At 36.5% G+C, this 72,089-nt stretch overlaps 1 long non-coding RNA gene across 1 annotated transcript; it reads right to left on the reverse strand.

Annotated features, from left to right (window-relative positions):
- Window positions 1-13,884: 13,884 nt before the first annotated feature.
- LOC121402074 lies at window positions 13,885-60,160 on the reverse strand. Its single transcript, XR_005966517.1, has 3 exons — window positions 60,064-60,160; window positions 23,082-23,181; window positions 13,885-13,998 (listed from the first exon to the last, which is right to left on the reverse strand). It is a non-coding gene; the product is annotated as an uncharacterized LOC121402074 (long non-coding RNA).
- Window positions 60,161-72,089: the final 11,929 nt, after the last annotated feature.

Below are 72,089 nucleotides of genomic sequence, written 5' to 3' on the forward strand. Positions count from 1 at the left end.
AGGTCTGAGCTGGGGTAATAATCATTTCTTTTTTCTTTTTTTTTTAACACCAAAAAAATGCAGAATTGCTAAAATTATCATGAATATAGGTTTAACAATTGCAAGTACAAGTCTTGTGTCTGAGGGCTCAAAAAAATAAAAATAAATAAAAAGCAGGAACTGACAATACAGGGGAAATGTAATAAAACATGTAAATGAAAAGTAAAATTGCAAAGAAAAGAATAAAAACTCATGTTTCACAATGTAATATTCTTCGTTAAACAGTTATTGTGTTACAAATTATAAATGGGCACAGCACACTTTTAAGGCATGCTTGTATGTCGTGTAACTCTTTCATTAAGAACAGAGCCGGGCCTGGCTGGACAGATGCCCTAGGAAACCTGTCTGGTCGCAGCTCCGTCTGGAAGCACGCATGTGCACAAATTGTCGCTCGCATGCGCAAATTGGTGCTGGGGCACCTGCGTTAACTACCACTCGCACGCATGCGCAAATTGCCAGAAACGTGAGTGGAGAGCGAGGGACCGGACTCGGGGTAGGCGGTAGAGAAGGTATGTGCCTGGCTTACATTGCACTGCACACTGGCACAAACATTAACATTCCCAATCTTTCTCCACTGGCAGAAGTGGTCACTACACAGTTTCCAGGTTCGCAAAAGCTATTAAATTTGCCCAAAGGGAAATTTGTTTGCACAAAGGAATACATTTTCGCATAGTGAATATTTTTTTGTTAACTTTTAACAGCTTGTGTTGAACATTGTTTGAATATATATTGTATCACATATTCATTGAACAGGGTATGGGCCACCAAAAGCCTATTTTGTGAAGCAGGAAAAACCCCTGTTAGTGGTGTCAGCAGAGAACCATTACAGTGGTTAAAATATAAGAACCCATAGTAGTGTGCATTGCACATGGTGCTGGACTCAAAAGCATATGCCGCTGAACAAAGGGATTGACGTGATGCTGGGGAGTATGTTTAAAGGCTCACAGTACCCACAGCAAAGGAAGAGTACAGGAGCGTGTCTGAAGACCCTAGCACAAGCAGGCCAGGGCATTTGCCAGTCTCTGTGTCATGTATGGTTTCCCAAAACCCAGAACAGTGGCCAAGGTTCCGATCATGGCTCACACTTCTATCCATAACAGCCGCCTTTTGCTTCAGGAGGAGCCTTTCACTTCTCGGTTCTCTCACTTAAGACTTGGAGGCATCCAAGGAAACCGTAATGTGCAACTGGAGGAATGGAATTAGAGCAAAGCATAGTTGTAGAACAAGCCAGGATCAGGAAGTGGAATCTGGAACCAAAAGAGTAGTCAAGGACACAGCCAGGGTCAAACCAATCAGTAAACACAGTACAAAGTCAGGATCTGGAAAACTGGCCAATAACAGGCTAAGGACAATACAGGCAGAGAATCAGCAGAAGTCAGGGACAGGCAAGGGTCAAGAACAAAGAAACCAGACTAGAAACACACCCAGGAACTATAACATATGTTATGCAATCGTAAGTAGGACGTGGTGCCTTTAAATTTCGTACCAAGAGCAATGACATCATTCTCACACCAAGAAGAAGACATGCACAGACATAGACTCCAACGTCAAACCTGGAACCCTCAAAACATACACAATCTGAAAAACTAATAATTTTCAGAATAAAACCTATAACTCTTATTCTACATAAAAATAATACTAATACCAGTAACAATCTTCTGATATTACAGGACTTGGTTCAATAACATTACTTTATAAAACATTTGAAACAATAAATGTTTATTATATTTTCTAATGTTTATCTTAAGAGTTTTGTTTCAGGCTGTACACAGGTATAAATAAATCTATATTTATATGCAAACAGCTCTTTATTTCCAGTAAACTAAACAGATCTCATTCAGGAGAACAGCAGGAGCTGCTGTCTTATTTGATTGTTTCGTTTAAGTAAGTTCTGTTTTTGTCTTATTTGAACTTCATTATCATCCTTAATAGATATTTTATGTCTTACTTCCAACACAGTATTGGCTCAAACAGTGAATACTTCTTTGTTTGATAGAAGTGAGGAGCAGTGATAACCTGAACTGAAACTTTAGAACTAAAAATTCATGCAAGACCTGTTATATTTTCCACTCACAAACATATACTGTATGCTCTGACTTATGCAGACATATACACACACTTACATACTTCTAATTCCAAAATAGGCAATCATAATTACCCTTTATCATTATTGCCTTGATCTGGTATGGTGTTTTCTAGTTTTTACTATCATAAGTTTGCCACTAAAACCCCATGTTTTTGTAAATGCATGCACATGCATTGATAATCAGTACCTGGAGGAAATCCATGTATGTATATATATATATATATATATATATATATATATATATATATATATATATATATATATATATATATATATATATATATATATATATATATATATATATATATATATATATATATATATATAGCCTTAAATACCCTAGGAGGCGGGAAAGGCTAATTGACTGACTGCATCATCATCATCATCATCATTATGCGTCAAGTACTATAGTTGTTAAGATTCACAAATATAACACATTAAAATTCCTAACACTTTTATGTTAAAACCCCAATTCAACTGGATAAAGAGATAAAAACATACTATGTAACAGTATTATTTGTAACTACTTGCTTTTGCACCACACCATCAAACTGGCTATATTGTCAAGGTTAAGGTTACATAGTAAAATATTCGAGTGTGGATGAAAGGTCTGAATATCAAAATGCCCCAAATGCAATATATAAAGATACATAGAAAGGTATACAGCATGAAGCATAAAGCCTAAAACATGTCTGATTATGATCCCTCAAGCAACTCAGATGTCAGTACTATATCTAGACTACTGGTGCACAGACCCACCCCTTGTCGATAAACTACAAATTAACCCATTAGTAATATGTCATAATTATATTGTGTAGGTACTTATAGAAACACCCATCTACCCACCGGTGATAATGTGTATATAACCCTAAAGTGGCTCAAATACTTGTTATATAACCCCTTGTGCTGGGAGTATTAACCCTCAGTGTAACAACTGCTCCCATTCTCAATCAATCTCAATAAATACATAGTATGTTTTTATCTCTTTATCCAGTTGAATTGGGGTTTTAACATAAAAGTGTTAGGAATTTTAATGTGTTATATTTGTGAATCTTAACAACTATAGTACTTGACGCATAATGATGATGATGATGATGATGCAGTCAGTCAATTAGCCTTTCCCGCCTCCTAGGGTATTTAAGGCTTTCATTGTATACCTGTCTGTACTTTGAGAAAGGCCTCGGAGAGGCCGAAACGTTAGTCTTTTTAAAATAAACCATATTTGATTTTTAAGACCTGAGAGTGCGGACCTTCTTTGTTGAATTATAATTCTAAATATTTTGGACACTGCACCCAGGCACGCTTATACCATGTTACGTGAGTGCTGACTTCCCCATGGATCGATATTTTATATATATATATATATATAAATAACTTCCTGAGACGGCTTGAATGAGGAGCCGAAACGTTGAAGGAATAAATGGAATAAATTTTTGCACCTAAATGTCCTGTGTAGGGCGGTTTTGTTTCATTGTGCTAAACCCCCGGTAGGCCTATTGTCTCATCAAGGGATAGTTTGCTGCACCTTTATTAGCACTGAAATATAATTATTTTCATTTTGAAAAACATTATTATTTACAGAAAGAGGGTACATTAATGGGTGCTGCAATGGCTCCGGCATATGCCAACTGCTATATGGCCTTCTACGAACAACAAAATATCATACCTAAATTTGGAGACTCCCTTTTGTTATACTTACGCTACATTGACGATATACTCATAGTGTGGCGGGGGCAAGAGATTGAGCTGTTAAATATGGTGGAAAGTCTTAACACTTTGGATACTCCAGTAAAATTTAAAGTAACACATGATGTACAACATATTCAATTTATTGAATGTCGAGATATTTAGGCAAAACAATGGCCTGGGTTATAAATTAAAAGCCCACTGATAGAATACATTGTTTTTTTTGAGGGATACAGAAGGAAAGGGGGTGGGGGGGGAATGGTAGAAAATAGTACATTACATAAATGTGTTACATTAGTCTTGAACCACAAATATCTGCATACATTTACACAATGAAAAATACAATAAAGATCTGTAAAGGCTTAACTGATCTAAGTGTAAGGTGAAAAGGTGTAAGTTTGTGGGTGAACCTCGTGATCAACTTAAGTCAAAGAAGAAGAAACTATGGATGCCAAGTTTGGAAAGGGGAACCACTACAGGTGGACTTTATTACTCCTAGATGTAATAGAGCATGTTACGAACAAAATAATTGTTTGTACTCAGTCGAGTCTTTGTACAGGAACCATAGTAGCCAAGTGTCCCTAAAATTAGAGAGTGTTGTGTGCCTGTGACTGTGGATAGTTCCTCAAACTTAGCAATCTCATTCACTTTATCTATCCAGTTATTATGAGTCAGGGGATTAGAAGGTTTCCAAAGCTTAGGGATAAGTATTTTAGCTGCTTTGAGTAGATGCCTTCCAAGGTGAAGTCAGGGACACCTTCATTGGTTTCCGCATCCCAAAAAAACAGCGTGCGGGCTGGGGAGGCTGGTATATCTCTACCTAAGATCTGAGAGCAAGCGTGTGTGATTAAGGGCCAAAAGCCAGAGAGGTCGGGACAACTGCAAAATATATGCATTAGTGTTCCCACCTCTGTTTTACACCTCAAACAGGTATTGCTTGTAGCTGGATATATCCTGTTTAAGATTTTATAGTTAAGCTCCTGAATCTTGCAACATCTTGAACTGTTTATTACGTTGGCAATCAGTTCCTTGTAGAGATTTTTCAGGATTTCTATGCTTAAGTCATGTTCCCAGGCTTGTAAAAAGGCTAATTGGTCTTTCCCGCTATTACTGTTTTGGTGGTGTGTTACTGCTACACATTTTTAAAAATGAGGTGAGAGGTCTGCCTACCTTGCTAGGTCCGTCTAAATATCAGTAGAAATGTTGAATCTGGCAATATTGATAGTCATGTAAGACTGCTGTAGGTCTAGCCTTTCTGAGGAGTGGGAGATTAGCCAGTTGCCCATTCTCCAGTAGATGGAAAAATTGAAGATGACCATCTACCAGCCAGTCCTAGAATTCAGTAGAGTGGAGTGCTGCAGGGAATGCAGGATTATTTGTGATTGGGGTTAGTGGCGATGGCCAGGCTGTAACTTGTGGGTGTCTATGAACCAGATCACAAATTACCAGAGTGCTTTTAAGTAAAAGATGAGAGTTATGTATTATCCTGCAGTATAATTTGTCTATCCATCCTTTGTCGTCTAAGTGGAAAGACCAATCTATTACCCTAGCAAGGATTGCCGCTCTTTGCCGATTGCCGCTCTTTGTCTTATACAGAATTGTAGATCTCAATCTGGGAGGATGATTGTTCCATATGAATTAGGTTATAAGGGATTGGAAGGATTTCAACCATGTGGTAGGGTATGATAAGGGAATGCACTGAAAGATATATATAGGAGGCATAATGTTCATCTTAACGACATTAATTCTTCCAATCCAGGATATAGGTTGTGTTGCCCAGTTTCTTAAGTCCTTAAGTATTTTGGTATGTAAAGTTTTGCAATTCACTTCTACCCAATCATCATAATCTTTAGTGATCATTATTCCTAGATCAATACGCCCAGCTTTATGGGAAGTTCAACGATAGATTTTGAATCGTTGAGAGTGGTATAGGGATTTGGAAAAATTGATTTTGAAGTTACTGATTTGGCTGTATTTCTCGAAAAGTATATTAAGGTTTGGAATTGTGGAGAGTGGATTTGTAAGAAACATTAGCAAGTCGTCAGCATACGCTGCAATCAGAGTTGGATCAGTGTCCCCCTGATGCAGCATTTGTGAGCTTCCCAAATTGTTACATGATTGACGTTGTAACGATCTGTTACCTGGGATCCCCAGGAGGACAGCTGGTCCTAGGCGGACAGATGGCAACTGGAACTCCTCTACGCTCCGGTCTTCACCATCGCCCTTTTGGGGCCCCGGACTTTCTGCAGCGGAGTCAGCAAAGGAGCCAAGCGTGTTAGCCAAAAGCGAAGTATCCAGGGATCAGGCAAAGGCGTAGTCAATTACAGGCAGTGGTCGGTTTCAGGAAGCAGAGAAGCGAAGTACCAAGGGATAAGGCAAAAGCGTCGTCAAGTTCAAGCAGTGGTCGGCAGCAAAGGTACAAGGTCGAATTTAACAGGCCAAGGGTCGAATAAACAGGAAAGCAGGCAAACGGGACTTGAGCAGGAACTGTGGAAACAGAAGCCAGCTTGGGCAATGTGAGAAGGAAGAGGAAGGTATTTAAGGGGACAGGAACCAATCAGGAGCAGGCTGAGGAAGACAGACAGATCAGGGACCAATAGGAAGCCAGGCACCCAAATTAGAGGTCAAAGCTCCTAAGTGTTTTGGTGGGAGCGTCCATTTTGGCATGGTGTTTATGTGCCGGAGCCTAAGTTGACGCGCTCCATCGTTTATGCGCTGGCGCGCTGCCGGTGTTACAGACGTCATCCGTTTCGTTCTCTTTAAAATAGTATCGAATAGCGGATTTAACTTTGTCTAGAACCATAAGGCAGTCCCTTTTTCACAGTTTTTACGAACCATGAGAAATAACTCTAACCAAGACATTTGTGAAAAGCAATTGTTAGAAACTTTGAATCGTTTTAAACAAAGGAGCTATAATCAATGTACATTAACTAAATCTTCGGAAAAGGCTCAAAACCATTTAATTCAGGAATGTGAAATACAATAATGTTTGTCTTTGAAAGAACAAAAATGTTTCATTTGTGACAAGCTGCTACACTACAGGTTCTCCTGTAATTAAATCTATTGTGGAGAACAGTTGGCCCATCCTACAGAGTGATAAAAAATTATCCCAAACTGTGACTCAAAAACCGTTGTGGGGTTATAAATGAGGACAGAATCTAAGGGACTTGCTATAGCAAACAGATCCTGTTGAATGTTATGAGTACGGTGGAAATATATTAAGTAAACTTAAGAAAGGATGTTACAAATGTGCAGAATGTACTACTTGTAGATACATGACATCTGTTACATCCTTTAGACACCCCCACTCTGGCAAATACATTTTAATTAAGCATCGGATTTCTTGCATATCCACACACGTTATTTATATGATAACATGACCATGTGGTCTATCATATGTTGGAAAGACGCAAAACACATTTCGAGAAAGGATGGGTAATCATAGATCCTCAATAAAACGTGCTTTTGAAACCGGGAAATCAGATTAATCTTTATCACAACATTTTTTAAAAATGGGCCATAGACTACCTACACTGAGATTCATGGACATTGATTTAGGGCCAGAACCAAATAGGGGAATTTATAATAGTACTATTCATATTTATAATATTTATGAAATGGCACTATGCACTTTGTCTTTCAGATCACCATTTACAATATATATCTGCTGCACCATATGGTTCACCATGGGTTAACCTACACACTTGAGACTGTGGGTGTGGTTTGGTGATGGTTCACTGGTATAAAACTCTTGCACTTACAAGTTTTTGTTATCTTGATAAAGGTTCCTGTGAGGGCCGGAACGTCGATCCAATAAATACATTTCTTGATTGAGAAATCCTGGTTTGCTTCAGCATTTTTCTATGGATACATACATATATATATATATATATATATACACACACACACACACACACATACAGTGATTGATTGCATAATATGCAAGAAAAATGGTTGCACATGTGAAACTGGAAGTAATTTTTATTCATAGTAACTATATAGAAAAATGTTATCTTTCACTACTGCAGATTTCATTTTTAGGTTCATTTCTTCATTTTCTAGAAAGAATGTGTCAACTCAACACAGATGAAGTACAAATACAAAAAGTCATACAGCTAGTTATCAGCTTTGGTGGAATACCAAAGTACTTTGTCATTAAATTTGTTTTTACTTTGTCTAGTTTTGCAAATTATTCATGAATTATTCAGTAGGTTTCAGGGGAAATTCTTTTAAAAAGCAAACAGAAACATTCTTGCCTGTAAATTATTGAGTGCTCTAGAGACAAATTCCAACTGCCCCCCCCAAGTAAACTACTAATGCAAACTGAAATCTTTAAATTAAATGCCACAATAAATGAAAGGAAATAAATAAGGAAAGCTGTGATATTCACATGTAAACATAGCTATGGAGAGAAAATTATACAACATGTATTACCTTAATACGTTTTGAAAACTGAAATAGATTTGAGTGGTTGCAAATGGTGGCTGTGACCAACAGATCGTTGCAGCAAAGCCAATGGAAATTGGAAGTCTAATGTTCATATTTATTAATGTAACCCCATCGAGGCTAGGCTAGACCTTGTCAGGCTAGGAAACAGGCAGAGCACTGGTTACATTTGACCCTCTCTCCACAGGATGGGCTTTTGCTTCTTAAAAGGGTGAAGGAATGGTGTTGTGCAACTATACCTCACTTGTGCTGCATGACTAAATAAAAGAATTGGATGCCAGAAGTTTCTTGAACAAAACAAACCGCAACAGGCTTTATTCTTTTAAAGTGCAAATCAGGGGTTTAATCCTCTGAGGTATATACATGTCAGGTAACAACATAGCATTTCAGAACCAGCACTTTGTGGAGATAGCGTATCACATAGTATCACATAGATAGATGCACCCTCAGGATCTCTGTACCATGAACTGGATCCCCACATCAGGATCAGGGAACTCACTAAACCTAAATCCCTATTAGGCTATAATCCCTGCAGTACAGGCCAGAGAGCTACCCCCTTGCTATCCCTCCTAGTTGGAGTCAGGCTGCTCTTGCTCACTAGTTCTATCTGCCTCACTTTCCTAGAAAGTGCTGTAACTGAGAACTACCCTGTGTTGACTATTCCTCATTCATGGGGTCCCTGTATGACTGACTTCACCAAAGCCTTCCCTTTACTGTGGGTGTGGCTCCAGGCTCCCAGTGCATCCACTCTCTCCTGGAGTGGCAGGGGAAAGAGGAAGCCCCACTCTCTATATAGCACTATACTGAAGTGTGGCAGAAACTTGCCATCAGCCTCTGGGCCAATGATAGCCTGTACACATTATGCTAATAAGCAAAGGTAGATACATGGGCTTTTGTCCCGCAATCAGAAAACAAGGAAGTGTAGGCATTTAAAGCCACATGGGAGCATTAACCCTATTTGTGTAATTGCAAACTTTTGCCACAATTAGTCAAGATTTATTATAATAATAAAACAACAAAATTAAAATTTGCATCACCTAAAACCCAAGATTCTATTAAAGGCAATGGGGCATTCAAGCAAGTTGAAATTAAATTTTCTTTTCCCACAATATTTAAACCATTCATGATTTTCACTTTATTTAAAATGAATGGAAAAATACATTTTTGACCCAACTGTGATTGCCCTCTTTATAACACTTCTAATCACCTTCACTATATTCTACCTTATGTTAAATCTGTTGTTAAATGCCTTGTTAAGCTTGCAGAACAATTCTACATATGGCTTGAAATGATTGCAGGCTTTTTTTTTTTTATATAAATCTGTCGAAAACAAATAAAATGAAATACATTGTGCATATGAAAGTCACTTGCAGCATCTGGCGTCCAGAAAGCTAAATTAATTACAATAAATCTGAAAAACATTTTCTGTGGCAGTGAATTGCAAAAACAAAGTTGTTGAGCAATGAAAAATTTAAGCAAATAAAGTATATTTTATATATATATATATATATATATATATATATATATATATATATATATATATATATATATATATATATATATATAATATGTGATATTAAAAGATAAAATGTATTTTAATTATTTAATTAAAATATTATTTTCATAAATAGTCTTATAATTTGCATTGTGAAGTTAGCCACTGCACACAGACATGGATTGCTGAGCTCATTTGCAGCATACCATATGTTCAGTTCCCATTTAGGCTCATTTGTAAATTATGGTGATCCTAAATGGATGGCCTAATCCTCATAGCAGATAGTGTGCAACAGATAACAATGGACTCACTCTGTTTCCAACCAAGGCTACTTTTTTTAACAAACAAGTAAACCGAGTGAATTTAAAACTATCTGGCGGAGCATAAACTAGAAATATTGTAAGAAACACATACCCGTCTTACTTTTTCCTTCATAACAGTCTCTTAATTTATTGACAGAATTGTTGATACTCATGGAGGCGGGGCTTGCTGGCCGGGTTGCATAGTGCGCCCTGCTGGCCTTGCCCTGTATGTGATTGTTGAGTATATCTGTATGAGTTGTATTGTGTATAGTCCATTTGTTGTTGGAAACTTGACATGCTTCTCTTCAACAAAACAGTATGATTATAAACTTAAGTAGTGATGGATGAATCTGTCCCATTTTGCTTTGCCGAAAAATTAGCAAAATGGCAAAAACAAATTGCGAAACGCATCATGCGTGTGCCAATTTTGACAGATTCATGTGACAACTTTTTTTTAACAAGTCAAATTATTTGCCTGTGAATTTTTACCGCAGTTTCACAAAAACATTTGTGGGCGGCAGAATTCGGAAATTCCCAGGAAATCCATGCCTGCTGAATAAATTTGCCCATCACTAAACTTGAGTGCAGCACTTAATCCTGTGGCTACACAGCTTTACAATACTTTATTGTAATGTTAACATCTTTCTTTACTGACTACAGTAAAGTTTGCATGCTTAATTTTGGGTACTAGAAAAATCATAAAGATAACCCCTAGACACTGAGGGTGTCCAAGTCATTTAACAAGAACATTGTGACCACAATGAACAAGTGCATTTTTATGCAGAATCAATAAGCAGCAGAAAAGAAGATGAGGAGCTACAAGGTCATATTGGGAGGCACAAAGCTTTACTGCTAAAAGGCTGTGGTTAACTTTGTCTGGCATAAAAACCCAAAACATAATGTACAACATTTCTGCCTTACTTCTTTAGTTCTCCTTTAAGTGTTCATTTATTGCATTATACCCTCATCCAGACAAAACAAACATTTGATTCTGGGCAATCCCAGTTTTTCTTTAATCATTTAATTTGCAGTACTTCTTACCAGAACTGCTGTATTATAGGACAAACATATTGTACCCCAAGTCATCCTAGTAGCACCTATGGCTCTTCAGACTCAATTAGTCCAATCTTAAGAAGTGTTAATGGGATGGGAAAACTATATATTACCCTGTCTCTTACTGTAATGACCGGTTTCACTAATGAACATATTGTTTATACTACATACAGAACTGTTTTGTTGAAAACTTCTCAGTTCTGATTTATATTCTCTCTTTGTGAATAAATAGGAAATAGAAGTGGCATATAAAGATTAAAATAAATAATATATACCATTGCTGCTGTAATTAGGGATGTAGCGAACCGCCGATAATGTGTTCGCGAACGCCGTTCGCGAACACCGGCAAAAAATGCGAACAGTTCGCGAACAGTTCGCGAACTTCGAACATCCGAAAATCGTTCGATTCGAACGATCGAAGGATTTTAATCGTTCGATCGAACGATTTTCGTTCGAATCGAACGAAAATCGTTCGATTTTAGCGACCGAATGGTCGAACGATTTTGACGCGAACGCCTATTGGCGAACGTCGCGCGACGTTCGCGAACTTGCGGCGGACGCGAACAGCCGATGTTCGCGCGAACAAGTTCGCCGCAGAACAGTCCGCGGCATCCCTAGCTGTAATGATAAATGGATTCTTAAATATTGTAACTAAAGCATTATACCGCTTCCTTTCATTTGGCTAAATATCAAGATTGTGTTGGGAAAAAATCAGATAGGGTATAAATGAGACATTTTACTGCAGATGACAATATGAACTACAGGAGAATAGATTATAAGATGTTCTATGCTCATTGCTGATTTGCTTTATAAGAAAAGACTGAGTTCATTATGGTGTGCATTACCTTAGATTAGTAATTACATTTATGAACAAAGCACAGTGCTACTAGTTGGATACAATCATTTTATATTATATCTCTCTCAAGGAATGCTTAACAAGCATATTGTAAAACACTAAAAGGTATATATAAAACATCAGAGAAAATCTATTTCAATGCTGCAAGTGCGTGAAGGAAACATGTACATGTTAAGATAAAGATAAAAAGAATATCATCTTAAAGCAAATAAAGTTTAAATTTTAAACAATATTCCCCCTCTCTCACTATAAATACATTATTTTTACATACTGTGTATATACCATCACCTATAAGAAAGCACTCGAGGAAAAATGTTTTAAATCAAACCATGTAAGCATAAAATATAAACACACATCAGATGGTGTGGTAATAACATTATAATAAATGGTTAGCAACTGTAAATTGACTATTGATTGGAGAGTGTTGGAGCTTGTATTTGCAAAACATTAAAGTTATCAATTCAAAACAAGTTCATCCAAAATTCAGTCATATGTGCCCCCTTGCCTCATGCATTCATGTCATCCATAATTCCTACTGCAAAACTATGTAAATAGCTTCCTCAGTCCCTAGCATTTCACATGCCTAGCAAACTGCTATCACTTATCTGGTAAAGGACACAATTAGGTGCATCAACATTCATTCATTTGCAAAATAAAAAAAAAACATAATTCGATGGCAATTGATGTTGTATTGCATTATTTAGTATATGCAGGTGAAATACAAAGGGTAGAACTAGATGCTAGACATGTGATTGAAGGATTATGGTTTTAGGTAAACTCTGGGAGTTTTAACTGCTTTTCAGTATAGAAAGAGCCACAATCATCACTATTTGATTCGCCAGATAATGGCCAATACAAATGTAATTTGTCAGTCTGTCAGTTTAGAACAAATATTGTTGCAAAGCAAAGGGAAAAAGAAGTTTTAACATGCTGCCCTTATTGAACTTAAAGGGGCCAAAGAAAGACTTGCATGGGGGTGAAGTAGACTAGTTCACTATATTCTGTTTGTATATCTCCACAGCCAGTCCCTGTATATTCAAATGCAAACTGGAGTAACGTTAGCAAAATTCTGTTGTGTTGGACTTTTGTTGCTGAACACAAGCTGTTGCAATTGTACTGCTGCTGGAAAAAAATAAATGGACTGTTTTTCCTTTCACTGAGTGACCTGCATTTATGGTGCAAACAAATATGTGTAGCTCTCCAAGGAAATATACACAAAGGGGGATCAGCGCCTGTGGCAACAGAAATCAATTATGGTGCAAATACCAGTGTGATACTCCCTAACTAGATGTACTGTGGCAGATAAATGAGTTAAAAGTTTGGATAGACACAATAGTAGGCTTTTTCCCTATTAAGTAACTAGACTGAAACTGGTTCAGCATCAGGCTTTGGTGAATTGATGGGTTATGATGGTATCAATCGAATTTGCAATAAAATTCTGAGCAAATCTACGCAGTCAAATGGCAATTTGTAGCACGACAAAAAAAAAAAAAAATGTTGTACTTCAATACAATTCAGTGAATTTTGCCATTTTGCTAATATTCGATGAAGCAAAACAGGTCAGTTCCGTCCATAACTACACCCTAATAATGTTGAATATGTAGTATGTCTTCTATGAACCAAACCAAAGGTTTGTGTTCCAATTTTGAGCACTCAAATACTTATATTTTCAATGTATTAAAAATGTTTCTCTGTTGCTTTTGCATTGAATATAAGAACATACTCTATAGATATATAGAATTATATAATTTTTCAAGCTTATTTATTTTTTATATTCTCTCTCTAAAGTGTATTTTCTCTACAGCATATTCAAAGCAAACAGTTATTTTCTAAAAAGTCAAACTGTGTTTTGCTTCAGGCATGCAACTTCCTATCTAAAAGACAAATGTTCCTGCTCACAGATTTGAAAAACTTACTTATTGACTCTTTCATCTTGTGTAAACAAATAATCAGTCCTTCACCGCAGTAGGGGAGGTAGAATTCGTTTTTCAGAGTGCTGCCAAGCATTGAATTACTTAGAATGAAAACATGATTTCTGTTAATAAAATAAGCTGCAATTAGTAGGCAAGATTACTTTAACAAGCAAATTTGTATTTAGTGTACAAGTAAAAAAATATTGCACTGTAAAAAAAATAGCAAGGTACAGTATAATGCCCCAAAGAAGCTGGAAAAGAGATGTTTCCATAGTAAAAGTGGATTTGTATTTCATTAAATTGAAAAGGAACAATCAGAAGCAGAATAAGTTCTTGGCATTAAAATCTATATTCTGTAACCACTTGTCAGGAATCAGGGACCTCTATGGGCCACTAAGGGTTGGTTTGAATGTTTTTGTTTAGTGAAAACCAAGAATGAACTGATCTGAGACACAAGGAGTTTGAAAAACAGAAAAAAATATATTGAAACACAGGCAGGTAAAAAGGCAAGGCTAAAGCTGGGTACTATAGGATATATTTACCCAACTGGCCACACTCTCCACACTAGCTTGAGTGTAAAAGTTAGGTGGTGCTACTCCCTGGGTGCTTGGCTACATCTCAGAATCAGTGATTAGTAGAAACAGAAGCTGCACAAATCAATAAACTTTGTTCGTGCTTAACCCATTTAATCTACAGAGGTAGAGGTGAGGCCATTGATAGAGCCAAACTTAAATTGGTCAAACAGGAATACTTGGCTTGAGCTGTTTGTGGTTTGTTTTACTATTAATTCCAGTGTTATTTCCTCATTTGACCAATTAAAAAAATATTGTTATCAATCTGACAAGTTATGTGTGAAATCCAATTACGTTCCAGATATTGCTCAGCCTCTCAGTCAGGATCCCTCTGCAGAGGTTAATATAATGGACACTTAAGGTGGCCATACACAGGGAGATCCTCACGTTTGGCGCAGTCGCCAAACGAGCGGATCTCTCCCGATATGCCCACATTGAAGTGGGCGATATTGGGTTGATCTGATCCTGGGCCCTAGGGCCAACGATTGGATCAGAATGGAGGCCAAACGAGCAGGCAGATCACGAAACCGCATCAATCAAAAGAAGCGGCCGCGATCCGACGGAATTTTTACACCTGCCCAACTTTCAGCCAGATAGCGATTGGGGATGCCCATTGGATGACCCCACACATGGGCCAATAAGCTCCCAACTCGGCCTGTTTGCAGCTTTGATCGGCCCGTATATGGGCCGATGTCCTGAGGCAACTGTAGAAAGTTATTTTGAAAGTCCACTGGATGCAGATGTCACACCTCCCTGGGATGATGTTAGCAACATTCATAACTGGACATAGAGCTTCTGTTTTTTTAGAGTCCACATTGAAGGTTACTTAATATATACATGAATTTACATTCCCACACCTTTCGACCCTGTTTTGTTTTAAAGGTTCCCATTAGTATTGTGACTCCAAGGTCATCAATAATCTAGTCACTACTGCAGAAATGTACTGTTACAGGGAAATTAGTTTTAACTCAATTTATATTAGACCTATGGACATCTGCTGATGTAGTCCAGTTTCACCCACATATAGCCCTGTAGTTGGGCATTTTGACACACAGGATAAGGTATACCAAATTAGATGACTTTCAGGATAAAGATTTCCTTAATTATATGTCCCTGCCAGCATTGTGGTATAGGTACCTTGTCTGCTGTATGAATGTGGGTAAAGGTTTTACACTTTGGTGAAGGCAGGCAGATGTGCATTTTTGTGTTTGTCACATGTGGAACTTTACACAATGTCCATGTGCTTCTAATAAACGTATGTAATCTACCGCTCCCACGTCTGATGGTTTTTTTGTGATGCTATTTCCTTTGATTGAGCAGATGGCATTTTGTTCTTGTTTGATGATGTTGGGGAGCCCATTATGCTTTTTATCTAGAATTTATGTTGTGACCTGGTGATAGAAGTTAGGGTGGTGGCTTGGTGTTGTGTTTTGTGTAGCACATTACTTTTTTGTCATGGTAGAATTCTTTCTCCCGTGTAATTGAACAGTCTGATTTTGTCTATAGGCAGAGTGAGAGTCCTTTGATAATACTGACATCTTAGATTTGTTTGTTGGTTTCTGAACTAGAGAGGTGTTGATGTGTTGTTGAAGTCTGTCTTTTTGTTATTCATAAATAGTTTCTGGAGTTTTTGTGGTAAAGTTGCAGCTTAAGTCTAATGTATTATATGCCAAGTATTCCTGAAAGCTCACATTATATAATCAATAGTGATGGGCAAATCTAACCCATTTTGCATCATCAAAAAGTCACGAAACTGCTAAAAACTCACAAATGCACTGAAGTCTATCTTTTAAGTTAAGTAATAAAAAGGAAACACCTACTCAATTTTTTCTGATATTACATATCAATTTACATCCCCACAAACTAATCCAGAGTCAGATCTCCTATAGGTTTATAAAAGGCAACTGGAGCAACCGAGGCAATCCTAAATCCAAACCAACTCCAGGATTTGAAGTTATCATTGCTAACCCTATAGCCACCATCTACTGTATCCGATGGAACACAGCTGTGAATCAGCATAGGCTAAATTAAAAGCTCCTAATTGTTTTTCATGGTCAGACTACAGGAATTAGTAAAGAACTGTTGAAACAATGGGCAACTATTATAATCCTCAAATAAGGAAGATGAACAATATAGGAAAAATATGCAAACACTTAAGTTAAATAAGGTAAGTTTAAAATAAAATTTCAGAAGCACCTGAAAGGTATAACAATCCAACAGCCAGGAGAGTGGAGAAAGTAAAATTGCCAGCAAATACTGTATTTTGAAAACTGATTGAATCCTGTGTTAATGAAAGCCATCTCTGTGAACCCCATATGGATATCACCATCTAGGCATCCATTCTTAAAGGCATTGAGCAGTATTGGATTTTTATAGAATCGACTAGGAGGTCAGGCTGGCATCTGCTAGAAAAACTCACCCATGTTCTTTTCATTCCTATTGGATTTTAATAATAGTATTTGTCAATGGAGTTCACCAATGTTATTGTGGTGAGTTCTAACTTCACACTTCTGCCCCAAGTTTAAATATGCATATAGGGGATGATTTATCAAGGTTCGAATTTGAATTTTTGCCACAATTTTATTTTTGTTTTTGCACAAAAACTCACAATTTCAAATTATATTTTCAAAAACTGGAATGTCTAGTATTTATTCAGCAAAAACCTAGAAAATTCGAATGTATAAAAACCGGCATCTTAAAGCTGGCAAGGTCATGTAGAAGTCAATGGGAGTTGTCCTAGGCAAAATTCAAGACATTTTTTAATTTGAGATTTTCAACTTTACCTATAAACTCTAAACCAGGGGTCCCCAACCTTTTTCACCCTTGAGCAACATTCAGATGTAAAAAGAGTTGGGGAGCAACACAAGCATGAAAAATTGCAAAAAATGAAGATGACTGGGTATTGGGGTACTTCAGGCTCTCTATCTCAGCAGGACACCCCCGCTCCAGGTGCGACAAATGATCCAATGGCTCAATGGAACTGAGAGAAAGCATGCAATGCTGCATTGCGTGCTTTCTCTCAGTTCCATTGAGACAAGCATGAAAAATGTTCCTGAGTGGTGCCGAATAAGGGCTGTGATTGGCTATTGGAAGCCCCTATGTGGACTGGCAGCCTACTGGAGGCTCTGGTTGGTGGTAAATCTGGTTTTTATGCAACCAAAGCTTGTTTCCAAGCCTGGAATTCAAAAATAAGAACCTGCGTTTGATGCCACTGAGAGCAACATCCAAGGGGTTGGAGCAACATGTTGGGAATCACTGCTCTAAACATTCAAGGTATTTGAGCCTATAAACTTAAAAAAGGTTTTTTTCACGATTGAGTCAATAGAGTTTTTTGCATTCAGATTTTTTCATAAATAAACATTCAAGTTTTTTTTTATAAATTGTGAGTTTGTCTGAAGTAGGAAAAAGTGTTCATGCAACAAAAAGAAGAACCAGTATCATATAAACATCATTAGCACAACCAACTATGGATCCTGCTTGAACAAATCATGGATTCTCAAAGCTGTTTTGTGTATATGTCTGAACTTTTTTTTCTTAATAAGCAGCATATTTAATAAAAAAAGAATAAAACAAAGTAAACATTGTATATTTTCCTTTTTTTAAGAAAATATGAAGTAGATTGTTAAATAATGAAAGCTGCAATGGTAGATACAAAACAAGTTTCCACATTAAATATTCATTTTACTAACCTTATTTTGCTAACTAGCACAGTGAAAAATGCAGTCTGTCAAATGAAAACATGTTGAAAAATTGAAAAATTTCACTTAGCCTCAAGCAAGCAAAGTAGAAAATATGCAAAGCTAGAATAATGAATTAGTCTTTCCCATTTGTCAACAAAGAGAAGATGTGTGAGAGACTAAAAAAAACAATAAATAAGAAATAGAATATGTCAGTTTAATGTCTCATGCAGTGTTAAAATCAATATGTTTATATCTGGGGAAACCTATAGGGTTTGGGATTCCTGTGTTCTTATTTTTGGTATGCTTTCTGTTGCTACTGCATTTTAAATATGCTGTCAATTATTCTGTTTAAATTAACCTATTATTTATTAATCATATAAGTCCAATTGCTGCTACTCCTACTACTAATAAAACTAGGTTCTGTGTTCAACACACTTGTAAATACTTGAAATCTTTTTTTATTTAAATTTGGAATTACAGTTGTTAACCATCTTATCAACCACATGTTCTTTACATTTAATCATGCAGCTCTTAAAAAATTACACACTATAAAATTGCAAATATTACTATATATCACAAACCATTTTCAACAGTGCCATCACACAATCCCATGATATTAACAAACACGATAAAGGCAATTATAACTACTTCCAAATTATTAGCTTAACAAGTGTAGGGATGTGTAAATAGCCACCCCTAGTATTTTGTGCAGGCAGTCCCTCCATGTTATGGACACCTAATTGGGTCCTAAAATACAGTTGGGAGGGGTACTGTTGACTCTTGTTGTTTCCCACAGTGACCAGCAGATGGCACTGTGCTAGAGTATAAAAGGCTCTGAAGCCATACTTTCAGGGTCCATCTTGTGCTGGCTCTAGCCTGTGCAGGAGGCAGAGCTCGAGTGGAACCTAGACAGGTCAGGTCTAGTAAGAATAGGATACTCACCTTTATAAATCACTCTAGGAGTGATAGTCAGTCAGTTTATTTAGCTGAGCAGTCTGAGGCTCCTACGAGGATTGTAGTGGGATTAAGATCCCAGGGTACTCATTGCCCAGAAGTAGGGACTAAGTGTACAGACCTAGGGTATATAGATTCCCCTCAGGTTCCACTTAGGAAAAAGGCTGAAAGCTGGGTGTACCTCCTCAAAGCTGCATGTATTGTTCCTATCTCTGAGGAGAATCATACTGACCAAAGGTGTTGTGAGTACTGCCTATTCAATGTACTGTATGAACCTGCATTGCTCTGATTTATGTACACTCCACTGAGGATTGTATACTGTGCTCAATAAATCTGTTATTTGGTTAAGTTATAAGAACCACTGGCACCCAATTCTTTGCACCCTGATTACAGTTACAGTTGCACTACACCCTGCTTCCACCTCGATGCAAAGGCTCACTCCCTAAGATTTAAGGTCTCATCCGGAGCATATGTACTAGGAGTGAAGCCCATAGTAGAGTAAGGTGTACTCAATTTACTATAGCGCTACACAAGCAAGAAAGTGCAGCAAAGAATAAAACAGTTCATGGTATCAGGACTAGAGAGTACATTTCTTGTTTAAAGAAATGTTCTTGTTTAGTAGAAATACAGATATTAGAGTATACTAAAACACAAAACTGCAGATTTACATCAGAGTACCCCTTGTTTCATTCCATTTTCTGATTTGGATGTTACAGGCCTCCAGACAATTTGACAAGTACAATGTAAACAATAATATTTCTAATCCTAATTCACTACGAACTCCATTGCTTCACGTTCCCCATACATTAAGGGGCTGATTTATCAAAAGGCGAGTTTTAGATCCAAAGAATATTCTCATGTATATTTGTACTCCTGTATTTTTGCTGCACGTTTTCTCAAATCATGAAAACTTTTTCATGATTCGAGAAAACACGCAGCAAAAATACAGGAGTATACAAATATACATGAGAATATTCTTTGGAAATTTGAAAAGTCAAGATTAGTGATGGGCGAAAAATTAGCAAATGCATTGAAGTCAATGGGGCAAATTCACTACGCGCCGAAGCGCCTAACGCTAGCGTCAATTTGCTAGCGTTGGGCATTTTCGTTACTTCGCAAATTCACTAATGAACGCTGGCGTAAATTCGCTAGTGTTACTTCGCACCCTTACGCCTGATGAATTTTCGCTACGGACGTAACTACGCAAATTCACTAACGCGCGCAGTGTACTGAACGCTACCTTTTACGCTAGACTTCCTTCGCCACCTCAGACCAGGCGAAGCGCAATAGAGTATATAGGGATTGCTTCAAAAAACGTTCAAATTTTTTCTAAGTCCCAAAAAACGCTGGCGTTTTTTCTATATTATGGGTGATAGGCTGAAAAAGATCTAAAAAATTTTTGGCGCTCCCCTCCTTCCCCCCTACATTTCCTAACTCATGGCAACTTAACTATACAGTGAGCACATGTGTAGGGCAAAAAAAGTGTTTTTATTTGATGTTTTGAAGGTTTCCCAGGCATTTGTAGTGATTCTACGTATTCCTCCATTGAAATTTGAATTTGGCGCCGTATGCGAATTAACCATTGCTAGCGTAACTTCGCTTCGCTTAGCGAATCAACGCTAGTGCAACTTCGTAACCTTACGCTACCCCTGTACGCAACTTCGGATTTTAGTGAATTTGCGGAGCGCTGGTGAAACTACGCCTGGCGAAGTGCGGCGAAGTTACGCCTGGCGCAACTACGAATCTTAGTGAATTTGCCCCAATGAGCGTCAAAATAATTTTCAATTTTGACGCGCAACAATTTTTTTAGACACAAGTGGATTTTTTGCAGGTGAATATTCACAAATGTATTCGATGTCGGTGAAACACAGAAAATCCCCTCGAATTTGTGCCTGCCAAATTTATTCACCCATCACTAGTTGAGATCTATTAAAGAATAAAGCATATGAAAAGTTGCCAGAAAAAACTCGGCAAGTGAAAGCTGGCGAGGTTCAATAGGAGTTAATGAGTCTCTGACAGCTGTAATTATATATTTATATATTCAAGTTTTTTATCCTCATTCAAAATGATTGAAACAATGTTATTCTCACTGACGTGCAACTTTTTTTCTGAGAAAAAACTATTTTTTTTAATATAGTAGTTGAGAAAAAAGTTCCACAAGTTTTGTTGCAGTTTTTTTTAGCACTCGCATATTTTTTCTCAGCCTTGAAAATTAGCAAGTAGGCCTCCACATTAATCTGACTCCCATGCTGACTCTTATTCGTCCACACTGCCTTACTGCCATAACAAGCAAATAACGTCAAGAAATTTAGGAAAGCTGGCAACTGATGTGGGTAGGAAATTAAAGAATGCCTTCTGGCACCAATGCTAATAAAATGAATACAGCATAAATAATTTTTACAGTACATAACTGTTCACAGTTCTACTTTTGTTCAACAAGTAATGTCAACACTTGGGGGCAGATTTATCAAAGGTTGAGGAGAATTTTCGAATTGAAAAAATTTGAATTTAGAGCTATTTTTGTGTACTTCGACTAGGGAACAGTCCAAATTCGATTTGAATTTGCAAAAATATTGAAAATTAGAATATTGAAATTTATCATGTACTGTCTCTATAAAAATTTGACTTTGATCATTTGCCATCTAAAACCTGCTGAATTGCTGTTTTAGCTTATGGGGGACCTACTAGAGCCTATCTGGAGTCAATTGGTGGACTTTGAAAAACCAAGGTTTTTTTTGGGAAAAAGTTTGATCCGAATTCGATCGAATGTGATATTGCTTCAATTCGCATGATTTGAATTTGGCTGAATACGGACCTATTTGATTGAAAACTGACCTATTCGACCCAAAAAAACTTTGACTGAATTTCGGTTGGACATTTAGAATTCTAATTTGACGTTTTTTCAATTCGGAATTTGACCCTTGATAAATATGTCCCTTTTTGTCAGTTTTTTTCTGTCTAAAGCTTGTCTAAAGGGAAGCTACAATACCTTTGGCACGAATGATATACTTCAGGGTACTTATAATATTGTAACAGTTTGCATTCTAATTTTAATGCTAGTGGTACTGGTAATGTTTACAGTAGCAGTTTGTAGCACCCTTCCACTCTTGCCTAAGTACATGTGCTAAAGTAAGTAAAACATTGAACCAGTGCATTGAATTTTAACCCCAATGGGGGACCCTTGCCATTTTTTATATGTAAATCAGTGTTATATATATTACCAGACAGTCATGTGATTTACTTTTATATTTCTGTGGACATTAAATGAAAAATAAATATTGTTACTGGGGCAGTGACAGATTTGTTTAACTCTATGCTACAACACTTTCAGGGGAATGTAATAAAAGTCGCAAAGAGCAAAATAATTCGCACCAATAAGACTAAAAATCCACAACTCGCAATGTAATATTGTTCCTTAAACTGTTATTGCATTGCGAATTTTAATTGCGCATTGCGAATTTTAATTGCGCACTCATAAGAAGTGCTTGAAGGTGTCGTAATCTTTTGGAGCAAACATAACGACATTTTCAGTAAGAAGTTTTATTACATTGACTGCGCATTGGCGCAAACTATAAAATTCGCAAACGGTCTTTCACTGTCGGAAGTGGTCGCTAAACAGTTTCCGGGCTCGCAAAAGCTATATTAAATTCGCACAAAGCAAAATTTGTTCGCGCAAAGGCATAACTTTTTGCATTGCGAATAGTTTTTCCGTTAGCGATTTTTATTACATTCCCCCGTTTATTCATAAATATATATGCTTAATTTCACATTATTGTAACAATGACCCTATATAAGAATTACACTACATTTTCTAAATGCTATCTGAAATTTCAAAAAAATGCATAAGTATAAAAAAGCACTTAAGGTAAAAAAAACAAAAGTTTATTGATATTTTTTTTTTTTAAATACCAGGGCCAGATATTACCCAGAATCATGTTTTAAGATACATGGTACTGCTTTTTTTTTAAAGAAGAACCAATAAAAGGGTTGCTTTTTTACCTTAAGATTCCACTGGCGTATTGTTTGGGATGTAACAGAGAGTTCATAGAGAATTCCAGTTCAGACAACCAGGGGGATGATGCCTTCTTGAGAGGTGAGCCTGGATTAAAAATTTTTTTAAAAGTTTTATAAATAAATAGATAAATATATTACAGAAATGCATTCTGACTACTGCTGCAGTGCTAGACACCATTAGTATTTTCATAGGTAGTGTTTCATATACACATCAGTACTAAGACAATAAATAAAAGATTTTATTTTATTGAAATTCCTTCCTCTTCACGCTCATCTTTTAAACAAACCCGTCAGTTTTTTTTCCCATAGACTCCTACCTATTTCAAATGTTTCTTAGACTTTGTTTTTATTGTTACTTGCTTAGGGGTCTCCAAAGCTTACTATGTATTGATTAAAATGTGCTGCAATGCCCACGGATTCAGTTATTTTATTTCTTTCACGGCACTGTAATATAAACAATCAATTTAAAGCTGGACATGAACAAGTTTAATGAAAACCAAGTTTGTAATGCAAAGATGGCAATAGATACATTCTAAACACTTTGTTTTTGGAAAATCATAGTTAAATATAATAATAATAATAATAATAATAATAAATAATAATAATACAGTTAATGGATCTATACCCTGGAAACTAGTTATTCAAAAAGCTCTAAAATATATGATAAGTAATTTCCAATTAAGTCCCGTTTAAACAAATAATTTTTTGACTGATTCACATTATCTGTGCAATGACAGTACATTATACTTGTTATTACTGGTGATGAGCAAATCTGTCCTGTTTCGCTTGACCAAATTTTTTTTGCAAAACTGTTGACTGTGTTGAAGTCAATGAATTGATGTTTTTTTCTCAATACAAATACAAAGTCAACGGATGTTTGTTTTTGTGCTGACTTTTTTTGTCTCATTGTCTTTTTTTTTTGTCTCTGTGACTTTTTGTCCAAATGCATTAAAGTCAATGGATGTTTTTTCTTATGGTGATTTTTTTGTCTCTGTGACATTTTTGTCACAGACCATTTTTGCTGCAGTTTCGCAAATCCATGCCATCACTAGATATTAATACAGTTAGCATAATTCCATATTGATGGGAAATAGTCCTTGTAGTTAAGACAAATCTGTGGCATTTTACTTTGGCAAAAAAAAATTGCAAGACCATGAACAATGTTGTGAAATGTTTGCAGAAATACAATGGAGTCAATGAGAAGGCAAAATGACATTGCGGGTATTTTAGCTCTCCGGTAACATATACATTGCCCTACATTGTTAGAAAAGTTCCTTTCCACTAGGCTAAAACTGTTCTTCATAGAAAAACAAAATAGCTCCAATGTTTCTTCTAAGCATGGCATTGACCAGATATCATAGTGTCCAGATATCATTTTTCCCAGTTGCTCAGGCAAGAAAATCTCTAAATAAACTTGACCCAAACCCTTTTGAATTTTACATTCATTATGCACTGTATTAAATGCAGTGGTCTCTCCAGATCACAAACATGCAGCAAGACTATAGTGGGGGGCAGGCAAGCCACCCCAGTTTAGAGATTCAGTACTTTCCTTTTTAGATTTGTAAGAATACAGGTGTCTCTCCAGTTTCTGCAAACTGCGGAACGGCTGTACCATCCTTGAGTGACTGGCCCAACTTACATATATACAGGTATATTACTTATATATTTTTCTGTGCTAATCCACTGGTATAAAAGGCTACTTCTTGTTCTAGGGCCCTTCCCAGTTTACGAAACTTAGGGGGGGTATTAAAATATAAATAAATATTTAAATCAGGACTAATAACTCATAGCAACCAACCAGTGAAACTTGATGGGTTAACTAGATCTTGTGCAATTGCTCCCTTGAAAGGTATATTCTATATTAAACAGTTCTGTTGCCAACATATAACTTGTTGTGTGTTTTAACATTGCAGAGCAATAGACAAGTGTCCCTGAAGGAGGACAAACACAGCTGCAGCTCAGGAGCACTTATCATCCATGAGGCATAAACTGACAGCTTATTAAATATGCACACACCAGTGAATATCACAGTATGCAATGTCAGTTCATTTCAATCATTTATTCTAATATATTTTGTATGTATTTATATCAATATGTTTATATTCACTCCATAGCTTATTTATAAAATAAATAACTTTATGCATTTTATTTTCTAACTACTAAAACTGTCCCCTACAAAGCATTTACTTCTCTAGCAGCCACATCTCATCCTGTACCATTTATAAAAGTATTTTGCTTGATCAGCAGCTATCACAACATGAGGTAGTTTTACAAAGATTCTTGTTTGTCCAGTGACCCTTGTATTTTTGGCATTTTTCCCAGAACATCAGTTTTGCTATTACTAGCCATTTATGCAATGCAATTATTTCCTACCTGAAAATAACTCTTCTCCTTTACTATTTTACAAAGAAGTAAAATAGGAAGAGGGATAATATTATTTAAGTACAACATTCAACAAATGCTATTTCCTCCAGTTTGATAAATCAAAGTATCCTTGACTTGTATAGTTATGTTCTATGGAGACATATTGTCATACACAGTTCATATCTGTATAATACTACTGAGTAACCATAACATTTATTCCACATTGCAAGTGCAAAGCTGGAAAATCTGAACTACTTTTGTTATTATTGCAATTAATTAAAGAAGAAGACAAGTTGCAATTCAATGGGGGGTGCCAAATATTTGGCCACCCCCCAAGGATTGTAATGACTTACCTTATACCCCTGGTCAGTGCTCCTGTTAGCACACATACGCAGAAGAATGAAAAAGCTGGCTTTTTACTCTACTATGCATGTGTGGCCATGCAAAAAAAGAAGGGAACAAGAGCATAGCTTGCTCGCAAGTGCACTAGGCTGGTGCAGTTTTCTGCTAAGAGGAGCACTGGCTCGGGGTATAAGGCAAGTCATTGCAATCCTTCAGGATACCCTAACATTAACATACCCCCATGGATTTGCTTCTACTTTACGTGTAAGCTAAAAAGTGTGGTGGGGGCTGAGTATTGTGCTTGTGGTCTGCTTGGTATCAACTGGTATAAACAATTAGGAACAGAATCAAGAAAATGTGAAGTAAAAGAGGCAACTATGATCAACAAATGCAAATGTATTGTAAATGTAATTGGCCCTACTTACAACTCTTTTTAATACCTGCTATGGACAGCAGTCCCCTAAAGGAGAACTAAAGCTTCACCAACGAAGTAGGGTGGTAATGTTGTACATTATAGGACCTATTGATTAAACGTCAAATTTTTCTGTTCGAGTTTTTAAAGAGATACTGACATTAAAAAATGTATTTTCAAAATATTAACTAAAAGTAACCTATAGGAATTCTGCTTTTGTAAGTAATTGTAAATTCTGCTTTTGTAAGTAATTGTTACTTGAAGTTCCTAAACCTGACTGTTTTGCAAACCGGACTGTCCCTTCTCAGACTGTCAGTTAGAATTACTAATTCTAATGGATTCCCATTGCACAAATATGGCAGCCCCCTCATAAAGAAACATGGGCGGGGGGGGCAGATAGATAATGTAAAAGCATCACGCAAATTATTTTAAGGCAAAATTATAAATAGCATTCAAAGACAAATGCTAGATAGGCTTGCAGCCACTGCTCAATGTCTTTTCCATTTAGAGATAAGGTTCCCTTTGTGGTTCTGTGGAGTCAGGGAGCCTTAGAAATGGCTTTGAAATCCAGATTAATATACTCAACTTTTTTCCTCATGTAATCTGTAATTTCCTTTAAGTGTGGCTGTGTCCAATCAGCTTGACCTAATTTTCAATTACATTAGGTTCATCAGTTGATCAACTAGGGTTAACTGGTTATTGCATAATCGTTCTTTAAATAAATGCAATAATTAAAAAAAGCATGCATTTCCTATTTTCCATTTGCATATTAAAATAGGTGGAATGAGTAAGACACAACTTTTACACTTTATTAAATATAATCATAAATTATTAGGCTCCTTATATCTTATTCTAATATAAACCCGTTTATTGTATGAGGCAGTGGAATCATGTACCTATCATGTGCCTATCATGGCACTTTCATTAAGCAATGTCTGTATAAAGTGTGCATGCTTGTTCTAAGGCCACAAATATACAAGATTTTGCTTTCTTTTGCCATTAAGTGGATTTTCTTCAGACTTTCACTATATAAAAAAAAGAGGAACTTTGATTTCAAATTGCTTTTGGAATCTGATATTACTGTACTTTACACCACAGAAGATAAATACATTTACATAATTAGAACAATTCATTTGACTTTCCCAATGCAGAAATGTGAGAATTTTTAAATGTAACATTTTCAGAATAGGGACAGTTTTGGGAAATATATGTAAGGGGAAATACACCAAGTAGTCTGGTGTGAATAAATGCATTCAGTTCCTATGTCACTAATGAAAAATGCTCATCTTAACAGGCTACTAGATCTTACACGTCTATTCAGCTGCAAAGGTCCCCAGGGGTTCTATAAGGAGAACAATGAGGAGAACAAAGTGACAGAAGGGATATTAAACAAGTCAAAGCCTTGGTTCAAGTGTGCACTTTGTACACAGCATACCTAAATTCTGTATACTTATGCTCAACATTACTAGTGAAATTTTGTTTATAAAATGAGATTGAATTCATATTCTCTGGCTTGCAAGAACCCAATTAAAGTAGAATTCTGCTGGAGAACTACATGCCAGCTTTTGCCTGTAATGAGAAAGTCTGTAATTGCTCTTGTTCTTTTGTGTTGTTTAGCATTATTGATTGTACTACATGTTTAAAAAGGAGTTCCAAAACTATTAAACCTGATGTTAACAAAACTCTTTATTGGAGTGAATTGTTATTTACTTACTTAGTGTACATACAAGACAAGTGTTGAATGTAATAATTAAAACGGAGGACAAAAAACAGAAGAAAACCAAGATAAGGCACATGAGCTATACAGTACCTTTTCTGTGAATTGAACACTTTGCTTTATAATAAATATAAATAAATATTTATTTATAAATAAATATTTATTTATAAATAAATATTTATAAATAAATATACAGTACATACATACATATTATTCTTTTGTGGGAACATAATCATACAAACATGATGTTCTATTGTAAAATACAGAACAGAAGAGAGGAATAATACTAGGATTTTTTAATAAATACAAAGATGGAGAAGTTTAGATGACAAATTGTTAACATTTATAGGGAAATTACTTGTTCTTGAAAGTTCACCCAATAGATTTGGCAGTTTAGTGAAGAGTCATGGAAAAACAAAATTTAATCCTATAAACAAGACACTATTATGAAGGGGATCAGACAAATCTTACCTCTGTTTTTCTGTCTGTGAATTTATCCAGCCTGGTTAGAGGCTGGGGAGCAATCTGACTCGCTAAAGGACCTCAAAAATGTACCTCATATAGAGGAGGTATTGCTTCCTGGTTAATGAGAGCTCTGGGGTAAGGGGCATTTCATGTGATCTGAACTGTGTTGTTATGGAGGTAGAGACTGTGCTAGGTGTTAGACAGACCCACATTTCCTAGCACAGGAATAATATGGCATTTGCATTTTTCAAAACTGTTATATAAAAGTTACATTGGTTTACTGCAAACTGTGTGTTTTATTTTCCTAGTGGAAAGGCCCTCATGTGTGCTCCTCAGTGCCCACTAGGTGGGGGCACTGCACTGTAAATCCCAGTTTCCAGTATCTTTTATAAGCAAAGAGAATTCAGGACCCTGGATTGCAAAGGGTTAATTGCTGTTTAAGAGATGTGATCCGATGCTACAAGAAGTGTGGTAAGGAAAGGGTTTCAATTACAAAACAAATTCTAAGCACTGTCAATTATAACTGCATTTACAGACAGTTGAAATATAAAATTCCAAAAAAAAACAACCAAATAGTGTATATCAGTCTCCATCTCAGAAGATACTGGCTATAAACAATGCTTAAGCCCAAAGAAAGCAAAGAATTATTTTGATGAAAAAACACTGTATGATACGGATTCCTCCGAAATTGGATTTAATATTTATATAGGAAGCAGAGGGAAAAAGAGAAGTGGAATTTCTCAGATAAATACATTTCTTCCAAGAAATAGGAGCCTCTGAGGGTGTAGTTTAACATATTTCCATTATTCAAATGGAGTCTTTTACACCTCATCTCTGAGTTTCCCATAATTTTGTAGTTTGAATAAAATTCCTTTGTGATTCTATTAAGCAGAAATATAGCATAAGTTCAAAACACTAAAAAGGATACAAAATTCTGTATAGGCTCATATTCTCTACTTAGGGCTTGCAAGTAGATTTAACTTTATAAAAACTATTAATATTGAAACAAATGCACAGCAAACTAATGGACCAGCTTAAAAAAGAAACCAAGAAATTGAACCTCTCTAAAACTGAAATGGTTCGCTTTCCTCCAACTAACACCAGTAACATCCCGGAAGTATCCATCATAGCTAACAATTCCACTATCACCCCCTCTCCCCAGGCCCGGTGCCTTGGGGTTATCCTAGATTCTGCTCTGTCATTCACTCCTCATATCCAGTCACCTATTAAATCATGTCAATTCCACCTAAGGAATATATCAAAAATACGATCATTTATCACCCAAGATGCTGCCAAAATTCACTCTCTCATCATATAACATCTAGACTACTGTAACTCTCTTTTAATTGGCCTTCCCCTCCAGAGACTGTCACCTCTCCAGTCCATAATGAACACTGCTGCGAGGCTCATACACCTCAGCAACCGCTCCTCCTCTGCCTCGCCATTCTGTCAATCCCTGCACTGGCCTCCGTTACCTTTCAGAATCAAATTCAAATTAATGACACTGACTTTCAAAGCACTTCATAACTCTGCCCCACCCTACATCTCTGAACTCATCTCTATATACTCAACCGCTTACTACGCTCCTCTACTGACCTGCTACTCAACTCTTCTCTCATTACCTCCTCACAGGTCCGCATTCAAGACTTTGCAAGTGCTGCACCCCTCCTCTGGAACTCTCTCCCACGGTCTGTCCGACTTTCTCCCAACCTTTCTGCTTTCAAGAAATCTCTTAAAACGCACTTCTTCCGAGAAGCCTACCCTCACTCTGCTTAACTACCAACCGCAACACCACATACAGTACCACATTTCTCACCCACTTAATTCAATCTTGCCCACTCCCACACCTTGTGTATTAGTCCCTTCCCTTTAGAGTGTATGCTCTTTTGCATAGGGCCTTCCTCACCTTTATTGTACCAGTATTGACTGTGATTTATGTAACTCCTTATGTTCTATGTATATAATTCATGTGATTTAGTTGTATAATCACATTTACTTTACAGTGCTACGCAATATGTTGGCGCTATATAAATACATGTTAATAATAATAATAAAGAAATTAATTCATAATTTATGTAACTTCAGTAAAGACATATCAGTAAAACTTTAATTTTTGAAATGAGTGTGTACCACGAGGCAAGTACAGAGCACACTGTTCTTTGCACTGAATATGTGGCATCATTCCCAAGCACCCTATATTTTGAATTGTATTTGTTGATCAGTTAGGTAGTTCACCTTTATTAATCTATCAAAAATTGACCCGGACCTGTATGATGATGGAGATTGCACGTATCATTTATTATGATGGAGATTGCACATATCAGGTTATTACTAGTGAAGGGTGAATAAATTGGCCAGGCGTGAATTTGCAGCGAATTTTTGCGTTTCAACACCGGGGAATAAATTTGTGAAAATCCACAGGTGTCACAATTTATTGGATGCGCCGGAAAAGCTGCTCGCGTCAAAACTGTCACGCCCATTGACTTTAACACCCATTGACTTTGATGCCAGCATCAAAATTGACGAGGATTTTGCGATTTTTACGCCACTTTGCAGATTTTGCTGGAAATTCATGGATTTTTCGGGAAAGCAAAACGGGACAATTCCACCATCGCTAGTAATTACATTTCTTGTTTTCATAATCGTTAATAAAACATTAAATTATGTCTCCAGTGCATACAGCACTATTCAGACACATTCCTGCCCAGAATAATGTGTAAGTGTGCTTCTGGTACATGTGTATTCATCAATTCAATGAAAGGTCACAAGGTATTGAAACTTGAGTCACTGTCCAGGAACTTAAGCACTGAGCCATACCATCTCTAATTATCCCAATGATTTAAGCATGGCATAATGTGAAGTAGGTTTTCTCTCTGAATAATACAGACCTGGTATAGTAAAGGTGAGGCAGTTTAGGATATAAAGAGCTATTGCTGTAGAGTAGTGAAGGGCGAATAAATTCGTGAAACCGCCGCGAAAATTCGCTAGTGAAAATTCGCTAGTGAAAATTCGCCAGCGAAACAATAAAGGATCAACCGAGATTCACGGGTTCGCACACACACTATATATATTTGCAGTCAGGGACGTGGCCCGTCTTTTTATAAAAATTTCACCACAAAGATAGATATAACACATCACTGGTAACTGCACATGTGCAATTTTTTTAACTTTTTTTTTTTGGTTGTAAAGTATAGCTGTCCTAACTAGCCATTAGCAGTTTATTGTATTAAATAGATTCTCACCCGATGGATACAATGGTTGGAAAATAAATTTTCATTTAATTAATACATTGCACTTCATCTAATCACTCAACAGTTACACAAATATTGCACTTGATATAAATATAGATTTTGTATTGTAAGCTCAATTTAATTCATTAGGCAAATAGCATGACAAATTTGTAGCCAAATAATAATATTTCCATTGACTATCTTACAGACTATATTATTTGTATTCTTTTCCAGCTTCCAGTAAAAAGTCAAAATCTACATTTAAATTAGAGCATTCAGAAAAAATATTTTACCAGCATTTGTCTCACTTACTAAGAACAGATTGAAATACAGATTTATATTTATTTCACATGATTCTAGAGGTTTTCTTTTTTGGAAAAATACTGTATATATAACGCCTCTTCAGTTACAAAATAAGCACTATGGGGCATGCTTTAGTACTTTTGCACTTTTGTCTGGGGCAATTTAAATGACCCATGGATTCTTGTTAAATCATGAGTAAATTAACTTTGAAGGCAAACAGGCCATACTCTGGATGTGCAAATATCTAGTTACACAAGTAAGCCAAAGCACAGAAAATTTAAAGCAACTGTAACACTCATCTAAGTTGCTTCTTTAGTTCAACTGAGCAGATACAGAGCACAAGCATTTCAAAGGGAGCTTTGAAAACTTGTCGAAACCCAGACTGGGCCTTTGTCAAAACAAAATCAAGGTCAAGCAAAACACTAGACCGACAAACAGAGGGAAGCAGTATCTGGAAAAACAATACATTGACCTCTTACATGGCAGGAACATTAGAAAAACTTGGGAGAATTTTCAACAAACATCACATTCCTGTATTTTCCAAAACAAGCAATACCCAAAAGACCCAACACCAAAGTAAATGAAAAGTGGTGCAGTCTATGCTGTCCAGTGTAGTGTAGACTGCTCGGATCTATAATATTTGGGAGGGGGTCTAACTCCTCAGGACAATACTCGCCAGTCTTTCTACATCTAAAAGAAAGGGACACTCCAAGGACTGCAATGTATATTTTGGACTGAGAAGAGTTTTGACAGTGGCCATTTACACTATATGCCAAACTGGAAAAACAATCCCTGAACAGAGGAGGGGGCCTGAATACTGCTTGTCATCAACATTCAATGCTGTTTTCTCTACCATTGTGTGTAACGAAAGAAGCACTCAGATGAGTGGTATATTTTTTAAAGAAAAGTTCATGAAAATCCTATTGCTTTAGACTGCATTTCTACTAGATCCGCTATTTTGAAACGCTATTTTATTTGTCATGATCCCTCACATCCACAAGAATTTCTCATTGTATGTATAATAATAGATATTGTATGTTAAAGGAAAAAAGTAATTACACTTTACAGGATTTTTCTGTTTCCCAATCATTTCACATACCAGTTTGTAGCAGAAGGTGCCAAAATAACATAGTTAAAATGTATTTTTATGTGCATCCTTGGACACACAATACAATAAAATATGTTATAACATTGATATACAAAGGTTTCAGTTAAGATGATCTTGTTTATAACATAATTCCCTGGTATGCTAGCATCATCCATGTTATTGTTGTTTCAGAGAATTATATTTTTAGTTATGGCACAACCTTCTTATTTAGACAAAAATGAATCATGTAAAAAATATAAAAGGACAAAAAGTGATGTGGAGTATAAAAATAGCATGCAACATTCATTTTCTTGAGCTGACTGCACATCTGTCAGAGGTATAAAAAACCAAAGCCAAAAGTCTACGTTGAGTAATCACCAAGTGAACAGAAATTCTTCATTATATCATTCCTATGAAACAATTTATTCAATATTAATCACATTTGGTGACACAGGTTAATTACAGATCTAACTACTGCTAATTAATGTTGAATATTAGACAACAGCTAATCTTTTAGAACTTTTAGCATGTAAAACTCTTAAGGAGAAGGTTTTTTACTAGCTGTAGCAAACTATAAAAAGTATATAATATCATTTACAGAAAAACATACAAAAAATAAAGGCTTTAATCTTAATAAAATGCTTATAATACTCTAAGGGAAATGATACACTTAAATGCACTCACAGTTAATGCTGTATTTATGTAGCATGTTTTGTCTTTGCTTGTGGTTGTGGCGTTCTTCTTTCCTTGAAGATACCAGCAGCACTGTGATTTAAGGCAGCCGTGCCAAAGGGTTTCCCACCTTTCACTAACCACAGTGCAAATAGTATCCACAGGAGGAGAAATATTCTCAGTCAAACCAGTTAACAATTAACAAAGACAGAATTTTAAGGATGGGGAGTTGGATGTCATTGACTATGTGAAATGTCTTTTTTCACTCCCTCAGCCAGAATTACTATCAGTCTTGGAATAACATAAGTTAGTGCCCTAATTTTGCACCTAAAAGACCCGGTTACTTTTGGCATACCAGTGCCTGTTACCATTTTCCACCAATTAACTGTTGGTTCTGGTTCTGTTTTGTCATGCAGTTTAGCACCATGCTGCTTCTGCCCAATCCCTTAATTAGCTCCAGCCTGATTACCTTCTGCAGCTTATAGTGTGGTCGTTGCTTTATTCAAATAAATACTATATGCATTTTATTGGGGCATACACCAGTGCCTTGTCTTGTTAAAGCCTGGGCTAACCCTAGGTTCAATAACATTTTACATAAGACACGCACAGGCTTCTTCCACCAACATTACCTCAGCTACCCTGTTTATTTGCTGATAATAAGACTAACTAGTGAACTGCCTGATATGTTCCTCGTCAAAATGAATAAGTGGGCAGAGGGCCAGTGGCAAAATCTTGTTGGTGATATATTTTTAAGTAATTGTAAATAGTGATGAGTGAATTTTTTTGCTAGGTTTCACTGTGAAAAGACCCATAGACTCCAATGGGTCAAAAAATTTGCCACGCATCAAAAAAAAAAATTGTAACTCATCAACTTCAATGCATTTGGGTAAATTGTTGCTGTTTTACAAATTTTCGCTGAAACGAAATGGGTCAAATTTGCCCCTCACTAATTGTAAATAAAGTCCCACCATTTTAAATTTTAACCTACATAAAAATATATCACCCCTTCATTGTGGTTGAGGCACCCTAAAGGGAACAACTGTGAAAACTCTAATATTAGGGGAACTCCTATAAAAAGAATACAATGGGAACCACACAGAAGTGCAGATGTAAAAACTGTTCCACCAAGAAAAGGAGGAAACACACTGCCACTTGTACTTTAACTTGTAACAAAAATGTCTAAATCATTTAAATTTGATTATTAACTGAAATAAGACTGGCAATCTGTGTGTTCTGGTGAAAGCCAAAGCTAAGATGCCATAGACAGTGACTATTTAATGAGCTGGTGGGAGGATGTTTGGACTTCTGTGTACTTCTACAGCTTAGCTTCATCACTAGCAGGCCTGTGAGTTAATTAAATTGGCTAAACCCCTGAAATGCATGCAATTGCTGTTCCTCTCATGATTCAAAATAATGTTACATAGTGATGCTTAGCCAGACATCCTGGGGGCAATAGCCACACTAAACTTTTGGATAATTGTTCTGTGGTTGATTTTTTTCAATATAAACTTTAAAATTTTATAGTTTCTCTTACCAAGAAGAAATGTGGATGAATATGTGTTGAATAATCATCTGAATGACCACATTGTGTAACATTGTTTTCCTTAGTTGTCTCTCCTAAGCTTGAATTCATATTTTAATTGATATCATATTAGCATATTAGTTTGCTGTCCTGTAGTGTCCTTTAAAGATACTAAACAGCACTCATAAGTGTATTATAAAAACTACATGCTGATCGTCAAAATGATATAATCTTGCATTTATGCTGGCTGCAATTTACTAACCCATTTGCCTATCCTCACTGATGTCTCTCTAAATATAGAAAACATCCTGGCCTAGTCAAATTAATTGCAATAATTATTATCTGTTTATTCTTTTGGCAGGCTGAAAAAGACATTTATCCTCTTAAAAGATTCACTTACAATGCTTTTCTATATTTTTAACCAGAATTCTGTATACTGTAAGTGCATATGCTTTTCCCTGTTCCAATAACCCCTAAAAGCACATTACACCAGGAAATTAACATTTCCTCCAATTTCTCTACAGAATAAAAAAATAAAGAAAATTGAGAAGGAAAACAAGCCAATGACCAATCCCTGTGATAAATCGCATTTTAAGCCAAGGACATTTTGACCCAAGACATGACTATGGAGCTCATGTATCAAACATTGTTCCAGATAAAGCAATGTCAAATTATCAATAATGATTTGGAGATGTATTGTGACTAACAATGAATCGAATCATTTATATTGGTGCAGAACTATTTATTATACATTTAATTTAATTAGGCTTTATCTACCATCGCCGCGTGTGCATTAGCGCAGGCGATTTTGTGCTGTAGCCTATGGGGAAAAAACGCTGAGGCAGTTCGGGGAGATAGTCGCGCAAAAGACGTGGCGATAAGTCGCCAGGCGACAAAATCTCCCCGAATCTCCTCGTCTGGCCTTACCCTAACAGCTCTAACTCATTGTAACATGCTGTTCTGTCCTGCACCAAAAGCTTTTTCAAACATCTACATGCAGTACTTCATAATTTTTATTTTACATTTGCTTCTACATAAAATCCAAGAAGGTTTGTTTGACATGACCTGTTTTTCATAAAACGTTCATTCACAGCTAAAAGTTTATCGTGAACAATAAATTGTTTTTTGCAGTTTATAAGTACTTTTCAGCACATAGTTAAATAATTCTGAGACAAAAACCCTAAAACACTTTAAAGGGGAACACCACAAAAACATAACTTGAGCTTTTTGAAAAGTAAACATAATTTTAAGCAACTTTGCAATTTACATCAATTATTTTTAATGGTTTGGAACTGTTCCCTAAGCCTAGCCCCCTGCTCTCCTGCTGATCTGTCCGACTACTTTGCTGAGCTGGCTGACTACTGAGAGAATGGCATTTATTCATACTTTTTGAAGAAACAGGTAACTGATGGGTATATTAGCGGTTTCTGTGTTCTTCTTTCTGTGGGCTTCTTTATCAAATTTTGGTTTGGAAGCAGGAGTTCCCCTTTAATTGATTTATGCAATGGCACTAGCCTATGGCTAGTATCTTTAAGAACTGAGAATTGAGAGAATATCATATGGCACTGCAACCTTTTTCCTTTAAAATTACTTTTTCTTTCTTTGTGTATTTTCTATTTAAGAGAAAACATGTTTGTAGTTCAATCCTACAATTATATAAATCCTGAATACATATTAACTGTTGTGTTTCTTCTTGTATCAGCATGGCTTTAATAATGCACGGTGCAGATTTTTTTGATAATAACCTGTAATAAGGCTATTAAATGTGAGGGAACTTTAATGTTATTTATCTGTAATGCTTTAAGGCTACTGAAAAAACATACTATAGGATTACCCCCATATGTAATAAAAGGCACTAAGCTTGCCCAGTAGCAGTGACCCATAGCAACCAATTAGATGTTTGCTTTTAAACAGGTGACCAGTATACTACCTGTTGATTGGTTTGCTATTGATTACTGCTCCTGTGCATTTTATTCCATAACCCTAAGTTGCATCTACCTGGACTCATTTTAATTAACAAAGTACAAGATACTGTCTTAATATGACAAAGAAAAAACAAATTGTTTGGTTTAATAGGAAATGGCATTTCCAGATTTACTAGCTTTCAAGGTAACCGACAGGTGTTATACCTGAATAATAAATATATGAAACAATATTGAAAGATCTTGTATAGTCATCAACTATATATAGGAGGGTAAAGGTTTTGCTAACCTTTAGGTCCTTTGTTCACCTGGGTATAATTTAGACACCTTGATTGGGTCCTCAGTTACACAAGGGAAGCTGCTTCTTTTGTCCTATGTGAAAATATTCTACTGGCAGTTCAGTGACTGGCCAGTAGATGTCACTATAGAAAAGGGTAAAGGTTTTCATATGCCCCAGTGAATGTGTTAGCCAGCTAGGCTCGGTCCTTAGCCAGCTAGGCCTTTTTCCCCATAGGGGAGGGGGAGTAGTTCCCCAGAGGTTATAAAAATGGATGTTGCCGTGTGTTCTGGCTCTGTCCAGTGCACCCATTGGAAGTGGGATGTTGCTGCTAGGGCCTGAGGTGGTGGTAGGCCCCAGTATAGGTGAAGCCAGTGTCAGGTCAGAAATTGTAATAGGTATAACTTCAGGAATGTTAGTGAGCAGCAAAGGCTCCAATGAGGAGTTAGTGCAGGGTTAGCACCCTGCAGTGACAAGGCCACCTGGTTAGGGACTCAAGTGGTTAGGCTCAGGGATAAAGCGATCCTTGGAGTATAAAACTAGCTGTGAGATTCACCTTCAATGGGGATTGTGTACCAAAGGCAGGAAAGGCGGCTCAATTCACAAAACTGACTAACAAAGGATCAGACATTATCTGTGAGTAATACATTGGTTTAAAGAACCTGCTGCCACTACTTGATTCAGGAAGTGTACCACCAGTTTAATAAATGTTCTGCTGTTTTAAAGAACCACTGGTGCCCAACGTTTATTTGATCAAGAGTGAAAACTGTGTGTGCTTATACAAAGTGGTAATCGCTTCCTCCATACCATAAAAAAAGGGCCCCTCCTGAGGATAAAGAGTCTAATTATATTGTGCCTACAGGTAGTTGTTGGGAGTTGGATCCCTTGCCCGGGTAACAAAACCAGTGGATAGTAACCCAAGGGAAGGTTTAGGAAGACCCTTACCCATCCACCTGTTACATATATAAGAGCTACCATCAGTTATAAGATAAGATATAACATCAATTATGACATTAACATATGAACAATTAATTAAAAGGTGATATCCCCAAAAAATATATTAATAGTGACAGTGACATGATTTCCTCCATTCTGCAGAAGCATTGAGGTATTTTGAAATCCTCCTATCCCGATACCATTGGTATCTCATCGGAGGTGGAGGACCATGGTAGTCAACTGGTGCATTCAAATACACAGATTTACCAACTTAAGCCTATGATCAGGAAAAGCAATATTAGATTACCTGTTTCAAAACATTTTAAAGGAGGCAGCCATACTGATGAGGATTGAGGAATTTAAGTATTTGGTTTTGGTGTTCCCCCATCCTAGAAATTCTACTAAGAAAATGAGAGGTGTGGTGGATTCACCAACTGAATTCATTGGTGCCAAATGTTTTTTATAAGAATTATGACCTGTATTGTATGGATTCTTAATAGCTTTTCTTTTTTATCCTTTGTTTTCTTTCCTTTAGCTTGGTGGGGTTATTGAAAATGGATTTGAACCAGTAATGGATACTCTACATGTGAATATCTTTGGCGTAATAATTGGTTAACCAGACTGAGACCGTGGGGTCATGATGTAATTTTCTGTCTAATTTCTTCTTTCGCTGCTTAAATGTTTATACCAGTGTAATCCCAATTGACTGGTGTGCCCAAGGCTTGAGAAAGGGATCTGTGTATCCCTAAAAATTGCCACGTGGACCATGGTATGTTTTTATTACACAAGTAACACAAGTATTGAATGCTGTGTTCTTATATACTTTAATATATATAGTGGATAATGTACCTCCTACTGTAATTTATAAAGATATTATGTCACTGAGGAGTTATGTGACCATATAAAAGCACGAGGCCGAAGGCCGAGTGCTTTTATACAGATCACATAACTCCGAGGTGACTTCTAATATCTTTATAGATTTCAGTAGGGGGTACATTATGCATTATAATCTACATTTTGTGTGAAATGTTTGGTGTCCAAATCGGGTGCGCCGGCGTCCAATTCGGGCTCGTCGGCTTTCAATTTGAACGCGACAGCATCAAATTCGGACGCACTGTGTCAAATTCGGCGGCAGGGGACCCCTGTTATAAACGGCGCATTCTGACATCATAACGCGCCGTTTATAAGGATATAATTTACAGTCTGGTCCCATAGGGAAATGACCAGACTGTAGATTATATAGATATATATATATATATATATATATATATATATATATATATAATATATATATATATATATATATATATATATATATATATATATATCTGCTGTATAATTTCAACAAAACATTGTTTCCTAGGCAGAAAGCCATGTTTTCTTTCAGTTTTCATACAGTAGGCTATTATTAATTTTATAAATATGTATATGTACTTACATTTACTGTATGCATTTTATCTGACCTATTTGCCATTATTTTCATTTGACTACTTTTCTTTTTATTCCTGCTATCTGGAAACTGTACCATTATATTTCACCTGACTTTCTACACTATCTATAGCTTTGCTTGACAAATTATCAGCATTAGTTTCTTTCTAGGTATTTTGGGTAATATATCACCTGTGACATTAACCAACTGCTCTTCCATCAAGATAATTTAACTTTACAATAATGCCTGACAGAGGAAAAATGATGTTTTATTAACAATATGCTAAACATGTGGAGTAAGGTACCTTATATTTTTAACAGTGAGACAGATTTAAATCTATTCAAAGTCAGTCAGTAATGTACAAAACTCACACTAATATCTAGAACGATTATTCCACCTCTGCATTCCTTATGTAAGTAAGCACTCTTTCCATAGAGCTCAGAAAAGCTTATCTATTACATCTGTTCTATGATTCAAATTAAAACGGAGGAATCTTGATTGCATACAGTACATTAAGGACCCAATCTCTATGCAGTGGAACACACTAAATTTTGTTCAGGTGCACACAATTACCTTGACAAATGTTTAAATTGAAATTGCTTGCTGTGCAGTGTGTTTCACGTGATCTCACAATTAGTATATGTTTGCAAGTTCGTTCAGGTTGGCAGTACATTTCACATTTGCAATTTATGTGTTAAACACTACATCTTCATACAAATGTGCTATTAGAAATACAGAAAAGCACTGATCCAGAACCAGTCTCATCTTTCAAAAAATGTTGCGGTTTAATTCAAATGCTTATGCAGTCATGGTGGTCAATATACTTCCATGCCCAAGGGGGTATATTTATCAAAGAGTGAAGTTAATAGTGAAGTTCCGCCACTAGAGTGACATTCATTTCTATGGGATTTTTATAGGCGTATTTATCAAAGGGCGAACTTTCACCCACTGATAAATCCCATAGAAATGAATTGAGAAATGAATTGAGAGCTGCGGAATTTCACTCTAGTGGCGGAACTTCACTCTTTGATAAATTTACCCCTTAGTGTTTATTTTTATGACCATGCGCGTTCACATCTTATAATTCGTGGAAAATGGTCATTCTCTGTTAAACTTGGTACTAACTTAGTCCCTTGGTGTCTCCATCTCATTTGTTACATAATGTATATGATTACACTTGGCTAATTTAAAAAAACAATTAAATTGCAGTCCTAAATACACCATATTTATTTAAGGAATGATAAAACATTACTCCCATTTCTTCCAGTGGAAGTTGCACTTAGGATTTCCTGAAGAGATGGGAATAATTCACAAAGAGACAATTCTTAGATTGGGTGAGTGCAAAATTCTGAGTTACAATATTGACATTGACATACAAGTGAAAAGATGCAGACATGATTGGGGAACAACATTTGTGCAGCTTCAAATCATGGCAAAAAGTAGTTAACTTATTTCAGTCTGGATGAAGGACCTGCATCATTAGTAAAATAATCACCCAATGAACTCCAGGCTGGTTTGCTCTTAAACCATATCCTAAAACAATACGTACAACTGGGGCCATTATTAGAATACTTTTTACGAATAATGCGTCAACATTTTCGTCGGTCAATAAGGAAGAGTTATCTTCACTTCTCTCTACCTCATGCTCGACCACCTACCCTCTTGACACAATCCTTTCACAATTTATATGCTCACAATAATATACCCACTGCCCAGCTTTCTCATATCTTTAATCACCCTCTCTTTCTCCACTGGTACATTGCTCTCTGACTTTAAACATGCACTAGTTACACCTACTCTAAAAAGTATTTTTTCAGATACTGTCCTATCTCTCACCTTTCCTATCCTTCTAAACTTTTAGAAAGTGCTGTTTACAACTACATAACCCATTTTTACTCTACTATCCCTCTACTTGAACCACTTCATTCTGTAAAATCACTCAGTACTTCCCCAACATATACTTCCCACACAGTCACATAATTTTATACCCTGTGTATCAACCATCTATTCCCTACAGATTGTCAGCCCTTGCGAGCAGGGACCCCATTACCGAACATATCAATTTGTTTGTAAATTTTGTACCCTTGTGTACATTGCTTCAGAAAATGTAGTGCTTTATAAATACATGAAATAAAAATGTTAATACAGTAGTAAAGTAGCAGTAGGTGACATTGATTCAAGCAATCTGAGGTGATAGGAATTTACTGCATAAATATTTTCAGTGCCTAAATGTAGGGGGTTATTATACAGGTAAAAATGTCCTCTAATTAAAATACAGTGAAAACTCAAATTTTCATGGTCAAAGAACAAGATTGTTATTTTATGTACATAACACAAACACTGATAATCATATAAATATGTTTATGGAACCAGAAGATGTTAAAGTTCATAGTATCCAATAATAAATGAAAAGCCGATACCTTTGTATGCAACACACGGGGTGATCCCAAGTTTTATTCCATTGTGCTCTTGACACAATTCAACAGAGCAAACGTTTCGGGACCGCATGGCCCTTCTTCAGTGATCTTTGACTTAAAGTTCATAGTATGAACATAGCTAACTGTCCTTGTGCTTTTTAGTGATGTGTGTGTCTAATACATTTTACATTTTCATATACCGTATACATATTATTTACATATTATTGTGTTTAACTACAGTGGGGGAATATCAGTTTGTACTTTTGGTTGAAAACATTTGCATGACTTTTTTATTATTGTCTTAGATAAAGTAGGTTGACAAGGCTAAAAGCAGAATTAATATCATGTGTCAGGGGAACATATTCCCTTGAGTTTTATTCTTTTAATGTCCAGATAGTATATCTGTTCAGCCAATCTCTTTTGCTCACTAATTAGATTATTTCTGTTTTGAGCCCTCTTTTGGCATTCCATCTATCCCTCTTACTATACTTATTCTCTTACTTCATCACATTGCCCCCATTCTTTCAGCATTGGTTCAAAGAGCTTAGTTGTTAATATTAGACAGTGCAAGTGCCTCTTGGGGTTTGACTTTCCTAAGGGTATCCAACGGCTTTCAAATGTGACACAGGATTCATTGAATTCACATTAGTTAAAACATAAGGTTTGTAACTCTGCTGGATAGAACGAGATTGATGAAACTTAGTCTGCATTATGTTAAAGCAGAGGGAAACATGGGGTATTCCCACTATTTTCTTGGGGAAATATCACAGAAAATGCCAAGAATGGCAACCAATCACTTCTAATTACTGTCAGTCTGAAGCTTCTGGCAAATGACACGTAGGGGCAATTATTACCTGAAAGAATAGCTATTCGTGTGCATGTGGTTAGGTTTTCTCTCATATAAAAAGAAAAGTGCTTCCCATTTAAAAATAATGTGAAATCAATGCTTCAATTTTGGCAAATTTGGTCCATGTAATTTTTTTAGAGCAATACAGCTGCAATTAAAAGTCACACTAGGCCTTTGCCCTCAAAGCATCCTAGGCAAAGCCAATTAAAGTGGTAGCTAGCAAAATACAACAAAGAACAAGATTTACTTTACTTCATTTTAATATGCCGAAAGTCAATACAGTAGAGAGTTTTTGGTCTATATAATGATCTTTCGTAAATATATTCTCAATGGATCTCAACAGCAATAAATAGGCACAAACATGCCCACTTAGTTCCAATTACCAAAATTAAACACTTGAACTATATAAAATATCAAAAAACAATTAAAGCATTTAAACAAGAGTAAAAAAAAACAAGACAAACATACTGTAACTTTCTATTGCTGTAAAATGTTTACTCTCCAGATTATCAATTCAATATACCTCTCTACAGAGCAAGAATTGCTCCAGATAATATCACTCAGGGACAGAATGGTCCAATTTAAGGTGATCCACCAAATCTTCATTACACTCCTGGGGCTTAAAGCTAAGAGGCAACTAGAAGGAGACAGTTATGTGAAATGTAGTATAGGGGAGGCTGGATTCCTCAATTTAATATGGGAATGTCCCCACAGAGAATTTGAGACAATTGGCACAGGTACAATCACAGGTCCCCAAAAATTTGTAAACATGGGGGGTGCTCCACACCCAATAATTGAATGTAGCTGAAAAACAGAACAGTGGTCTATTGTTGGGCACACAATAGGATTATTAAACAGGTTTGAAGTCCATTTATTGTGTCCCTTTACTTGCCAATAGCATTATGAAAATGTACAAAATGAAAATATAGCAACAATATTAACAAGTTTAAAATACAATGGTTATCCCCCTTACTTAAAATGTACCATCCATGTAAACAGCATACGCTACATCTCAAAACTTCTTAAAATGCTTATAAACTGTGAGCTACAGTATTACACAATGATGCCATACTCACAACACTCCTCAGGAGTTCAAATGAGCCTTAGGGGGCCCATTCACTAAGTTCGAGTAAAGGAATTGAGGAAAAATAGTTCGAATTTCGAATGTTTTTTTTGGCTACTTCGACCATCGACTATGACTTCGAATCGAACGATTCGACTATTCGATAGTCTAAGTACTGTCTCTTTATATCCTTATATTTAATATCCTTCGATAGATGGATTAAAATCCTTTGAATCGTTCGATTCTAAGGATTTAATCATTCGAACGATTATTCCTTCGATTGTCCGATCGTAGGAATAGTCGGTAAATCCTTCGACTTCGATATTCGAAGTCAAAGGATTTTACTTCGACGGTCGAATATCGAGGGTTAATTAACCCTCGATATTCGACCCTAGGTAAATGTGCCCCTTTGAGTAGACATCCCCTTTAAAATAATTTTTGGGTATAGAGCCTCTTTAAAGTGCAGTAAAGATGCCAAATAAAATTTACTTATTTTGCTGCTTTTAAAAATGCTTTCCCTGAGTTCTTCTTCAATTAATTAAATTATCAATACTCCTTATGTCAACCCTGTCTAATTTAGATTGTCCTACAGTAGATCAGAAGAGTGCATCATATTTATAGCTATAAAAACACAGTCAATGCTAAAAATTAAAGGAGAACTAACTAAAAAAAATATAGAAATGCTGTATCTTATAGAGGGGGAGTTTTGACAAAATCCTCGATTTTTTTGTCTGATATGATAAGATGTAGAAAAATTGAAGGCAGAACATTTTAGCATACCTTTCATATCCAGTTCTCCCCTCCCCCTTTCCTTCACTTCTCCTCATTGTCTAACACAGTCCAGGAAATGAGATATAATGGGAGTTCATTCCTTAACCTAGACACCTGAATGAAAGTGTGATCTTCACTGCTAAAGTTCTGTGATGGTTTTGCTATAGAAGTCTAAAACATACATTTCCAGTTTAATTTGTACTTAAGTAGTCATCCTTTACAAATTTTGGCTGCATTGAAAACTTGAAGTGAATCCTGCTTGATTTCTCATTTATCCAGTGGAAAAAAAAAATCTGAAATCATCTTAGCTTTGTCTCAGAGGGGTAAAAAAATGCCAGACAGACAGTTTAAGAATGAATCTTGTACCAAGACTAAATCGCTGTAACCTTGTCTTTTCTCAGTTGCTAAAAATAATCCAATGTCTTCTAGAAACAAGCTAATGTATCTAGCAGTTCAAACACTTTAGACAATAAAAACCAGCATTATACTGTAAAACCCCTTTTAGACCTGATGATAAAACCTCCCCTCAAAGGATGCAATTACATTCTGTAGAAGCATCTGCCAGAGAATAAAGGTATCAAAATCTTCAGTTCAGTTATATATTTATACATAGCTATGGAAGCCCACTACATCTTCCCCAGTTTAAACAATTAAAACATGGCCAGCCTTTCTTTAGAATTGAGACGCTTCTATAACTTTATTTAGTTTAGCTCCTAATTCACTCTGAAACTGTGAATTACACTTTGAGTTTCAGATCAACTCTTCAGTAGGTGTTTAGTTTCAGAAAGCGTAGCTTAAACATATACACACAAAAAAACAACACATATCAGCTCCACAGGGCCTGATATAATAATATATGATCACTATTATGCTCAAGGCCTACTCCAACAGAGCATCAAATAATTGGCCTTGCAAAATATTATAGCATTATACACATAACAAATAGTATAAGGTCATAACAACTAGCATCATCAAATAAACATAATGGGCGTACCTGTATTGATTTATTGTCCATGAAAAAAGTGTATTTTCAAGCAACCAATCTATCTTATTACAAATAACAGTAGTAAAGAATTGCAGGCAGGACACAACCTTACATTCAAGTAAGGCTGTGAAGATTTCCAGTTCATTATATACAGTATCTAGTAAAAAATAAACATAAAGCTCTTACACATAGTGAATGCATTTTGCATATTTACTGGTTTCTATGCAATGGAACACAATATGCTCAAAACCCCTGTGATTAACTGCAAGTTGCTTCCCTTAAGGCTGGAGCAAGTGAAGCAGAAATGCCAACCTTTGTTGCACAAGTGGGATTTCTAGCAGGGTAATATATACAAATCTCTCCTAGAATTTGTGTGTGTCTCTGTGTACTTTAATTAAGACACCGATAGGATCTTTGCCTTGGACCCAACAGCGCCCTGTTTCGGACATGAGAGCTAAGATAAAGTTGATGTAAATGTACAGTATATATGTATACACACATTTTGATTTGTAATGCTTCAGGTTTTTTCTTTAGAAGAGATGGAAAAAGAAGCATGTTACATTTCTATAACAATACACTATGTACATTTTACAGTCAAATATACCAAACACAAAATGTGTTCATCAACATCAAGGGTCTGGCATATTGGTTCTACATTTTATGTGTTAGGACTGTGAAAGAAACTAATTACGGCTTCAATCATATCATATAAACACTGTATAAAAACACTTGCATGAAAAATATACAATTGAGAAGTGAATTTATTTGAAGATATATTTGATTTACTCTCCTTCCCAGCTGATATGAATGCTTGGAATTGCCCTGAAAGAACCACAATATTCTTGTTTGGAAGAATACTGTGTTGCAGTATCATAAAATGTACTGCATCAAAATTCTCTTCTTTATTGCAGTCGAGTAATGGCACTGCATTTTCCCTGAGGTTCTGCATTGTAAACCTGAATATAATAAGATCAGACAGTCAGAAAACAGATCTGTGAAAACTTGCATGTACTATACATTATTGGAAAATATGCAACTAATGATTCTCTGCCTTAAGCAAATAGTTTCATTTGTTTCACAGTTTTAAAACACAAATTAGAAACTATAAAATAATCTGCCTCATACAGTAGGGCTCATTTATCAGAAATCAAATTTTTTTCATTGTTCTACCTGCAGATGGTTGGACTGATATGCTACTGTATGTTACTGACTAGGTGCACGTTTGACAAGGGTTAGTTGACTGTGCCCCAATATATTTAATATCTACCCTTTAGCACACTTGCCACAGTCCTGTCAGTGACTGTTCTAAAGTACTAATAGTACAGCAAATGCTCCGATTTTTTTAATACAGTTTCTGTAATTTGCCTAAGAGAAGGGGTGGTTCACCGTTAAGTTAACTTTTAGAATGTTATAGAATGTCCAATTCCTAGCAACTTTGCAATTGGTCTTCATTGATGATTTTTTTTATAGTTTTTATTTTGAATTGTTCTTTTTTTTTCTGCTTCTTTCCAGCTTTCAAATGGGGGAGCAGTGGTGTAACTAGATGTTACTGGGCCCCCCAATATGTCTAGAGGTTCACCTGTTTAACCAATATTTATTGAAATTGTACATGAGTTAGGGCCTCATGGGGCCCTTATACCTCCTGGTCCCCTCTGCAGTTGAAGGGTCTGCTTCCTCAATAGTTTTGCCGCTGGGGGGAGGGTTACTAACCCCAGCAGCCAAAAACCTATTGCTGTGAGAAGCTACAGGTTTATTGTTATTCTTACTTTTTATTACTTCATATTTAGTCCCTTACCTATTTGATAATATTTTATTCAACCACTACCTAGTTGCTGGTGTAAATAAGACCATAGTAACAGGATATCTGCTAAATGACCAAAATGGAGAGCTGTCAGATAGAAAACAAAAAATGAAGACCAAATTGTCTCAACATATTTAAAGTTTATTTAAAAAGTAAACTATCCCTTTAAACATAAATGAGTGACAAATAGAGACACTAAAATAATACTGTTGTGTACAAAAATGTAATAGGTAAAAATAAAATAAACAAAATAAATCAAAGAAGGGTCCACTCATTTCCCATTATGCTTGTTGTCTAGGGGTGGGGGAATAAATGAAAGGAAAGTGAACCCTCCACTGTCTGAACCAGAAGTGCTGCAAATCAAAGAATCTATGATACGTGGCACTATGACATATTTCTCCATAGATTGTAGATTCTATGATTTGTGACATTTAAAATGTTACCAGATTGCACACAAGGCCTGTCTTGTGTCTTACAGGGGCTACAACTTCCCTTGCTACAACCTTATCAACATGTTAGATTAAGTTAAAGCTTGACAATATCATAAAAGGAAACCTTTCCAATATAGATGTTTTTAGTATCCTCTGTGTATCATCTGAGGCAAACTTCTATTAAAAAAAAAACACATGGCAAGAAAAGGAAAAGGTTGCAGATGGATAACACTAAGCAAAAAGCACATTAATAAAACATGGATACCTATACACCAACCAAATATTTATTGTATGTTCCAGTTTCCTGGGGATTGACCCAGTTTTAGGACCTTGGTCTCCGGCTAAGTCTCTTCTTGCTGATACTCTCCCCATAGAAACCTTAAAATCTCCAATCTGCTTTGTGACCAGTCATCAACTGCATATCTTTAGCCTCAGACAGGACTACTTGGCTAGTATCTGGCAAAAAAATAGATTTTCACGTTGGATCCAGGACCGCATCGGCTCGTTGATGTGATCCTTGCCTTGACTATGGCATTCTGATATTATCCACCTTAGGTGGTCAAATTTTGGGAAAGACCCTCTCATTTGGTGACCTTGCCAAACGAGTGGATCTTACAATGCATGGCCATCTTTTTTGATATATTGGACCAAAGTCAATTTAACGAGAATTATACTATTCTAGATTTGCCTCACGCTATTGAGTATTCATGAGTAAAACCATGAGGTAATGTCTCATGGAATAGAATCTGGCTCATTATGCTTAATATAGGTTTTAGATGGATACTATTGTGCTGGTGCTACCTAATGAGTGATATTCCTAGTTTCAGGTACCATTATTGCAGGCAGAAGCATTGTGTACATGTAAAACTACCAAGCAAGGTGAAAATAAAACAGAAAAAAAGTTTTTCCCGCAGAGCTTCATTCCTAAATAAATGCCATCTCTTAGCAGTCAATTATTGTGGGCGATAATTATTAATGTACCAGCACTTGAAACCTTCATCAAACACATTCAATCATGAACACTATATAAAATGTATGGACCATAAGGGAATATGCATGATCATTAAAGGCAGGGATGATCCTGAGACTATTCCAGTGTGAGGCAACAGTCCTGATGCTGCCACCCCCTCTCTTGCTCCACTCGAGTTAAATTGAGAGGAGCCTAATTTCCTTTGTAACCCCTTTTTGGCCACCCCCTGTGTCAAAGGTTATACATCACACATTGTCTTACCAACTTCAGGTCCTGAGTCCCCTTTGCAAGGTGAAAGGGTACTGGGAATTACCTCTATGGCAGTGCCTCCACCTAATGGGATCCAGGAATACATCTGTGGGTGGCTCCATTAGGAAAACATTCAAACACACAAAGTGCTGTATAACAAATATAAACTTTAGAATAAAGAGAAAGTGCAGATTAAATATGCATTCAAATAACAATGACCCACTACCCTGGGGAACTTTTTGCAGTCCAATCATGGCACCTCCCTGCCAGACAAAGTCCCACACTCCACTTCAGATGCATAAAGAGTCTCAGTCCCTTTCTCCCAAAGAACATTACTTTCCCCAGGTAGTGCTACCAGCCCAAATACCTTTCTGGCTGGACAGAGGTAAATTGCTTCCTTGTGGCAGGCACAGCAACAAAGCATGTTCACAAATAGATGACACTCTGCATCCTTTAGCTCTCCACCCTCCCTCAGGCAAACTCACACAGAGCTGGCAGGCTCACACAGAGATGGAACAGGCATCCTCAGAGGCTTCAAGCTCTCCTAGCCGAGCACAAAACTTGCTTTATCCTCCTCTGCTGAACTATAGCTCTCAGCACTCTCCATAGTGCGAGCATGTAAAAGTCCAGTTTTGCATTTAGGAGCTCCAGACACTCCTGGTCTAGCTCCCAGGCTTGGGGATCCCACACCAGGCCCGGACTGACCATCTGTTTATTCTGGCATTTGCCCTAGGGGCCGCTCTGTATTTTCATAAAGTGGGCCGCTCCTGATCTATAATGTTCATTACAAACTGCCTGTGGGCTCTAGGACCGCTCCTCCATCCCAGCTCCCACTGTGGCTCCGCCCCTTCCACTCGTCTCTGTTCTCATGCTGTGCTGTGTGCAGGCCTGCCTGCCTGCCATCAGGGGGTACAAGGAAGATAGTCTTGGGCCAGGCAGGACTTAGGCTCAAAGGGGGGCCTGCTGTGCTCCTCTTTAGTCTGCCCCCCTAACGAGCGTGGACATCACTGATGCAGACAGAAGAACAGGAACTGATGTGGTAAGAAGGGGACTACATCACAGCAGTCACTGTGATTCTCAGGAATCTCTCGCCTGCACTCTGTCTCTCTACTCTGTCTCTCTCTCTCTGTGCACTGTGAGTCTTTGTTTCTCTCTCTGCCTCTCTCTCTCTGCCCCTCTTTCTCTCTCTTTTGCTGCACTCTCTTTCTCTCACTGCACTCTGTCTCTCTCTGCACTGTCTCTCTTTGTGAGTCTCTCTCTCTCTCTGCACTTTGTCTCTCTCTCACTGCACTCTGCCTCTCTGTGTGAGTCTCTGTCTCTCTTTCTCACTGCACTCTCTTTTTCTCTCACTGAACTCTGTCTCTCTCTGCACTGTCTCTCTTTGTGAGTCTCTCTCTCTCTCTCTGCACTTTGTCTCTCTCTCACTGCACTCTGCCTCTCTGTGTGAGTCTCTGTCTCTCTGTGTGAGTCTCAGTCTCTCTCTGCACTCTCTCTTTCTCTCACTGCACTCTGTCTCTCTCTGTGAGTCTCTGTCTCTCTCTGCACTCTGTCTCTCTCACTGCACTCTCTCTTTCACTGCACTCTGTCTTTTTCTCTCTCTGCACTCTGTTGCTCTCTGCACTCTGCTTCTCTCTGCACTCTGTCTCTCTCTGTGAGTCCCTCTCTTTCTACAGTCTCTATCTGTCCACCAATGAAGTTTTTTTAACTTTTATGGGGGGGCCCTAGCCCCCTAACCACCAATTGTTTTTTTTAACTTGTATGGGGGTCCCTGGTAACCAATGGGTTTTTAGTGTTTGTTTTATCTCCCATGTTTGTGTGGCTTTTTTTACTGTGGTGTTGGGTCTGCGACTGTCATCTAGATTATGTAGGTACCCAGCAGAATGAATTGTAAAAAAGAACATGTGGCTACATGGGGGATTTTTTTATGAATAAACAGTAGCAAGTGAGAAACATTTTCACTTGAAATCCATTAATTCATTCTGGAATACCTTTACAGCACACCTGATCACCAGGGTTATCTCAATTAGTGTTACCAATAAAAATATATTTCTATAATATTTTTTTACATCCTGCAAAAAGCAAGGATTTGTTTATACATACATTTTTGCAGTTTTACCCCTATATATGAGTGGATGTGTACAAGTCAGACCATCGCGTGTTTACATGTGGGCTGCTTTGATTTTTTTTTTTGCCAGGGCTGCTTTTTATCCCCAGTCCGGCCCTTTTTCACATGCCAGCCATCCAGGCGCTCCTCCAGCTTTTGTCCCTACATTTTGCAGCCAGACACCTTTTGACACCCTCCAGTATCTGCCAGGCACACTACACAGGACAAGGCTTAGGGCAGCTCCTGCCATGAGGCAAGATGAGAACCTTGCCTCAGGCGGCAGCAAGTGGCGAGTTACAAGGGGCGGCAAAAAGCCTCCTCTTATAACTGTAAGAGCCGAACTTCTGGATTTTAACCCGGAAATTCTGCTCCGCTAGTGCAGAAAGCGATATTGCGCTCAATGCATTAGTGATGCTGCCCCCCCTTAGAGCCGCTCCAATGCTAATTTTTAAGCATGGAGTGGGAGGGGGGCAGCCCCAGAATCGCCGCTGACAAGGCTCCTACCCTCTCGTCACTCTAAGTTGAACCTGTAGCTGCACAGGCAGGGGATTTCCCAACATGGGGTTTCACATTTCAAGAAACAGAGGGGAATTAAACCTCTGGATCCCTACACCTTTATGAAAAACTTAAAATTCAGCTTTTAAAGCTAAGGTTTTGCCCCTGACAACTGCCCATTCACTGCCTCCTGAGGCAAGGTTCTCATCTAGCCTTAATGGCAGGAGCTTCCTGATTAAAGGGCATAATATGTTAATGATTTTAGTTAAGGATACTTTTGCTGATTCAAAAGTACGGTTTACTTTTGCATGAAGAAAAATATAGAAAAATATAGAAAAAGCAACAATGTTTGGGGATCATTAAATCATGACAAAACACTAAGGGGCAGATTTACCTAGGGTCGAATATCGAGGGTTAATTAACCCTCGATATTCGACTGTCGAATGTAAATCCTTAGACTTCGAATATAGAGGTCGAATGATTTAGCGCAAATAGTTCGATTGAACGAAAAATTGAACAATTAAATCCTTCGAATCGTTCGGTTTGAAGGATTTTAATCCATCAATCGAACGATTTTTCTTCGACCAAAAAAAGATTGCAAAGCCTGTGGGGACCTTACCCATAGGCTAACATTGACTTCGGCAGGTTTTAGGTCGCGAAGTAGTGGGGGTCGAAGGTTTTTTTAAAGAGACAGTACTTCGACTATAGAATGGTCGAATAGTCAAACGATTTTTTGTTCGAATCGTTCAATTCAAAGTCGTAGTCGAAGGTCGAAGTAGCCAAAAAAAACCATTGGAAATTCGAAGTTTTTTTTTAGTCTATTCCTTCACTCAAACTAAGTGAGTTCTGAGAAATGGGGCTAATCCTGACACTTGTACATGTTTTTTTTTTATGAAACGCGGATCAAAGTAATATGAACCATTTTGAACATTAAGAATAGATTCCTCTTCTTCTTTTGTCCCTATAATAATTAGCAGTACCCAAAAGGAGTGCACCCTATATCAACTTTATCTGTACAAGAACTAGATCTTCATAACAATTGCAGGCCTACTTGATGGCTATTTTTTACAGCACGGAATGGAGGTTTATTGTGCTTGCTGGTATCTATGGTGTGCAGAAGTCCGAAAGCTAGCTTCAGTTATGATTCCAGAATATTACCGTATGTGACATTCAAACTGTTGTTGGAGCAGATCCCAGAAATATTTAGCATGGCATACAGATACATCCTGTATTCCTGGAATTTGTCAGTAGGTGATCTCTGAAAGTTCAATGTCATATCTGTTATTAAATGTACACTGCTATAATATGTCCAAGTACAATACTGTATGCAAATTCTATTATTTTTTTTACAGAGAAATGGAACAAAGACATTTTTGTACAGCCAGCAATTGTTTTATTTAATACACAAACACGCACTGCTGTTTATGTAGTCTGTTTTATTTGTATGGTCTTTTCGTGCAGCATGAAGTTTAAACAGGTAATGCGTATTATACTGTATCTGATTGTGTTCATGGATAAAATAGGTGTAATTGAAGGCAATATAAAGGACAACTGCAGAGAACTGTGTAAATATAGAACTACCTCTTGCCATTTCCAGTGCAATATTTCTTCCTGTAATGTGTTGAGTGCACTTTCTGTCTCTAATCTGTTATGTTTCTGCATGGTATGCTTTTTATTAACGTTAATGTGTACCTGGCATTCAACACAGAGCTTGTCACAACGAGATGCAATAAGTGCAGACAATGATGAAAAAAGGAATAGATTCGGATTTTAAGGAAGGCGCCTAGAGCAGTATATCACCTTCCATTCAGTTTTCGAGCCTTGTCAAATTTACCATCGCTCAGCATTGGCTTAAATGAGATTGCATTTGCAGAGAAGACGTAACTTTATTGATCTTAAAAGCAGCAAGCCTCATATTCATTAATTTTAAGTAAATGAAACTCAAGTGTTCAAGTACTACTTGGTTTACACTAGAATGTGCACAACAAGAGTGACGTCCAGAGGTGCAAGTGGTGCACAAATGCATTGTTCCTTGGTGGAGGGGATAAGGCCTGACATGTAATGGAATATAGAAGTATTGTTAACGCACATACATGCACTTAGGCATCACATCAGGCAGGTTGTGCAGAAACTATTAAGATTATGTGTTAAACACACAAACCAAAGTTGCTTCATTTGTACATTTGTGTAAATGACCTGTTGTCACTACTTGTTCAGGAAGCGTACCATCTGAGCATGCACCTTGAATATGTGAAGTAATTGACTATTGAGAAGTGTACCATCAGTTTAATAGATTGTTTGGCTGTTTTAAAGAACCACTGGAGCATAAAGTTATTTGATCAAGGTGAATTCTGTGTGCTATTACTAGAGTGGTAATCCCTTCCTCCGTATCATAAGCTGGGGCCCCATCTGAAGATAAAGAGTCTGATTAGTTTATGCCTACTGGGAGTTGCTGAGAGTTGGACCCCTTGCCGGGTTATGGAACCAGTGTATTGTAACCCAAGGAAGGTAAAGGCAGACCTGACCCATCCATCTGTGACACATATGAAAAACATGCATAACGATATTACATTAATGGAAAAGTACAGACTTCTGAGAAAACACTACTTCATGTTTCCAAATGTTAAATCACATTCTCATCTTTACGTGAAGTCTGACTAAAAGTGTAAAATGTCTACTGGTGTCTGCAGGTTTAGCTTTTTTCAGATGAGGCCTTCATGTAATAAAAGGAGTTAAACCAGATAAAATGACATTTGGGAGATGTGGTTATTAGAATTCTTTCTTTGCAAATGTCACTGTATATCGTGCTTCGTATCCATTTTGTTTGTTTATTTGGATGACAGACTGTCCCAAGCTGCTGAATGGGTTTTGAAAGACCAAGCAAAATCCTTTGTATTTACATAGCTCTACTTGTTGGGATTGTCAGACCTTATGCAAAGTGGTTAATAGTTTTAATAGTTTAATTGATTCTAAGTTTAAGAACATTGTCCAAAATTTAAAAAAAAAAAAAAGACAAAATGGTTTAAACATCCTTGGCAGTTAATATATACTGTAGCTATGGAATAAAATAAAATAATGTCTAGAATTTTAAGGACAGCTGAAATTGGAAAGTTGATGAAAATTCTATAATAAACAATTCTCCTATCCAGAAAGCTCAGATTTATGGAAAGGTCACCTCCCATAGAGTGCATTTTATCCAAATAATCCATATTTATAAAAATGATTTCTTTTTCTCTGCAATAACAAAACAGTACCTTGAACTTGATCCCAACTGAGATATAATTAATCCTTATTGGAAGCAAAACCAGCCTATTGGGTTTATTTAATGTTTACATGATTTTCTAGTAGACTTAAGGTATGAAGATCCAAATTACGGAAAGAGCCTTTATCCCCAGGTTCTGAGCATTCTGGATAACCGGTTCATACCTGTTTAAAATACTTGTATAATTCATAAATTATAATCATTTCATCCAACACTCCTGTATGTTTTTATAGTGTGGGAAGAAACAGGGGTACCCAAATGAAACAAACTCGGGCCTGGGGAGAAAATTCAAACTAACTATCTAAACTGCAATGAAACTTAAGTGCTGCAAGGGTGCAATGTTAACCACTTTGCTTGCGGTCAACTAGGGTTGCCATCTTGGCCCCAGGTTAAATTTGGTCAAATGGGGTAGGCCAATGAGATGGTGGGCAGGCTTGATGACATGGGAATGGGATTATTGGATCACCTAGATGCAGTTGGGTTAATTTTTGTCCCATTTTCAGAATGCTGTGAAAACCATGCAGAAAGTTTTGAACTGAATGGGTGGCAACCCTAATGCCAATTAGCTTCAATTTATGGGGATGCTTATGCCTCTGCCGCAAAAGTAGAGGCTATTTTAGGAATATTATACCCCCAAACAATGTAGGTCTCTATAAAAATGTATTGCATAACACAGCTCATATGTAAAACCCTGCTTCATGTAAATAACCCAATTTTATTGTAATATACTTTTTTTGGTAGTGTCATTGTGTAATCATAAATAGAAATTGCAATTTTAAGAAATAAAAACTACCCCCTGTGATTCTACAATTCACGGTGCACACAAACAAACCATACACATTAGGTCACATGAGCCAATCAATAGACAAGGTTCTGTCTGGTGCTTCAACACTTCTTCCTTCTGCATTTAGAGCTGCATTATCTCTGGTCAGATGATCTCTGAGGCTGCACAGATAATATCAAATGGTGGTTCAAGGCAAGAGATGTAAAATATTATTTCAGTTTGAAAAGATTCTTTTTCTGAAGTTTCTGAAGTATTCATTTTGGGGGTATAATTTTCCTTTAATATAATGGACATTTCTGATTATAATACATACAGTATGACTGTTAAAAAGTCTGCAAGGGTGTTTTCTACCGATTTTAATCCATCAATCGAACGATTTTCCTTAGATCAGAAATTTGTTAGGAAGCCTATGAGGACCTTCCCCATAGGCTAACATTGATGTTCGGTAGGTTTTAGGAGGAGAAGTAATTGTTGAAGTTTTTTTTAAAGAGACAGTACTTCGACTATCAAATGGTCGAATAGTCGAATGATTTTTAGTTTGATTTGTTTGATTCAAAGTCGTAGTCGAAGGTCGAAGTAGCCAATTCGATGGTCGAAGTAGCCAAAAAAACATTTGAAACTCCAAGTATTTTTTCTTCTATTCCTTCACTCGAGCTAAGTAAATGTGCCCCTTAGAAAACCTGTGAAATAAAAACCTGCCATGTTGATTGTAGTGTTAGAGTTATATAAGCCGGCAACCCAGAAATCATTGTGATGTGCAGCAGAACTTTGTACAAATTATATATATATATATATATATATATATATATATATATATATATATATATATATAGTACATGAGAAGCTGCTGTACTGATTCACAGTTCAATATTCAGTTATTATGAGCCTGCTCAGGACATCAGCAGTGATGCTGCGGTGGCTTGTCTGCCGACTTCAACATTGCCATTTTTGCATTGAGGGTAATCCTTTGTTTACTGCTTGTATGACACTTTATTTAATGTTTATTTTAATGCACCATTCGACTATTATATCATTACAGCCTATTCATGTATATACAGTTACTGCAACGTGAATCTCAGTGGTTCTTCTGAAATAAACACGTAGTGGATACATTTATGTCAGTGTGCCACAGTGTGAAATAATGACACATAAGTGTCCCAGTCTTTATAGCAAGCATACTGTATGTAAATGTTTAAGGGTTTTACGTAAATTCTCTCACTTATTTGTTACCAAGGCAACTGTTTATTGGAGGTTTTTACAGCACAATATGCATGCAGTAATGACAGAAGAGCTATTTCATGCAATTTTGTATGATACAATGAAAAGTAGGGGACTTTAACTGTGAGAATTATATTCAGGGGTATTGGCTCCATCCTATGGTTAAAGGAAGATATGCACTGTACCAATTAGGTGCGTTGCTATAGTGATGCTGACTTGTATTTCTGCAATTTCACAAAATGAGCACTTTCTGTTCTGTATTCAGGCTGATAATAGGATGAGAAAAATACTTTGCTATGAAGTAGTGAAATACAAACTAGTTTGGCACTGTTCTATAAAGGTTTAGAAAATGTATTTAATTTGGGGTGAGTAAGTATATGCAACACAAATATTAAAATCTGCTTTCATGCATTTTATCTGTACAATCTTTTACAATGGCATGCTATTTGAATGTTGTTTCAACACATAAGATTTACATTTCATATAATAAAGCAGTTAAATAAATGGTCACCATTTTATTTGTACAACATACAAATGCAGAAAACCCCACTGAACAGATCATACTTATAAGCTTATAAATATTCTAAGGAGATACTATGAATATGAAACCAGTAGAAAATGCTCACCATTGCCATCCTTAAATACATGTCATCTTTGAAAAATGACCTGGTTCTAATGCATGAATAGTCCCCCAGTCCCATTCCAGTAATACACAAGTATACAGGTGTATTCATACATTAATCCTCAGTACAGGTGCACCTTCCCTATTATTTATCAGTTTCACCATCTCGTAGTCGCTCTTTACAAGAAGGAAATCTTGGGTCACCAAAATACAGAATAGGTATTTAGGTTTCCTTTTAAAACAGAACCAACTGAATTTATTCTGCTGCCTGAAATGTTTTTTTGCCACCTGTATTTAAATGAATTGCATGGCAGCCACCATGTCAGTTTTAAATTTGGATATGAATAGCCCTCAATAATATTCCAAGGATTATTATAAATATAGCATTTCAAGATCCCTTTACAGTTTTATGCCGACACACATACACATACATATATATATATAATATAATGTATGTAATCTCACCTGAAGAATGTACAAATGTTCTGTGGAAATACACAGATATAAATCAAGCTTGCATGCATACAATATAGCTTTACAGCTACAGTCCATAAACATAAGGGTATCCAACAACTATATGGACACAAATGCAAGAGCTGTATAGATTCCATACACAAATACACACACTATATTTTATAGCTGGCCATAAAGGAGGTTGTAGGTATAATTATGTTATAAATGCATAGTACCATAAAAGGGACTTTTAAATAAGGGCATAAAGACCAAAAGATAGCATTTTACTGTGTTGCTGTAGTATCAAAAGATAGCAACCGGAGAACAAAGTAAAAATCTTTGTTATAGAAAGGCAGAATATAAATGTATGTCATTTAAAAACAACTAAAGTAAATAACATTTAGAGGTCAGATGAAACAGTTCATGCAAATTAATAATATTCATATTGAATTAATGTTTGATAATGGGATAACCAGATTACTACTTTCCCTGGGTATTAAATTATTATTTGTATTAGAAAGATGTAGTGAAAACATTGTTGCCCTGTAAAATGCCTTTATTTACTTAAAAATATGATCATACACTAAAACACAGATATCCATATATAATATGTTTGTACTACTGATATAAAGAAAATTTTTAAAAAATTGAAATTATTTGATAAAAATTTAGTTTATGGGAGATATCCAGAAAGCTCAGAATTACAGGAAGGCTAACAGGTTTCCAGATAATGGATCCTATACCTGTATTACAAAAAGTTTCAGTTGACAATGGGCCCTTGGTAAGGGCTGAGCTCCACGAGCATAGAAACAGAGTGCCTAATAATGTACACCTGATGCAGGCTGCACACATTGTAGAAATGTATATGTTGTGAAATTAAGGCAGTTAAATTTGAGAGCATGGTTTAGTTTCATGGAATTTGCTATATGGGTGACTATGAACACTATGTGTGGACTAGACTAGCACATTGACATGAAGAGGATACAGTGTCCTGGGATTGAGATGGCCATACACATAAAGTGTAAAGATTGTAGCCTAGTTCCGCATCATGCATTTCATTATCATTCCAATTTAAGGGGGAATGGGTTGAAAATTTCCTCTTTGAAAGAACTCTAAATATATACTGGTATGGGATCCCCAGCCTGTTTTTTTCAGACAGACTTTCTCCCATTTTAAGCAAATCATCTAAGATATTTTAAATGATTTCCTTTTTCTCTGTAATAATAAAAATGTATCTTGTATTTGATTCTAACTAAGCTGCATGAATTCATATTGGTGGCAATTCCTATTTGGTCCATGCAATGTTTAAATAACAAGCAGCTTTAAGGCATGGTGATCCAAATTATGGAAAGATCTTTATCCAAAAACCCCAGGTCCCAAGCATTGCAGATAATAGATCCTATGCCTGTTCGCCTGATTGAGTTTAAACATGCAGAGTGTTTACTATAAATACTTAAATAGTAATAACTATGGATTTCAGAGTAGCAATGCAGTTCCAGTAATAGTGTCTGTATTTTTATTTGTTTTTAAAATTAGCTATTGAAAGTGTGCTTGTGTACAATTTTTGTGGAAAAATAATCATTGTGAAAACTAAAAATGTCAGTGGAGAAATAATCATTGTGAAAACGAACAATTCTGGAAAACCCCAATAATAGGCAGAATGTATTCTGCACTGTCATTTATTTATAATCAGGGCACTTTCAAACAACACAGGTGCATCACATTAGCATTCACCTGCATGGCATATGTTTTATGTGTCCTTAAATTAATGTTTTAATAATACGTTTTCAAGTCAGAATATTATAAATTCTACTCACCCAGACAACGTAGCTGACATTCTTTACAGACAGCCCATAGAATGTTTCCAGTCTTGGGCAATGAGAAGTGCTACAAGCACTGCCCTGGATGTGCAGGGTGGTAGAAGCAATGAATGTTAATTAAACCATGTCCCTCCCCTCCTTTTATATAGAGTGAATAACAATAGTTGGAGGATTCTGAGAGCTATAGTTCCAATAAATTGAACTAGAACAGTTTGGATGTATATTTTTCATTTTTTCCATTGCACTTATTTAGTGCTGTAGTTTAACCCATCATCTCCCAACAAACAAACTGTGTTGGAAGAGGTTAATTTAAAAAATAGAAAATGCACACTCCTTGCATTTATATGACCAATGAAACCCAGTACTGACTTCTAGTAGCTTCATAAAGGTCAGTAATAGGTATGGGATCCGTTATACAGAAATTCAGAATCTGTTGTACAGCACTGCACACATAAGGTAAGGTACTGCTTTATAAATAAAAAAAATACATACATAAATGATGGGAAGGCCATCCATTTTTATCAAATACATTTTTAAATAAAACTATTTCCTTTTTCCTCTGTAATAATAAAACAGTACTTTGTAGCTGATCCTAACTAAGATAGGCATTGAGTAGGCAGAGTCGGGGTGGAGCAGAGACAGGGCATGAAGTGGGCGGGAGGATGGGGATTGGAGTGTGTCGGGCCCCTCTAAAGATTTTTTTGCAGGGGGGTCGGTGCACTCTAGTTACACCACTGCCCTGAACTCAATAATACACTATATTGTCAGCCCTCCTGTGCCAGCAGTACAAATGCAGAGAAGTATTAATGGAAAGCAAGTTATACCCAGACAGTACTTTGAGGCAAGGCCTAGATTCTGTATACAACAATTCAGTTCAGAGCCCATACATTTTCCAGAAGTACAATGCAGATATTCCAGCAGTAAAAATATATCAGTCATACTGTACATCCAAACAGTATTGGGCAAAGTCCTATGAATGACAGTAGGACTGGACAAATTCGAATAAAGTAAATCTTGGTGGGTCCTGAGAGTATGAGCAGCATATGGAGCAGTGTTGATAAGTATCTTCTGAATTTTCTCTCCAAACTTTTTTATATATCTATATTCTGTAAGCTTGTCACAGCATCAATTACAAAACAGCAATAGAACAACATGAGTTGTCAGGCTTGTCTCCTTAAAAATGACTTTGTGGACACTTTTTGTCTCTCTGATGGCCTACGCACCCATGCATCATTCAGGGTGTTTGACTGCTGTTATTTCACATGTAGAACAAACTTGATTTCTGATTAAATGTTTTCTTTCAACACCCATATACTTTTCTGAACCTTTTATGACATTTTTTTCACAACTTTGGCTATGGTTGTGGACTGGATTCTCTACTTTTCTATTCTTTGTGAAAGCTGTTTTTAAATGCTAATGATTATTGGTAAAGGATTTCTGTGTTTGCACAACTGGACCTAGAATTTCTAACCAGGCGTATTAAATGCCCCATTTAACTGGAGCAGTGGAACCTACAGCAGTCAATCTATTTTACATTACAGTATGTTTTATTTTTATTTGTTCGCATCTATGCTATACATGAAAAAGAGGGAATGGTGGGACATACATTTCAATTTTAAAAATAAGAATTCTTCAAATAGTACATTTTTACCAGTGAGTAATCCCTTAGACTGTAGAGCTCAAGCCACCACATGTTATTGTTTCAGTCTCATATTGAGTCTGAGCCAAGTGATGTATTTGTGTGACTTGATAGGTAGGACTTTAGGTAGGTGTGACTTTAAGATCTGTCCCATATAAAAAAAAGCTGCTGCAATATGTGGGGTTCACAGTTTCCAGTTTGCTTTCCATGTAATTGCAAGTAGTCTTGGCTTGCTTCACCTGTTGTCAATCTGGCCACAGGTGATCTGTATAAGCCACTAGGCTGCCTATAAAACCCCTTACACTGCATTGACTGATTACCCAATGTAGGACTATTTACTGATAGTACCTGGGTGTGTTTCTTTGTCAGATTTTCTGTTCCTGACCTTTGCCTGTTTTTGACCTTGCTGTATTTCTGCCTGAACCTCCCCTTGCCTGTTTAACAACTGTATTGGATCCTGACTAACCGTGTTACCATTTGGTTTTGACTCAGCCTGTTTATCCTGACTATGCTCCTGGCTCTTCATTTTGTACTGCATTGTCTGACTGGTACTATTCTGTCTTGTTTATCCTGACTCTGACTCCTGGCAGTTCCCGTGCCTGCCCAGAACTTTCTCCCTGGTCCTTATTTTAAGACCTGATGGCATCCGAGTAGCGGAGGGCTCCTCCTGAAGCAAAAGGCGGCTGCTATAGGCTGAAGCGTGGGCCAAGTCTGGGATCTTGGGGTTTGTTCTGGGTTTGGAATGCCATAAGTGACATTACGTTGGGCCAGACATGGATGCTGAAGTAGCAGCTGCCAGCAAGAAAGCAACCCTGGCAAATCTCCTTCAGTGTCTCTAGGAACAAGCAGGATCAAGTTGTCCAATGTATCCAGCAATAGCCTGCAAAGCTGGATGTTTTTTGGCAGCAAATGGCTGGCTGGGTAACTATGCTAGTAACTGCAGTAAATATTTTGTCTTCCAGGAGACATAAACTACATTTTGGGTTCCTACCACACTCCTTCCCCATTGAGGAGTCCAGGGTAAATTTTGTTATCCCACTGCTCCAGGGTGATCCTCAGCTAGGGACATTTAGCCTGTCCCCTGCTGACCCAGCCCATCTCTCTAAAGGCCTTCTTCAAGGCTATGGCAATAATATATGATGATCTCGAGCATGCTGCCTCTGCTGATGCAACCATCCGTAACCTCAGGCAGGGTAAGTGGCAGGTTGAGGATTATTGTACTGAATTCCGCCAATAAACAGTAGAGACAAGCTGGAACAATACTGCTTTACGCAGTAAATTCAGAGTGGGGCTTTCAGATGCTATCAAAGATAGCTTAGTTTCTTTTCCTGCTCTGTCCTCCCTTGATTCCCTAATGCACCTCTCTATTAAAATTGATAGGAAGCATAGGTTGAGGCACCAAGAGAGAACACCCATTTCTACCCCTCAGAGTTAGCACCCAAACCTGAAGTCTCAGTCCCTAGGCCTTCAGAGGAACCCATGCAATTGGGCTCTACCCATTTGTCCTCTGCAGAAAAGGGCCATAGGTGAGCTAATAGGTTATTCTTGTATTGTGGGGATAAGGGGAATTTTTGTTATACCTATACCAGGACGCCAGGAACATGGCAAAACCAATCAGCTCTGGGGAGTTCTGTTTAGGTTCTGCTGTTTATACTCTCTGACCACTTTTCTCTAAAGCACTTTTCCCGGTGGGATCCCAGTGGGATAAGAGTTACATATAAAGTGCTGCCTTCTTCGTTTCTGGAGAAGCAGGGAACTTTCTAGATATGAATTTTGCTCAGAGACACAACATACCCACACTATCCCTACCCCTGGTAGGTATTGATGTAAGCTCTGTTTGATATGGGTTAGTGTTTTTCAAATCTGAAAATCTTACTATGTCCATGTGTCCTAATCACAAATTTTCTTTTTCATTATTAATTGTCCTCATACTCTTGTGACCCTAGTCCTTCCATGGTTACAGAAACACAATCCCAAGGTGGATTGGGTTTCTAACAAGCTAATTCAATGGGGAATGGGTTGTGAGGCTTCATGTCTAAAACCTTCTGAAGTCTTTGTTCCAACAGTTGTAGAAGGGTTATCTTCCTGCTATTCAGTCTCCCCCTGGTTACCGAAACACAATACCAAGTGGACTGTGTTACTAACAAAACCTATAGGCCAGGAAAAATGAATGTTAAGACAGATGCCTTTTCCGGGAGTTTTTGTCTCTAATCCTCAAGTGAAATCTGTACCTGATCCCACTGTCTATAAGTTTCTTCTGAGGGCTTAGTATGAATAGATGGGATAACTGTTGTTTTACTGCCCATCATTGTAATTGTAGTTAAGATGATGCTGGCATACAGTATCATGGCACTGTGCCCCCCTGATAATTATATTAAAGGTCATTGTGCCATTATATACTGAAGCTTGGGAGTCATAATATGCATTTGATTCAATGTTCGATTGTTTACTGATATAATATTACTTTGGGAATTCATATAGAACACAAGGTATCCTGCATGATTTCTTGGACAATTCAAGTTTTTTTCTAAAAATATATAAAGTATATGCATAGGTGTTTGATTAAATACAATCTATTGAAAATGCCGTACTGCTTCTGAAAAAATCATTTTATCTTCACTATTCCTCTCTCAGCATCTGTTTCTCCTCATTCTGTCTTCATTCATGAATCAGATGAATCATCCAACATATTTTATAGGGGGCTCCTTTTGCCTAGAAGATGTATTAGAGCTCACTCTATTAAAATCACCAGAAAGCATGTCTCTCTACATGCAGAATTTGTTCAAAAGACAGTTATTTTGTTAGAATCAGTTATTTGAGTGAACTCTAATACATCTGCTAGGAAAGGGAGCCCCTCCCATAAAATATATTGGATCATTCATCTGACACCCAACTGCTGCATGAAGACAGAATAAAGAGAAACAGGTGCTAAGAAAGGAATAGTGAATATAAACTTGATCATTTCAGAAAAAATTCAGAATTTTTAAATCAGTACTTCAGTATGATGAAGCTTATATTAATTATTATTAATTTTCATTTTCGCGATAGTTCCCCTTTAAAATGGTCTAAAACTGGGTCGGTGGTTGTTTTATTATATACAAACGCATATTTATATATACAGTATATAATTTAAGTAATAAACAAAAGAAACAGGTTGCATTATGTAAGTAACCTGTTTTAAATATTGTTTATGTGAGTTCTAAGAAACCGACAATAAGATTTGTTCTAACTAATTAGCTATTGCAACCCATACACATATTTTAAAAGTCTGAAGTATATAATGAGCACTGCTAATTAATATTCTTACTAAATTCCATTCTACTCATGGTCTAATTGGAAGGGATTCTTTTTTTAATGTGGTTTCCATGATATGTGGTACAGAGCCACTAATTCTTTGATAATTGTGTTTACTGTATAAAAAGTACATCACTGGGTTACATATTTAATGAATACTGGTGGAGTAAATAGTCCAAACATTACTAGTGCACGGTTTCTGAGAAAGTTAGCAAGGTGTATAGGAAAGAGTATAAGAGTATAGTTAAAACATATTGCAGAATGGTTTGGGGGTGTTGAGCTATTTGAGATTATGTTTGGATAGGAAGATTTATTCCAAAGAATAAATAGATTATATAGATTGAAATTTAAGAAAAATAGGAGACATTTGTCTTACAAATAAAATGACAAGTTACAGTAGTACAAAAAATAAATGGCAAGTGCTTGGTTTTTGTTTGCTAGATTAAACCTTACTTGTAGTCTTAAGGTCCATTCAGGAGGGCTCTTGTTCACTATTGTCCCAACTGCTCTCTAACTTTACCCAGCATTGACATGTTTAAAATCATTTTATTCTTATACTGGCATGTTGCAACTTCAATTAATGGCATTTGCCCCTGTTTACTAAAACAAACAGCCAAACAGTTTTGTATTCAAGCTGACCCCAAGGATTAAGACTGTAGATGTAGCTACAGAAAAAGCAGAGGTAGATACAGAAAATATTATGCTACCTTTGCTTGCCAATGATATGGAATTATGAAATATGATATGATATGGCTTATCTGACTTTGAATTACAGTAAGTATATAAGCTCAAATGCGGTGTTGTCTCCTGCTAGATGCAGATCATGCAATACCATTAAAGGGGGAAAAAACCCTTGGCCTTTTCTCTCTTAAAAAGTTTGAATACATACATTTGTATTCATGAAGTTATTGTTTTCCAGTCCACAGTATAATTTATCAGGTCAATACTCTTTATCTCTACTGTCTGCTTGCGGTTTTATCCAGAATATTAGAATTGAAAGTGGCATTTCAGAATAAGGCAAATTAACAGCAAATCACTACTTCTGCCTTAGCTTACTAAGTAACTGAAAATTGCAGCCTAACATTATCAGTCATAGGTGGATATTTCTGTAGGCAGTAAATATACCCGTACATTGCTGGGTTCACATTCTGTAATATGGACTGGAAAAAGGTTTGCAATATTTAAAGAGCTTGGTTACTACACTGCAAAAACAAGATTTTTATAAAACAAGTATTTTTTTATTAGTACTTAAATACAATATGATGTGTGAAAAACTTAATTAAGATTCTTTAATTGGTCAAATATTGCAAAATGCATTCTAGCATTACCTGTAATCAATGTCCGTTGAACGCTGTTTTTTCTCTGAGGGCTAAATCCTCCCCAGCCAGCAATCAGCAATGGGCATTTGTTTTGGGAATATCTCTCCTTTAAAAGCCTGATTGCTGGCTGGGGAGGATTTAGCCCTCAGTGAAAAAGCAGCGTTCAACGGACATTGATTACAGGTAATGCTAGAATGCACATAAAAAATAAAACAAGTTAGGGACCGCCATTCAGGGTTTACCTTGACGTGGTATGGTGGCTTATCAATTTTATGATCATAACTTTGTAACAAAATAACCCCTGTTTTGGGTACATATGCAATAGCATTTATTATACTTATATATATACTTTAAAGCCTTTAGAGTTCTCCCACAACCCCCCTGTTTTGATATTATATATATATTTATATTAATGCACTGGTATTTCACCCCTGTGAGGCTACATAAGACATACCCTGAGGTTCCACAAGTGTGCTGGAGATGGGGGGTAGACCCTGGGGATGTACCCCATATATTGTGGTACTGCCCCTGCATTCAAACCCTCTGGGAGGAAATTCAAAACCTACTATCCCTTTGTATGAAGAGATATCAAAAGATATCCTCATTTTTCTGCTTGGCAGACCCATTGTAGGACTCACCAAAACACAGCAAAAGTAAATAAATCAATAACTCAAATCTCCATTGTAGCAAAATGGAAACACTGAACATCTTCTCTTTAAGTGAAATTTAGCTAAAAATTAATCACAATACAGATTTTGAATACAGAATTGTGCTTTTTAATAACAATGTCCTGAAATTCTTAAAAATTTGGGCCACTTGGGAACTTATATTATTTGAGAGTTTATTATATGGTCATATTATCATATATCATATTCCCCTTTTCAGTGCCTCTTCTCCAGCATATAAAAACCTTATTGGTCAGTCTATCATCATAACTGAAGCTTTCCATACTCTTTACCAGCTTAACTACACCTTTGAATGCTCTAATTCAATAGTATCTGAGTACTGGGGCCTTACCAGCACTCTGTAAAATGGAAGAATGGCCCTCTCCTCCTGTGGATCTATGCCTTTTTAATACAGTTCAGAATCTTGTCTGCCCTTGTAGATGTTCACTAGCATTACTTGCTCCATCTGAGTTTATTATCTCCCAGGACTCCAACATCCTTCTCCATTATGGATTTGTCTAACGGAGTCAAACTCATCAGATCCTGTAGCCAATCCATTTCCAATCCATGTACAAACAACATTACAAAGACAAGGAGGACCTTAGTTTAGAAAGAAGTTGTTTTTGGGGCACTGTATCAAATACTTTTGCAAAAATCCAAAAAGATCAATGTATCAAAAGATGTTAATGGAGTGAAAATTCACTTAATTTGATATTGTGGGAATTCACTTTTAACAGAAACACCTGTTCCGCAGAGGTTTAGACAGGTAAAAGAGGTTCAAAACAGAATAGTCAAAATATGTTAATACAAGAATAACCCAGAAAACATTTTTAAGTAGATTTCATACATGGTATTTAAAAAAAATACATGTTTTAAACCAGAAAAACCCTACCTCCAAAGTGCTGAGAATAATACATGAAATAGCAGCCTGATGTGCAAACCACAAAGACCATATGTTATCACCTATATTTAATTTGAAATTATTTCTGCATGGGATATTTGTCATAATGTGATGAGCTGACAAAGCAGTCTAGTGTACATTATTTTTTTATTAGTGTTTAACAATCAATACCAGTATGGGATCCATAATATAGAAATCCATTATCCTGATATATTTGAATGTCGGGAAGGCCCATAGAGTTCATTTGAATTAAATAATTCAAATAATTTTTAAACATATTTTATTACAGTGAAATTATTTTCCTCTGTAATAATAAAACATTACCATGTCCTTGGTTATAACTATTGGTGGCAAAACAATCCTATGGCTTATTTAATGTTTAAATTATTTCTAAGAAGACTAAAGTATGATAATCGATGTTATAGGAAGATCCCTTATCTGGAAAACCCCAGGTCCAAAGGATTCTGGAGATGTTTGGATTCTGCAATAGAGGATAACAATATGGAAGCATATAAGTGTTGCTTCTTTCACTTCAATATTCTGCAAATGATCAGTAACTAAAATTGGTATTTCTTACTTGTCACCTGACTTATCTGTGATTTTGTATTTCTTAATAGTAGTGACTATATTATATATACAGTAGTGAAATATGTGTTTAGCTTTACCAAGCAAAAAACCTAAATGCACAAGAAACATCATTATTTTCAATAATTTTACATTTTGTTTTCAAAATCCTCTTTTGTGGATTACCCCTTTTTATGGCTATTTACTTACTTGCCCCAAGAGGTGTTCTGTAAGTGGTACATCTAAAGCAAATATGATGTCATAGAAATAGGACATCTACAAAAGTGATTAATGTTTAAATGTTGTCCCTCCTAACAAAACTATGTGAAAAAACAAAACTTGTTCCATCAATCCTATCATTCTAGCATATAAAACAGTAATGTGTCACATTAAGACACACTCTACACCATTAACATTCAGATTGTCTCAATGCATGCATATTTTACTATGCTAGACCCTTCTTTATAAATAAATTGAAAGTTCTTTAGGGGCATATTATATTATGAAACTGATGTCAGCATCCAGGTGAACACATTATGACTGTCTCTCAAGATGTGGGCTATTATTTGTAAAGGCTTAAGGCCAAAATGAATGAATCCACTGATATGTTCTATAGTATTTCTAACCATAAATATGAACAAGATTCAAGACACTTTGGGGCAGATGTATCAAGGGTCGAATTTCAAGGGGTTAAATTGAGGAGCACAAAAAAACTACTCGAAATGTGAGCTTTTTTCCCTCTATTCATTCACCCGAGCTTGGTGAATGGGCCCCTTTGTGACATCCAACAGAATAATTATACAGAAGCTAATCAAATTTAAAGCTAAAATGTTCTGAAGTTGAATAGAAAGATGGGGCCAGTATTATGGCTTTACTGTTGTTAGAACAATGTTAGTATTCCAGTTTGGAAGTTCATACAGAAGTAAAAGAAAAAAAGTAACTTATATATAACTTATGTATGTAAAAGTATAACCATATATAACTTATTACATTATTTCATTGGTTTGGCAGTTTACATGTATCCCCTTAATTCCACAGCTAGCAATGAGCAAATTTTCTCGCCAGGCATGGATTTGAAACAAAAGTCTGTACTTCGCCATCTGTGAATTTTTTCGTGAAACTGTGGCAAAAATCCGCTGTAACAAAAAAGTCATCAAGACAAAAATGTTGCCATGAGAAAAAAAGTGCATTCTGAAAGAAAAAGTCCCTGATAAAAAAGGTTGTCAAGACAAAATTGTCACCCAAACACAAAAGACTCCACAAGAAAAAAATGTTGCTTTGTGATGATTAGGGTATTAACTAAATAATAAATACTGTCTTGGATCATGCCATTAGGCTTGAAAAGTCAGGAAAGTTTTGAAGTGTGAGCATATATTCTGTAAAAACATTCATGTCAAGGGTACAAATGTGCGATACTAGATAGGGCAACGTGACAATACAGGTATTACCAACACATTCATTACAGATGACAGCTTAAAGAGTTGCATATCATATATACCCTATTATCACCCTACATAATAGAATTAATTCCAAATTCCAAATTTCCAGAGTATACTAACTGTCATTTTTAGTGGCTGGATAGCTCATCAGGTGTTAATATAACAAAGACATTTTTAAATGAGAACAAAAACAATTACATCACTCAATCAAACTTAAATGTTATTGTTACAAGACTGGCACAATATTTATCCAAAAAGAAAATATGGATCCAATAGTACATTAATTAGCAATTTGTTCCTAAAGAAAATCCCCAGAACAGTATACTTGAAACGTAGCAATTGCAGCAAAAATCATATTATTATTATTATTATTATTAACATGTATTTATATAGCGCCAACATATTTCGTAGCACTGTAAAGTAAATGTGTTTATACAACTAAATCACATGAATTACATACAAAGAACATATGGAGTTACATACATCACAATCAATACCGGTACAAAAGGTGAGGAAGGTCCTGTGCAGAAAGAGCTTACAATCTAAAGTTTAGTGTAAATTGTAGCTTTCATACTCTCTGCAGTTACTTACAAATACACAACATAAACATTTTTAGATAAAAAGATTATCATATACCTATATTATATACCTTTTCATGCCTCTGCTTTTTGCCTGCAGCCACTTGCCTAATAGAACAGATACCTTCCTTTTAGAAACTACAAGGCTCTGCAAGCTTTAGGAATTCATTAGGGAAAATACTGGGAACCATCACTTTCCTGTTCTGTTAACTGCCTTATAATAGTTATATATAATCTAATTATTATGGAATGCTTCCAGATTCTGTACAAGTATTCTGGACATAAAATTTGAATCCAAAAGGAACATGGTGTGCGGTGTACTGTGGGACAATGCATTTTTAATGCACTTACCGCTGGACTTCCACCAATACCGCCACCAAGGTCACTTCCCAGCTAGACTGCTAGACTGTGGGGTGCTCAAAAAACCCACCTACATGTGGAATTATGGAACTGGAAGAAAGATTTGAGGAAATAAATGCCAGCTGGTCATGGCAATATGTTAAAACATGTGGAAAACGTATTTATTAAAGGTAGAATGTTAGAGGTTAGAGGTCCTGAGTGATGGGTAAACAATATGAATGCCTCAAAAACCTCCAAAAAAATATGTTTTTCAGACAGTTCCTAGCAAAAAAAAAATCAGAAAACCTCTAAAATTCGATTTGATTAAAAGCTGTCCAATGGATCAGTGCAGCTCCCATTGACTGCTATAGCACCTCAACAACTTTTACATGCGAAATATGGTATTGAAGGTTTTTGTGGGTTTTTTTTTCACTTAATACATTTCATATTTTTAGAGCTTTTTACAAATATATATTGTTTTTGCATTCAAGGATAGACTTTTGCATTACTAGAACTATAATTGAGCAACATGTTTATTAAACATATTGACAATGTTAAAATACTAATTTTCCATTTTGATTATATATATATTTATAACATGTATCCACCAGCTTTATTAATTGCATCATTTAAGTCTTGAAAACAATAAATATAAAAAAAAATAGATGAAGACAATGGTGTATGCACAATTATTTCCATCACCTGTAAATATGGCTCTTGTTTAAAAATGTATCTACATTTAGTTTCATCTTAGAATTTGATTGTTTGTTTTGTATATTTGTTCAGCATTCAATACACCCATTACAGAGAGTGTGAAATCACGTCTCACCTAGGTCCCCCATGGTGCATTAAAAGAAAGATAGTCCACTATTATTAAGAATCTGAAAACAGCAAAGGCAGGTGGCCCTGATGGCCTTACTCCCTCTTTTTACAAAATTATGAAGGATAAAATATCACCTTTTCTGACAAATTTGTTTAATGATATCTTATTTCTTGGAAAAAGTCTACCTTCTAGTGAAATTTCAAACCTTAGAGTCATCCCCAAAAAAGAAAAAGATCCATCCCTTCCTTCCTCTTATAGGCCTATTTCACTTTTAAATCAAGATATCAAGATATTATCTAAGGTCCTTGCTGATAGACTTTCTTTAATTCTACCCTCTATAATTTCCGAGGCCCAAAATGGTTTTATTAAGAATAGAGTAGGAGTGAAGAATATTAGAGCTCTAATTCATATCCTATATTACGCCAAACAACACAAAATCCCTAGCTCTATTCTTAATATTGA

Source organism: Xenopus laevis, chromosome 3S (genome assembly GCF_017654675.1).
Source record: "Xenopus laevis strain J_2021 chromosome 3S, Xenopus_laevis_v10.1, whole genome shotgun sequence".
Lineage (NCBI taxonomy): Eukaryota > Metazoa > Chordata > Amphibia > Anura > Pipidae > Xenopus > Xenopus laevis.